This window comes from Marmota flaviventris, chromosome 16 (assembly GCF_047511675.1).
Source record: "Marmota flaviventris isolate mMarFla1 chromosome 16, mMarFla1.hap1, whole genome shotgun sequence".
Lineage (NCBI taxonomy): Eukaryota > Metazoa > Chordata > Mammalia > Rodentia > Sciuridae > Marmota > Marmota flaviventris.
This window is the reverse complement of record NC_092513.1, coordinates 40,354,453-40,415,400: the sequence shown is the minus strand read 5'-3', so window position 1 is coordinate 40,415,400 and position 60,948 is coordinate 40,354,453. Positions and strand designations below refer to the sequence as shown.

General features: G+C 34.8%; 1 protein-coding gene across 2 annotated transcripts; it reads right to left on the bottom strand.

The window, feature by feature from the left end:
• Window positions 1–1,022: 1,022 nt before the first annotated feature.
• Dsc1 (desmocollin 1) lies at window positions 1,023–27,709 on the bottom strand. 2 transcript variants are annotated; one of them, XM_027935724.2, is made up of 16 exons: window positions 27,647–27,709; window positions 25,142–25,226; window positions 23,635–23,837; window positions 21,952–22,071; window positions 20,961–21,116; window positions 18,318–18,462; window positions 16,095–16,261; window positions 14,735–14,869; window positions 13,871–14,056; window positions 12,602–12,864; window positions 12,111–12,253; window positions 5,845–6,057; window positions 4,929–5,171; window positions 3,052–3,173; window positions 2,076–2,324; window positions 1,023–1,220 (listed from the first exon to the last, which is right to left on the bottom strand). In XM_027935724.2, exons 1-16 carry the CDS (start codon window positions 27,707–27,709, stop codon window positions 1,023–1,025), a joined length of 2,691 nt encoding a protein of 896 aa, XP_027791525.2. The 2 variants fall into 2 exon arrangements, with proteins under 2 accessions (XP_027791525.2, XP_027791526.2); XM_027935725.2 differs by lacking the exon at window positions 1,023–1,220 and adding an exon at window positions 1,315–1,350.
• Between the last annotated feature and the right edge of the window lie 33,239 nt (window positions 27,710–60,948).

The following is a 60,948-nucleotide window of genomic DNA, read 5'->3' as shown; positions in this document are numbered from 1 at the left end:
CAATATGAATGCCAATTCAATTTTTGGCATGTTCAAAGTGCTAAGCCCTGTCAATCAGAGCTACAGCCTAATGCTTTCAGGGCTTGTACAAATAATTGAAGATGCGAGGTGGGAGCTGCAGAGATTGTGGGTCTGTGTCAAACTACATTACAAGTGTTATTGCCAAGGCATTCGTACAGTTTTTTAAGCCAAGAGTCTATCTGATGGACAAATGGAACATATTTGTGAGTTGAAGTCAACCCATGGGCATCAGGTTTGATAGTCATTCATAGAAATCCTCTCCTATTCTCCTTGACAAATCTCTGCAACTCAAGTTGCTGTGAGTTGTCCTGTTCTATGTCTTTCCAACAATCCTAGAATCTGTAGGAACCTTATGACGCCTCAATATGAACTAGATCCAAGCCCTAAGCCCTAAAGGCTCCCAAAGAAGACAGAGCTAGAAACAGCACCTCTGAGGGGTGGAAAGTATGGAGAAAGGAGCTTTTATACCCAACAGAAGGCTGCACCTGAGAACATTTTAAAATCCTTCTTAAACCAGTCAGGTAGAAAGAAAGCAATTCTCTGGCACTAGAGAAAATATTCATAAAAACATAATTCTCCCCAAGATGTTAAAGAAAGTATTTAATTTGTACAGCTAAAAAAAAAAAGTCATTTCTGATTAGCCTCCACAATACCCAACTTTCCCACATAGTCTTCCATAGCACACAAAGTAGCATAAGTTTTCAAATACCATGGAAGATGCCAGAATGCACACAGTGCAGTCCCAAAGGGGCCGTATATACATGCATGTAAAAGAAAATAAACAATGAAAACTTTATGTCTAGAGAATATGAAAGTTCTATCAGACAAGGAGAATTTAGGGGAGCCTCATAGTTACAGTACCCTTGTCTATGAGACTTGAAGTTTGTCTCCAATAAACAAAATAATTAGCAGATGCTGCTATCAGTTTACATTCAATAAATTCTTACAAATGTATCGGTAGATGTTACTCCATTAAAAAAAAAAAAAAAAAAAAAAAACATTTATTTCTGTACACATGTCTTTGCCAATGTCCTAAATTTGGGTTCCAGGTGATCTAGAAACTCCAGCCCTTCTTCTTCCTGCCGATCGCTGCAGCACCCTACTGAGCCGGCCATAGAGCCTTTGCCTTCATAATTGTAAGAACGAACGTAATCTTCAGAATGTTTGTGTTCCTCATCTTGTCCGCACAGGTACACCTTCTGTTTCGAGAAAGAGCACATTTTATTATTATGTTTTTAAAAACACCTAAACATATTAGCAGAAAAATGATGTCTTTGATTTACCTTTTACTGTTTAATTTTTAATCAGAGTGTGTCCTCTAATGGATTCCTACATATAAAAAATGCACATGATTGGTCTGTATTCTATTCATTTTTAAAATATAGCAAATAAATAAATGTTCCCAGTGAACACATTTATAAAATTAAGGTTTTATATACAATACATGACTTAAAACTTCCCATTTGAAAATAAATGTGTGTAGTAGAAATTTACCTCTGTAGCCTTTTCACATATATGGGGAAAACCAATATAGGCTAGGATTCTTAGAATACACTATTGTAGTATAATAGCGTCATATATTGTACTGGCTAATATCAACCTGTACTGACTAATCTGAACACAAAACAATCAAAGTAATGAAATAAAACCCAGAATACAAGTTCAACAATCTACCCGGTTTATTTTGATAGCCAGGACTTCATAACTATATGCAGAACTCAAATATACTGAAATTATTGATAATTTATGATCTGTTGTTTATAACACATATTTCATTCTAGATTTTTTTTCCGGTAATTTTTAGGAAAGAAGGTTTCAGTCTTAAATATACCAACATATGTCACTCCTAGATAAAGTCTTGTAAGCTGTATTTTTAAAATTTTCAGATCTTTTGCTTTGAGGTTTGGACCTGACATCCATCTATATGACAATTCCTTCAACATTAGAAAAGTGATATGTTCCAGGTGTATGAGGAGCAAAATTTGGGGGAAATACTGGGTCATAAATGATGTCTAACTTTCATGTCACGTGAACTTGAAGACATTGAGACTTACTTCACCAAGCCGAGGTTGGGTGAAACTCTGCCAGTCCGTGTACGCATATCTGCCGGTGTCTACACCTCCCTGCCCTACTCCCTTGCTGGACTCCAAGGTGTGATGGCCTTTGTTGGAATCCAAAGTGTAGCCTCCTTTGACCATCTCAAAACTTTGCTGCGTTTTGATTCCCTGGCCACCAAGAGTACCAACTGACATGCTTGTGTCACAAATGTTGGATGTCTGTGTGGGGATCCTAATATTCGCTTCCTAAAAAATAAAGTGAGAGTTATAAGATGAATCCAACTGAAACTCACGGTTCACTTTCATTTCAAATTTCTCACCACAGACATAGCTCTTACTTTCTGTGCCCTAGTGGCCCCAAATCAGGATTACAGCAATAGCCACATCATAGGTGTTATGGTGTAAATTGAGTCCCTAAAACCTCACATGGAGAGGTCCTTACCTCCAGGACCTAGAATGTAACCTTAGATAGAAATAGAGTCATTGTAGATGCAATTGCTTAAGTGAAGATGCAGTTATACCAGATTAGGGGAGTCCTTAATCTGATATGGCCAATGTCCTTAGAAAAAGGGAGGTTTGGGTATAGGCACATGCCCAGGGAGAATGTCATGTCAACATTTGTGCTGCCATAAGACAAGGAATTGGAAGAAGCTAGGACAGATACCTGAACAGGTCCTTCCCTAGTGCCTTGAGAGGGAACATGACCCTACCAACACCTTTGTCTCTGATTTGTAGCCTCCGAAACAGTGAGACAAAAGTTTCTATTGTTTAAGTCACTCAATTTGCTATGCAGTCCTTTGAAACTAATTCAACAGACTCCTGAAGTTTAAAGGAATGAAAACATGGCACTTGGAATTCTGCTTGGCTTAGTGCTCCATAAATATTACTGGTTATTATTGTTGCCATTATTACTAATCATCACACTGCGTCACTGGATCACCACACAATTCAAGGGAAGTTAAATCCAATTTACCGTCACTTCTTCTCCAGGTCCTTCAGTATTGGATACAATTAAATTTTGCTGTGCTACATCTTCTGGAAAACATTTCTTTACTGTCCTCTTGGTAGTAACACAGAAACATGTAAACATAATACCTAAAAAAAAGGAAAAGATTGAAGTAAAATAGTATTTTTTAATCCAGTATACACTAAATAATTTGATTATCAGACTGTTTTGAAGTTTCTTTGCACAACTTTTAAAAATGTATTCCACAAATTGAGGTCACTTCTGGTCATAAAATTTAAAGCAGAATATTTGTAAAATGCACTCATCTATACAATCTCTGTCTTAGAGTAATAATACCTCTTTTCCTAGGTCCAAAAATATGTATCTCTTACATTCTCTATATTTAAAAAAAATGGGGCTGGGGATGTGGCTCAAGCGGTAGCGCGCTCGCCTGGCATGCGTGCGGCCCGGGTTCAATCCTCAGCACCACATACCAACAAAGATGTTGTGTCCGCCAATAACTAAAAAATAAATATTAAAAAAAATTCTCTCTCTCTCTCTCTCTCTCTCTCTCTCTCTCTCTCTCTCTCCCCCCTCTCTCTTTAAAAAAAAATGACTTTATTTGAGCTTTAAGATAGTATTATTGGTATTTGAAGTGATACAGAACACACTTAACAGACTTACAACAACAAAACAAAGAATTTAGACATAAATATAAACAAGACAATAACATAAAACCAGTGTCTGGTTTTGAAAGTGTATATTAACTAATCCAGTGTTATGAGGAACATCCAGTTTATCCTGAAACTCAAATTCAAATGAATTAGGACACAGTAAAGGCTATGGGACAAGTTTGTAAATGCAATTGTTCTTTGTAGTGGAGAGACAGAAGCTGAAGTCTGAGAAAGGTTGCCATTAGTTTTGTGTCTTCAAACAATGATTTGTAATGGTTAGACCTGTGGCTCAGTGGCAGAGCACTTGGTTAGCATGCATGAGGCCCTGGGTTCATTCTCCAATACTTAAAAAAAATGTAGAATGCAAAATCTAAGTTTCCTTTGCTTGCATTATGTCCCCTTAGTGGCCCAACATATGATCATTTTTTTTTTCACTCATTGGGGTCTTCTTATGATATGTACTAAATCACTTTATTACTAGTATGAAACATAAATATCTAGAATTTTAGAACTACCTTATCTTCTTGTATTTATGTATTCTCTATGTAAATGTGACTACTGCTTGGAAGACTGTATTTTATATGGGAGGGAATCTTAGTAATTTTATCCAACTTCTACATTTTACATATGAAAAAAATGAGTTCAAAGAAGAAGAAACGTGAAACATTATTGAAGAACTGAGGCTCCTGCCTCTGGCATTTACTTTAAAAATTTCAATCTACTCTTATTGGTATGTTTTTCTTTTGACTTAGAGAACATGTATCAAAGGTTATACAGATAATTAATTTGAAGAATCGTCATATTATCTTTTTTCTAAATGGCCATGATTTGAATTAAGCATCCTCCAAAGGCTATGCATTAAATTTTTGGCCCTCCAGCTCATAGTGCTATTAGGAGATGGTGGAATCTTTAAGATGTGGGGCCCAGAGGGAGGAAATCCAGTCATTGGGAGTGACCTTGAAGGGGATATGAAGACTCTGGCCTCTTCCTGACTTCTTTACTTCGTGGCTACCACTAGGCAAGCAGCTTTGTTCCAGCACATGTTCCACAGCACAGGCCCAAAAGCAACAGAGCCCGTTGACCATGGACTGAAACCTCTGAAACTATGAGCCAAAATAAACCTTTCTTCATTATAAATTGTTACCTTTGGTGATTTTGTTATAGTAATGGAAAATCAACAGAAACATTAGGTAAAACATGGGTTAACAAATTCTATATGATAATACTTACACAATAATAATGCAGAACCCAACACCATGGCAAGAATAGCCCATTTTCCAAGTATAACATTTCCTGGTTTAATATCTCTCTCATCTTTAATAGCCATTCTACAGTCAGATGGAGTTGTGCAGTCACATATTCTCACTGACAACACATGTTTTGCAGACAAACCATGTCTGTCTTGTATTTGGATAGGCACAGAATAATAGTTGTAATCAAGATTTTGCTTTGCACGAAGAACACCTTGTTTACCTAGGGAGGAAAAGGTAGAAATAATATATATTGATATGACCTTTCCATAACAATATTATTCCTACTTGGTATCCTTGGGAATGGAGGTGGGTATATTTGAAATAAAACTCTAATGTTTCTTCCTTATTGGTTTATTTTTTAAATGGTGTATTATCATTATATATAAAAGTAGAATTTACTGTGATATGTTCATAGATGTACATGACATAGTTTAGCTAATTTCATTCTGCTCTCCTCCTTTTTCTCAAACTTTCTCCCCCCCACATTCTTCAGCTTCTCCACTGTTCTTAATTGTTCATTTTTCTTTCTTAAAAATTATTTTGATTTCACAGTAACCCAGAAAATCAAATTTCATTTTATTTTGTGCTCACATTAGATTAACATAAACTTAACATGTTATTCAAGTGATCATTTAAAATGTATTCATAAATTTTCTTAGGAGATTTACAATAAGAAACTAAGTATAACATATATATATATATATATATATATATATATATATATATATATATATATATATATATATATATAAAAGCAAAGTATTCTCCTTTTTTAGGATCTACAAGATAATCTCCTAAAATTAACATGTTTATTATGAGAAACTGAGGTGAAAATCAAGACCATTTGCCATCTCAAACCACTACTGGGTACAAAATTTAGCACAATTCTTTACCATTCTTTGATTCTATAGTCCAAAGTTTGTTGGTAGAATTATCCAGAAAGAATTGAAAAGGTGGACCATTATCAGGCCCATCGTCATCTTCAGGTTCCAGAAGAGCATAATCTTTATCATGCTTACAAATTGTCACATCTTTTTCAATTTTTGGTGGATGATCATTAAAATCTTCCAAAAGAACTACGAGTGTTCCAGTGCAAGATCGGCCAACTAGGAGAGATTTTAAAAATAAGTTATGAAAACTTAAGAAATATATTTATTTTCAACAATTTATGTAATATACAGTTGACATCTGCTTTCATTTATCTTCCCAAATCTCAGACACTATTAATACAAACTAGTGACACTCTTCTTAGAAGACTGGTGGCTGGATCAGATGATCTTTTCAGGTGCTTTTTTAAAACTAAAAGGTGTGAGATTCCAATGTCATTACAGAAACACCTGTTGAAAATAAAATTGATTTCGTACACTTGTTTTATAAAAAAATATATTCACCCTTAGAATAAAAATACTTTACATTTTGTCATAAATTATCTTCTCAGGATTTTCTCCTTTTCTACATTTATTCTTTGCTCAAAACTTGTAAAACTTCACATTAAAACCTCTAGGTGCTTTATTTCCTCTCTGCTTTGGTACTTTCTGTCGCTTCTACCAGGAATATTTTTCTCCTCTTCCTGGTAAACCCTATTATGGTTATTAGTATTATTGTCTGTGCTGGGGCTTTGAACCCAGGGCTTCATGCACACAAAGCATGTGCTACCTTTGAGCTATATCTCCAGTCCAATCCAGTTATCTTTAAGAATCTACTAAAATGTCACTGCCTCATGAAACCTGTGACTTCTACAGACAACGATGTCACAACCCCCTGTTTTTCTCAGAACACTTTGCTCCTGCCTTGAATGACACACTAAATATTGATCACGTAACACGGTGAGTCACCTTCATCTTGAGAGCCCAGTATTTCTTGGCTCACTATAGCTGAATGTTACCACATCAGACATAGTTTTTATACTTTGAAAAAAAATAATTGAATAATTCAGAAAAATGAGTGTGTACTTTCACTCTAATTCAATCAATATAATATTGTTAATAGAGACTCTCACTCAACTGTTGATTACCACCATTACTGTCCTAATGTTTCACACATAAATCTTAAGAAATGTGTCTAATTAAAACATTCTCCATACTAGGTGCTTTGGTACATGCCTGTAATCCCAGTGGCTTGGGAGGCTAAAGCAGGAGGATCATGAGTTTAAAGCCAGCCTCAGCAACTTAGCAAGGCCCTAAGCAACTTAGCAAGACTGTGTCTCAAAATAAAAAGTAAAAAGGGCTGGGGATTGTGGTTTAGGGGTTCAATCCTTAGTACAAGAAAAAAAATACACACACACACACACATACACGTATATACTGGATGCTCACTGCATATATAAATTTATATATATATATCCCATAATTTGTGTCACTGAATATATAAACTGATACATATATATACAAATATATATATATATATATATATATATATATATATATATATATATATATAAAATGCTATAATTTGAGTTTGAACATGTTTAAAAACATGTTCAATTCTATAATTTGTGAAAAGATTATAAACTTCCAAAAATGGTATGAGTTTGGAATTGAAACAAAAAAATTATCCAATTTCTCATACTTTTTACATTGAATGCTATAAAGTCTACCATAAATCATATCAAATATAATCCATTTTTTTTCTTAGTTTGAAATAACATCTAAGTAATATCATGTTTTATATTTCAAGGAAATATTTTTTTGTTAAATAATGACAACAAAACTTATTTATTCAATATGACCTTAAACTTATGAATGCTATAAAATAACTACTATATATATATATGCTATATGTAAATATATATATATATATATATTTAAAGTAATCTTGCTGAAACAAGTTTCAAAATATCCAAAAATAAAAGAGAGAGATACTATTAGGGAAAAATACCTACAATGGCATATAAATATGTTAAGGCTACCAGAAAATTATAAATAAATCTGAATATGAGTAACAACTTCAAAATCAGCAAACTAATAAGAATAAAAAAGAGTAATGTAAAAAAGAAGCTTTTCTAAAGTTAAAAAAATGTAGTAACAGACATTACACATGAGTTGATGTGTACTGATTTACCTTTTACATTTAAAAAAAAAACAGCCTTTCTCTTTATGGAGAAATAAAGAGCACAATTTAAAAAGCTAATAAAAATACGGCAACCATAGGAAAACAAATCAAGATTCACTTAATCCTATATTCAAGTAACATTTATTACATGACATCATTTGCTATCATGGTCTGTTTTAAACATGCTGGTGAAAACAGAATAAAAGATGCTTGGGAATTGTTTAAATGGATGTCCGTCAAAGACAGAACTACAAAAAGTCAAAACCAAAACAATCAAAGTGCCTTATCCCTAGGAAATAGACCAAAAATAAGTAACTGACAATCGTCAAATATCATGAAAAGGTAAATAACTACATTTGTCTACCTTGAAAGGACAGAATTAAATGACAAGTATCAGTCAGAAAGGGACATCACAGAGTCAGAGCTGCTAAGTACATGTGGACTATGTAAAATTCAAACTGATAATGCTTCAATAAGAGGGTCTCTGGAAGCCATAGTTCTTCAGTGCTACTTAAATGTTTTCATTAACTGGAAGCTCACTGCATCATGAGCCAGCCTGGGAAGCATATATGGAGTGTTTTAATTAATTGTTGGAAAAATTTCAGGTTCTTCCTTCTTAATCTATCACCCCAGATGTGGACAACTATAAAAATGATACATAATGCAGTTAAATGATAATATAATATAGAATGGTAATGTAACAATTATAATATAATTATATTGTTAATTCATATAATATATATAAGTTCTAGATGATTTCCAACCTATTTAAATAGATTGTGTCAAGTTCATTGAAATATTTACAGAACTGAAGCCACAAATACCTCCTATTAATTTCCACATGACAACCCTTCTACATTTGCTATTTTAGGAAAATTATATTTACAGAATCCCAAAATACATTATAAATTTTTGAACTCAATTTTCTACATTGGAGCCAGTTGTTGTTCCAAATGCAAAACATGCCCCTGAAATTGTGTAGCTTTTGGTAATGAACTTCATAACATAGGCCTAGAGATTCAAAGGGCCCTCAAACAATGAGGAATGAGACATTTTGGTATCTGCATTGAATAATCTATGCCAAATTCTATGCTAGATGCTAGATGAAAGAATGTTTATAAAAAGGGCAGTGGAGAAGTCTTTATTAAAAATGGAGCTCATCATTATTATAATTTAGAGAAAGAATATACATGGAAACAATGAAAGTACCTTGTTCAAAGTAAAGACACATCATATGTGATAATTAGCATATTAGTCTCACTGCAGGAATGTGAAAAGGTATTAAGAACAGACCAAAGATTAGTGGGCACGATCATAGAAGTTGTTATTGCCATTCACTTTAAGACTTTAATGGACCTGAATTTAAAGTAGGAGGGGCAACAGTATTCTAGGTGGAAAACATATAGAATAGTGTTTTCTAGATTGATAACCAGGGAAATCAGCCTAACAAAGAGGATGCACACTAGAAATACAAGAACATGAACTTGATTCTAAGAAAACTATAAGAATAACTAGGTCATCATTCAGAAATACTTGTGAGCTTCAAAACAAAATCCTTGCTATATATATAAGCATATGTTTATATATTATATTTATATAATTCATATCTTATATAGTGTTTATATATGTTCATATGTAAATATAGATAGATAGACAGATTAAAGTTCAAAGGAGCAAAATCTTTCATATTGCCACATGATTTTTCTATTACTGAGGTTAACTATGACCCTGGGAGGTAGATTAATGTAAACTTTTAATTTCCTTGTACAATGTTCAATAAACCGTGCTTTTTAGCTCCAAAGAGCAAAGTTAATTTTTTATACTTTATTCTGCATAATTTTTTCCTATGATTCCTACTTTCCATGGCAACTTGCCTGGTACTTAGAACCTGATAGAAGAATAAATGAGTAAATAGGACTCCCTGTTTGTCATTATTGTGTTCCTGAACCACTTAGATTTCATTTTTACTCACAAAAGAAGAGTAAATCATCCAAAATTATAGAGTAATAGTAAATTAACAACATTTATTAGGGAAGGTTTTCCCCATTCTTTAGCAGGTCTTTTCCCAAAAAAAATTGCATTTAAAAATTATATTAAGAATATGTGTATTATTCCTAATCTCACTCCGGTCAGAATGGCAATCATCAATAATCAACAATAAATGTTGGAGAAGATGTGGGGGTTCACTCATGCATTGCTGGTGGAACTGCAAATTGGTGCAACTACTCTAGAAAGCAGTATGGAGATTCCTCAGAAACCTTGGAATGGAATGACTATTTTGACCCAGTTATCCCATTCCTAGGTTTATACCCAAAGGACTTAAAATCAGCATACTACAGTGATGCAGCTATATCAATGTTTTATAGCAGCTCAATTCACAATAGCTAAACTATAGAACCAACCTAGGTGCCCTTCAACAGATGAATGAATAAAGAAATTGCGGTATATATACACTATGGAATATTACTCAGTCTTAAAAAGGAATGAAATTATGGTATTTGCCAGTAAATGAATGGAACTGGAGAACATCATGCTAAGCAAAATAAGCCAATTCCAAAGAATCAAAGGCTGAATGTTTTCTTCAATATGCGAATACTAATTCACAATGAGCAGGCAGGGCTAGGGAAGAATAGAGGTACTTTGGATTAGAAAGATGGGAGTGAAGGGCATGGGGAGTATGGGGGTAGGAATGATAATAGAATGAATTAGACATTATTACTCTATGTGTATATATGATTAAACAACCAGTGTAACTCTACTTCATGTATAACCAGTAGAATAATAAGCTACACTCCATTTATGTATGATGTGTCAAAATGCATTCTGCTGTCATGTATAACTAATTAGAAAAAAATTTAAAACATAAAAAAATTCAAAAAAGTATGTGAATGAGAAGTATCAAGAGGAAAGAAAGATCATATGCAGGTGATTCATTCATCATATTCACATTTAGGGTTTCTTTCAAAGGCAATTTCAGATTTTTGAAGCCCAAATATTTTAGCTCACAAAAATTGTTCTTTAGCTTGGTCAGCACACTAATTAGAGTGTGCAACATGGTATTTGTACACCAAGGGCCACAGACTGAAATAAGGCTAGATGGGGCAGATTTATGTCTGAGTCAGCTCCCCTTCTCCATATAAACTGCAAGCACCTAGCATCCCCGTTAGTTTAAACCTTTTATGTCTCTCTTAGTAGATATGGCTTTTGTTTTATGTCAACAAGAAAAAAAAATCAGTAGGGTATAATAGCTGAGAAAACAGCATATTTTATGTAGATGAAAACAGTGGAAACCTTCTTGGGTCAGGAAGATAGTCAAAAGAATTGGCTATGTCAGAAAAGCTGAAGTTCATTATTATTTGTGAAATTTTTTCCTCTAATGAGTAAATATATAATTGCCATGATGAAGTAAATTAGCATAACTTCTATTTATATTTTTGGCACTTTTAATATTTATTTTGTGTATTTCTATGATATATACAATACATTAGCATAGTAGTATATGTATACAAATAAAACATTAGCAAACACTTTGCAACATATTTACAAACATAATGAAATTGATTTATTGATATAAGTTCAAAAAGGGTTAAAGATCATTACAGTATTTGAAGGATGCTCTTTACAGATTAGTTCTTAGAATTAACCTTAGAGATTACAAACCATAGCTTTTTATCCCTTCTTTAGGAAAGAGGATAAATGATTTGTTCTCCATTAAGAAAAGCTCAGAACAAACCTATCTGGAACTTAACTGTTTTAGGAGGGTTGAAACTATTTAGCATGTTCAAATCATAATAATCTAAACCTGCATTTCTGAAAAAAAAAAAAAAAGAGAGTTCCTTGAATAGGCCACTGTTTCCTCAGAACTTAGACTGATCATTTATTCCCTTGTAGCTCTGCATAACTGATGCTTGGGAGCCTGAACTGGTTAGACTCCAATCATAACACAAACATTGCTCTTTTTTTTTTTTTTTTTGCAGTATGCCTTATGATTACATTAATGCAAACATGGCTTGCATTAACTTTTGATCCAGAAATGAACAGATTCCACCCAAAGTTTTCTTAGAAACATACCCTACTTTTATATTTATTTCTAGAAAATGGCACTTACCTGCATCTCTTGCCACCACTGAAACATTGTACTGGTTGTTTTTTACAAATTTCGATTCTCTATCTAGTACTTTTACAGTCCTCAAATCTCCAGTGTGTTCATTGATTTCAAACCAGTTATCTTCATCTCCCAACTTCTGATACCTAATTTTCAGAAATCAATATATAAAGGATGACACCCAATAGCAGACATAATCTTACAATTTGTCATTTTGAAAAATACATAGAACTTTCCTAAATTTGCAATCCATTTACATCCCACCAGACTAGCACCATGGTGCATTCCTGTGATCCCTACAACTCAGGAGACTGACACAAAGAAGATCACATGTTCCAGGCCAGCCAAGGCAAATTAGATGGTGTCTCAAAATAAAATAAAAAGGGCTGGGGATGCAGCTCAGCAGCACAGTGTCCCTGGGTTCCATCCCCCAGTACCAGAAAAGAATTTTAGATTTCAATAAAAATGAAGGAACTTTTTGAAAGGTACCTTACCTTAAGCCTTCACCACTGCGTGTTTCTGGGTCCAGTGCTTTGTATCCAAGGAGTTCCTTACCAGCTGGAAGGCCATCTTTACTCTGAATAATTTTCACTGGTGGCTCGCATTCAGGGCCCTCATCACTGTCTTTGATTTTAACAGTCACAGTTGTAGTACACATTGAGGGAGGAGTTTGCGAGTTTGCTGCTTTAGTGAATTCTGCTTCATTAAGTACACCGATTTGCAAAACAACTTGGCGATTGAGTTCATAGTTCAATGGCTATTCAGTAAACATAACTTTAATCAGTCAGTATATACACAACATGGACTTATGATTTTGATTCCCAAGTTTTAACATAAAGAGAATAACATTTTCACATTTAAAATGTTACCAAAAGTTGTTGCTAATACAAAAACTAATAATTAGCTTTCCAAAATAATAAATGCTGTCCAACACAAAATTGTTGTTTTTGACTCAACCAATGTTTCTTCTTACTTTTCTTTTAGAAGACCCTACCTTCATTTTATATTAAATATTGAAATATGAATAGAAATGCAGAAGAAATGTTTGAAAAAATTCAGATTATGTCATTACCTATCATATGAAATAATAATGATACATGAAATTCTTCCAGGCTAATGTATAAAATAATTTGATGAGATTTGGCTACCATGTAAAAGATGTCATTGTATTACTTAGCAGCATCTTTTTAAAGAATATGAAATTTAGGTCTGTTTAGTTTATAATCAAAGTGCTCAATTCTAAACTGAAGAATCAGAAACACTCTTGAAATAAAAGTTAAATGATAAAAAATAGAAAAAGAGAAATCTAGAAGAACAAAAAGAGAAAGAAAATGCAATATAATAATTAAAGGTCATTTTATGGGAATCTTATCAGGAAAACAATTTCTACATAAAGATTCTGGGAATATCTGTTGTCTTTTAGAAATTTATGATGGAAAATAACGATGCAAGAGGTTGGTGAGGTTATGGATAGAAGGGCTCAGAAAGGAACCAGGTGAGTAACTAAGATTAATTCTAAGGCAAATATCTGATAAAATATTCAATATTTCTCTGCCTTGATTTTCCTCATATGTAGAGCAATGAGTTTTATGCCTGACATGACTTTCCTCTAAGAAAATAAATGAGGGTAAAATAATAATAGGAAAGATTTCAGTACCACACTGCAAAATTCTAGTCATATACATAAGGAAATATTAATTATTTTTATCAGCACAAAAGCTTAAGTTTGAATGCCTTAAAACATGGTTATTTTATTAATTTACCTTGACCACACACAAGATTCCTTCATTTGTATTTGGATCTGTGCTAATTTTGAAGTTTCCATTCTCGTTTCCCTGTAGGATTGTGTACACAGCCTTTGAGTGAGGCGTATTGGCCAAATCTAGGTCATGTACTTTCATCCGTAAAATCACCACGTCGATTCTATTTTCTTCTACTTCTGTAAAATACTGAAAAGCAAGCCTTTTTAAATTAGAAATCTATAGCTTTTACAATATGGTCTTATACTCTAAAATTCATATTTAAAGAAAAAGAGATATGGAATGTATACCCATTTGTTGGGAAATAACTTACAAGTTTAATTCATAGCTTACTTATTTTCTCCTAAATATAAGATATACATATATCTATCATATATATGCATAAATATCATCTATATCTGTTTTTATATTTATGTCTATATATCTTACATTGTTTACTGGGAAAGTTTGCTCAAAAGTGACAGTCTGTGTTAAGTAGTGAGTCCAGCAGAAGAGATAAAGCTAAACCATTTTTCATCTTAGAACTTGAAATGTAAAGACTCTTCTATTTCTTCACCTTATAAAAAAAATTAAATCCAAGCAATCTGATCCTGGAGCTTAGCAACCAAGAAAATGTTGAACACATGAGCCACCTCAAGGGTGGAAAAGCTCTTGGGTAGCCACAAGCATGGTTATTTCCACAGCCTCCAGAAATGACTGGTACTTCAATTGTTTTTACAAAAATCATATTTTTCTCTCTATTATTTGTAAGTGGCAACTATTTAAGTCAAAATGCATGATCTCCCAGAGCTACCAAGTTCCATATTTGTCTTTTTTTTTTTGAAAACGTAAATGCATCCAGATAAATGAATACAGAGATACACTCACAGAAGTTTCCGTGAAATATGGTGGATTGTCATTTTCATCCTCCAGGGAAATAGTAATTGTTCCTGTATTAAATAAGCCAAAAGGTTGACCTCCCATGTCTCGCACTTCCATTACTAACTTGTAAGTATCACATTTCTGAAAAAAAGGAAAAGGGTACAATGATGAACACTTCTATTTCCTCTAACTTACAATTGTCAGAACTACTCTTTCTGCTGTTATTATTTTACAAATATTTTGCAAATATTCATGTTTAAATTTTACACTCTCATACACTTTTTTATTTATTTTGATGCAAATAATTGAACTCAGAGCCTTGCACATGCTAAGCATGTGTTTTACCACTGAGGTATTATCTTAACCCTTAATACAGTTTTTAAAAGGACACCATAATATAAAAACAAGAGACTGTCCAATCCATACAATGGGAAGCTGATGTTTCTAATATAACATTACAAAATCTAAAGATACTTTGTTCATAATTGCCAAAACGTCAGAGAAACTTAGATGCCCTTTAGTGGGTAAATGGATAAGTAAACATATATTCAGACAATGGAATATTATTAAGTGCTAAAAAGAACTGGGTTATCAAGCCATGAAAAGATACGGAAGAAAATTATATGCAAATTATTAGGAAAGTGAAGCCAATCTGAAAAGGCCAAACACTGTATGATTCCAACTATATGACATTCTGCAAAAGGAAAAATTATGGATGCAGTAAAAAGGATCAGTAGATTTCAAGAGAGAGGAAAAGGAAAAGAGGAATTGGAGGAATACAAAAGGGCAGTGAGATCACGCTATATGATGAATGCCTGTCCCTACAGATTTGTCCCAACCCATAGAATGTACAGCACCAAGAGCGAATCCAATGGAAATGATGTACTTTGGGTGATAATGATGCGCTGATCTAGGTTCATTGATGATAGCAATGTATCTCTGTGGTGCAAGATGTTAATAGCGCAGAAGGCTATGTGTCAGGGCGGGGGATACCTGGGAACCATTTGTATTTCTATTTAATTTGCCTGTGAATCTAAAGCTGCTTTAACAAATCAAGTTTTTTAACTTTTAAAAATTACATCTATTGGAAGTCAAATGAAATTACTTTTCGTAAAACAAAAATAGAATAAACAAAACAATTTTAGCACCACCACATCACATTAGGTAAATTTGTTAGACCTTGTCTAACACCTTGTGCTTTCCCATTATCTCTGTAGAGCAAAGGGAAGTCTCCAGAGAAGCCCTAACCCTAGTCCACGGAAGAAAACTTAGGAAGGGGCCACAAGGGCCATATTGCAAATTGTCTTGAGAGTTAATTGTCAGTTTACATGTAGTTTAGTGATGGAGAAGTTGATCAATTTCTTACCTCTCTATCCAGCAGAGGTGTAGTTGTAGTGATGACACCTGTATCTGGATGTATGGAGAAATGCTTTGGATGATCAGGGATTTGTTGTAGAATTTTGAATTTCAGACGAGTATGAAGGGTTCCAGGTTCATCATTGTCTATGGCAGTCACTTGTCCCACTGAAGTTCCTGTTAGATAAATCCAATATTGTCAGAAAGTTAAAAACCCTTTTGTTTATAATATAATCAAATTATAAACAAAAGGATATTTTTAAACAAAAATAAAATTATAAACAAAAATAAAAATCAAGGCATTGCTATATTAAACTGTCTAGGAAAGAAAGAAAAGCACAAAATGATGAGTTTTACAGATAATGTGAGGAGTGTATACATGTTCTGCAAGACTTCTCCAAGCCCCATGTCTTGAACTCCAATTAAGTGGCTACTGTGATTAACAGGATTTGTATTCTACAAAAACCAGAACAGGTCCCACCCTACCCTTGGTCACAGAGCCTACACTTGTTAACCATAGTTTTAAAATTCTTTCTAAAATACTATCCCAGTTCATGGACTATTTTTGAACAAGACCTTCTTTGAATATTCTGTTTTATATCTCTATTTAATAATGCTAATGAAAGAAAAGGCACAACTTTGCATGTAACAAATGTTTTTATATTTTAATAAACAGAGTTTCTGAGTTATTAGTATATGCAAGTGATTATTAATATAAGAAAGAAATAAACATTATGCATTAGTCTGAGTAACTTTTAGACAAACTTCACAGCCCAGACATGGCTATGAAATGCTGTTTCAACAAGCCACTGATTGTGAAAGACTAATATACATACATATGTGCCTGGTCACAGAATGGAGGAGGCCATAAGAAATAACAGCATTTCTTGCTGATTCTTAAAATAAACTAGACTATATTATTATGTTCTTTGGAAGGCCTAGGTTATAATCTTGGCTTCATATAACATGAAACAAATTATTTTTTTTCAATTTGGAAAATATGCCAAGAAAAGCAATATATATGTTGTTACAAATCTGGGATTTGAAAATCGTAGGATTTTTATGCTAGGATATATTTTTGGGTCCTTGAAAATATGTTGAAACTTTATAGAGCTTCCAATTATATATTGTTTTATAAAACACTTGTGATCTCATATACATGGCAAAAACTGAGAATATAAATATTTGTCTGTTGCACATTCAGATCCAAAGTAGATTAACTAGATAGAAACTTTACATATTATTTAGCAGTCTTCTAAATGTGCATAGCAAAGTGAACCTCACAAGGTTTGCCTTTGAAAACTGTGTGATCTTATAAAACTAGAAAGTTGTACATCATTTATTCTTGAAAGTCAAGTGTTTTTAGTATTCTATAATTTTTAAAACATTAGTAAGGAATTCAATTGAAGTTGAAGTCTAGTGTTTTCCTAGAATTTCCATCCTATTAGGCACAGGTTACAAGTTTAGGATGAAATAAAGGTTAATATCCAACAGTTAATTAATAAAGAAATCAACACTGAACTGCAAAGTTTCAATAAAATGTGGTATATATAATGTGTAAAAGTCAACCTCTTTGTATTTCAAATATCAGTTAAAAAATATTCCCTGGCACCATAAAATGGGGTTTTCTATATGTTTTATTATGTCACTTTACTTTGTTACTCTTCCTGAATTGGAAAGGAAAGTTGAATTTTTCCTACATCCAGCCTTTCAAATATCCTCAGGTGAATCATAATTTAAAAAACAAACAATGAATCTATAAAATAATAACTTCTCATTTTGCTGGAAGACAAGTGGTTTGGGGTCCATTCTTAACTTCTGTTTCATAGTCATGAAGGATTCCTAGCTAGTCCCTTAGGAAACTAAGCCACCTCTCTCCACAACAGAATTTCTAAGCATACATATCTAGACCAAACTCCATTTCAACCACAGCCAACCCTACAAAGAACTGAGTCAAGAAAAGAATTATAAAGTCATGATATAAAAGGGAATGCATATGGAATAAAAGGGAATGCATATGGAATTCTATCTTATGGAAGTGCCTAAATTTACAAACTTGCTCAGAACAGTTTGAGCCTTAATAGGGATGTCATTTAACATCAATATCCAAGGAAGAATATGTATAGTCAAAAACACAAAAGAACCTGTAAATGTAATGATAAAATCAAACATTTTATCTTATAATACCAAATGTCAATTAATCTCCTTATACCCTTATAAAATATGAACTTACCAGATCGGCAATTTTCAGGCACGCTAAAAACTGTCATTTTGGTTTCAAAATATGGGGCATTATCATTATCATCTTCAACTTTGAATAACAAGGGGAGCGGATAATCTGGTGCATAGCCATCTGCAGTTGTTGCATAGCCATATACCTAAAAGGAAGAAGAACGCCTCTGGCTTGTTCTCAAATGACAACATGAAAGTAAACCTACCAGTAGGGCAAAATATGTCATTCAAAAAATAATCCACAAGTGTTTCTCTAACTAATAAATGATTCAATGGAAAGATAACACCCAGGCACGGTGCATGCCTGCCATATGGCTTCAATTCCCTTTAGGTGAGTGTGGGTTTTTTTTTTTCTCCTTTTCTCATTAGTCTCCCACCAAGTATTGTGTGTGCCAAGCACCATGGGTTCTACAGATGTTCTCTGAAATAAAGGCATGCTGTTCTATTTGTTAGAATGTATGTAGATTTCTTATCCAGATAGTCTAATAACAATTTTTTTTAAGTTTCTAAACTTTCAAAGTAATAAAAGTTAGTTAGATAGATAGAGAGAGAAAAAAAATCACAACTATCTCTGGGTGATATCTCTACTGGTTGTCATTTTTCTATCATAAACATGCATTTTTTCCTAATAAAAATGCTAATAAATGCATGCATGTATCACAAACTCCATCTCAGAGTGATATATCTTGACCTCAACTGTGAGGACTTAATGTTTTTTTCACATTCAAATTATTTTTTGCACTTTTCCTATGTGATTTGTGTGAAGTAAGCATTCAATAAATCATAGTTGTATTAAATAGATTTCCTTCACTGACAGGACCAGCTAAAGCTGCCCCAAAATCAACCATATTAACTCAATTCTTTACTACAGTGTTTCCTGATTTTCTTACTGTAAACATTTCTAAAATGGACTAGGATTCAAATCCAAGATATCAAACTCTTCTTTTTCTCAAATTAGTTTTATTAATCAGTCATCAAGTTCTCGAGAGTATTGCATTTTGTGCCTCTATCATGCATCTTCTCTTTTCTTTTAAAATGATTCCATAGCAGAATAGATGATTAAATGTATATTGCAACATACAGAATAGATAGCTCTATATTTCTTCATAAGACTGGCTTCTAATGCCATATCTTCACTTCTTATGAATATGCTGTAAAGTTAGCATGGAATTAATATGTTCTTTAATAATTATTTATTTTGCTTATGGAAATAAAAATCAAAATGGTTGTTAATGGAGTTGGGGATATAGCTTAATGGTAGAGCCCAAAGCCCTGGGTTCAATCTTCTGTACCAAAAACTAAAAATAAAAAAGGGGTTAGAAAAGAGCTTGGATAAATACTTTTTAAGCAATTGTTTTATATTATTAGAAGTAAAATGTGTTTAATCTAGGAAATTTGGGAGGGAACATAAAATTATAAAGAAATTATATCACTGTACTTAATTATGAAATACATTAAATGAAATTTATATTGCTTTAAAATGTGCAATACCTTATAGATTGCTTTAGTGGACATTCTAGGATAGGGCCCAGTCTCCTTGGTATGAATTACAAGGTCTTTAACTCTCCTATGGTCTGAGCTCTCCCAACTTTGTATTTCACATTCTTCCCTAGTGACAAACTCCAACCAGGGTTTGTTGTATTGTTGTTGATTTCTTCCTAACCACTAGATCTTTCTATGGGGTTGTAGCTTCCTGGAACATTTAGTTCTTCACTCCCTCTCCATATATTGTTACCTTCTTTCAGAGTTGCCTATATGTGATCACCAACTCTCAGTAGTCTGCAAGATATCACTCTCTGGACTACCCACATATGAGGTAAGTTTCTTTTACATAATGTCATTTAGCTAAAAACTTCTTTATACTCTCTTACAATTCAAGATAATAAGAGGTAAATCAAAATCATTCATCATCCTCCCAAAATACCACTGGGAATGTTTGCTATATATCAGATTAGGCATCAGAATGCTGAAGAGACATGTAAATTTGAAGTAAAAAAAAAAAAAGATTAATTTTTCAGAAGAGATAGAATTCTTTGGATAGGATAAGATAGAAGACTGGTAAAGTTTTTCTGGCTTACTAAGGAAATAACATGGTACCCAAGGATTTCATTACTCAAAAACAGTGAGAGAGAGAAAAGAAAAGATGCACCATGCTATGCCATGGTTTGAGGCAGCAAATGCAGTTAAAATGTATTTAAGATCACCTTGACTCCAGCCCAGGACAATTAAGTTAGAATTTCTGGGCATGGACCCAAGCATCATTTTTTTTTTTACTTTTTAAAAAAATTCTTATGTGATTTACTGCTTACAACAATAATTGAGAATAATTAAGGTATTTTGTTATAAAGAAATTTGAACTCAATACAATTTGTTGTCACTTCTCTAGAATTGTACAGAACCAAGTCTGTCCTTTAAAATGCTATCATTATATATTCTATACCTTCCCTCGCCTTTATGTCTCTTATCTACTGTCTCACTTTAGCAATAGCACTAATTTTTATTTGAAGTTTATGTTGAACATTAGTAACATTGTAAATATTAAATTAAGTATTTGATTTTTTTAATTTGTAAAAATGCAACACCAAGAATATAACTCAAGCAAAACTAAAGATATAGTTCTGAATAAATATTTCAGTAATCCTACCAAAAACTGATCATACTGCTCACGGTCAATGCTCCGAGTACAATAGATATCCCCAGTGTCTTTCTCTATGTAGAATAAATTGAAGGGCTCTTTGTCCACTCCTGGTCCACTTATGGAGTAAAAGATGGTGTAATTCTGGGCAGCATCAGATTGGATCTATAACAACAAGTGACAATTTAGGAACAGATCAAATATATTGTGATCAATACCTTCAACCTAACTTATGAGTTTATTTTGTATCACTCTCTTGCTTACTCACCTATTATTATTACTTTTATTATCTACTAAGCATTTCCCATGTTTTTCAACTTCTCATTTGCATTCTGGAATGTGCAAAGCCACAGATTCTGTCACTTATTTCACACTAAATTATTTTAATATCTGCAGAGCAACAAAATTTATGGAGTAATATGCCTTTATAATTCCTATGCACTTATTCTTATTTCTTTATAAAATATAGTACAGAGATTTTGAATTATTTGGAATGGAAAATTACATGATTAAAAATATTGTCAAAGTAATTCAACTTTGCACAATTAATTATTTAAAAACCTCAAAATTCCAAAACTGTCCATCCTTGCATCTCAGCTATGTGGAAGTGAGACAACTTTACTTAGTAAACAGAAAGTGATGATGTTTTGGAGGATAAGTGTTCAAGCAAAAGTTGAATTATGCAAACTCTCTAGGCAATCCTCTGTACATAAGCGCTTAAAAAGTCTATCATAATATTAGGTGAACCTAGATGCAAAATATGGACATAAGAAATTCAAAATGTAAAGCCTGATTCTCACTATTTAAATACAATTTCTGGAAGAAAGTAATAAAATATATTGGATCACTTCTATGTGATCGTAGCTCTGATGAATAGATGATTCTATTGCTATCAATAGTTTAAAAGTTCTGACTCAATATATTGTGCAACATTCAAATGGAAAGTTTTAACCACAAAAAAATCTTTTATACATATGAAACCAAATAAGATGAAACATACCTGCTGAACATGTTGGGGAAATGGACCTAATGAGTTCTCCATCAGCGAACAAGGAATAGGAGCCCATCTTCTCTTACTGCGCTTGAGAACTCTGTCTTTGGTATGTCTTTTCTTAGATGCCTATGTTTAATGAGAAACAAAGAAGTACAGCATTGTTTTTCATTCTTAGGAATACAATTTTCACATATACATTAGCATGGAGAAAATAAGTAAGGTCCATACCTTATGATGGATAATAACAATTAACAATATGATGGATAATCTCCAAAGAATTTTTGTTTTTCAATAATAACACACACACACACACACACTAAAACCTTAGACTCAGTATAGTCTCTCGTTCCACCTGTTTCCTGATTTAACCAGTCAACAAGCAGAAATTTATAGGCATACCCTTTATACATAAATGCTAAAATCTAGCACAGTATTTTGGGTGAATAAGAAATTTATAGGGCATTGGGAAAATATCACCTTGAGATACTGTAGACATCCCTAAAAATAGATGATCCGTTAACAAATAAAAAGAATTGATTTTAGTTCATGAAGAATGGTAAAACCCAAATTTGATCTTTTTTTTTTTTGTACCAGGGATTGAATTCAGGGGCACTCCACCACTGAGCCACATCCCCAGCCCTATTTTGTATTTTATTTAGAGACAGGGTCTCACTGAGTTGCTTAGCATCTCGCTTTTGCTGAGGCTGGCTTTGAATTTGTGACCCTCCTGCCTCAGCCTCCTGAGCTGCTAGAATTACAGGCATGCACCACCACACCGGGCTCCAAATTTTACCAATCTTACAATGTGAGCATTTTTATACCTACATAGAGATATACAACAGTGTTTGCTCAAAGTACATTTTATTTTACGTAATGTGGTGATTCTTTGCAATTTAGATTAAAAAATATTCGTAAGGCTTGATCATATTTTAAACTCAGTGAAAAGAAGTTCTTATAATTAAAATGAATTTTGCTGGGAAATACTCTTTTAAATTGAGTTACTTCTTTTTCTTTTTCTTTTTTTTTAGATCACTTATTAATGAATGATTTTATAAGACCAAAATCGTTGTGTTGAGTTGGCTTAAATGAGATGTGAATTTCCACAGCTTTCTCCCTCCTCACTCCCAGACTAATCACTGCTCTTCCTTCACTGCAAAAAAATGAGGCTCCATCCAAGACACTCATACCAATCTTCTGGCCTGATCACACCTCCACTCTCTGAAGAAAGGAACCCTGTGGGATTGTCTACTAATATGGGAGTAAGTTTTAGACCATCTCTTTTCCTCTTTCAAGAGACAAATATTCAATCCACAGTTGGTTGGGAAGGAGCCACACAGAGTGAGTGCCTCATCTCCAGGCTGCTTCACCCCTCCTCCTCCAGCTTGAGATGGGCCCCTCCCTTGTCCTTGTTCTTCAGGTGGATATCTCTTAGAGCCACACCTCAAAGCACTCACGAAAACCTTTGATCCCCTGACTTTGCTACAGATTCATTCATTGTTACACACCTGTGTAAACAGCTGTAGAACTCCTTAACAGTCTAGTATTTGTAGATATTAATTATAAATGGAAAAGACAAAAAAAAATAATTACTCAAGGAAAGTAGTTTTAATCTGAAAGGAAGTGTAGGAAACGAAGGATTCTCATAAGGACCTTAGTATATGAAGCTATTTAAATCCTTATCTAGTATACCTTTTCTTCTCTTGCCAACAGCACGATTTCTATCTCCTTTTGTTCCTGCCTCTGACTGTCTGAGAGTAAAATGGAAAACGTCTTCCCTTCAGAAGACAAAAGGAGGTCATGTGTTGTGTAGATGGAGCCATCTTCCAGAATTCTAAAGGCAGGGTCGCTGGACAGGATTTGGCTAGACGACTTGAGACACTCCTCCAGATTCACTGCAGAGAAGAAATTTCACAGCAATTTGTCAGGTGAAACAGGAATAGAACAAGTTTTACAGGAATGACAACTGAGAGTTAATGCATGAGAATCAGAAAGGGTGGTGACAGGCAAGCACCTGCTATTCTAAAATGGAGGAGCCAAAAGAATTAAATAATTAAACTAGTGGAGACAGATTTCCCATTATCCTCATGAATTAAAAAGGGAACAATTTTCCTGGTGACATTGAATCTGGTCTATTTCTTCCACTTTACCTCCTACTGACAGGTTTGTACATACATGTGGAGATGGCCCTTGACTTTATAAGGGTGCAATAGCAATACACCTTCCATGGAAACTTTACTTGAATTGTGAATTTTAATTTCTATTGTTTTCTCAGCTAGCCATATGGGATAGCACTCTCTCTCGTGATGCTGGGCAGGTGCTCTGAGCAATAGCTCTTAGTGATCCATGTGAGCAGGAAAATCAATAGCTGATCTACAGCAGATATTGCTAAGATATGATGTTTGGTAGTTTAAGTGTATTAAATGCATTTTCCAGTTCTGAGATTTTCCATTTACAATAGGGCTATGATCCCATTTTAAGTCAAGCAGCTGTGGATGATAGACAATAGATATAGATAGATCTAGAGCATACACATTCACAAATTTGTTATCTTATATCACAGATATTATAACTATATGATGTCAGTAGATTTTGCAATAAATCTTTGACAGTTAAAACTATCTTGCAACAAATCTATTGTTAAGCAATATTTCTCACTAATATTGCCAATAATCTTTTTATAATACCTTTTTGAGATTAAAGAAACTCAGCACTTAATATGTATTGATGACTACAGTGGTAAGATACCCTGAAATTTTGTTTGACTTTCACAAGCTAGTTTGTGAAGTAGGTCATATACATTTTTGGTGGATACTTGTTCATTGTTATCAACCTCAAGTCCAAATTTTATTTGGAACATTTAAATTAGGAATTATTAATTTCATCTCTAATCACTTGGCATTGACAGCAGATTAGCTGATATGAATTGAAATGTGCTTCTGGTTTTGGTGTCTTGATTTGTTTGGACTAATAAACTCTCTGATGTTTGCTAATTTTTTGGGGGCAAGAAAAGCATACCAGTAACTGTTATTTTAATTATTTTTAACCACTACAAAAAACAAGAAGACTATCTTTTATTGTATGGCCAATTTTAATGCCAAGTAGCTACTATGTGGCTTTTATCCCAAACTTCATAAAAACAGCCTGAAGCGAAATGTAGCAAGTTACAACTGTTAAATTCTCAGTATGATTTTCTTACCTTTGCCTACAAGTTTTTCGGCCTGAAGATGAGAAGGAACTTGAAGAGAAATTTTCTGACAAGCATCACAAAATAATATCAGAACCTCAAAAGAAAGAAAGAAAGAAAACCTAAGAATTGCATTTTGAAATACATTTTTACATTGCAGTTTTGTCTTATAAAAATATTTTCAATTTTGAAAGCAAATTAACCTTCGAATCCCTTCTTTTTTCATAATCATTTAAAAAATAACCAACAAAGAATGACTTTAGAGTCACCATAGTCATTGAACATCAATGGAAAATTAAGTGAACAGTTCATCTGATTCATATTGTATAAATGCAAGAAAATGTGTTATAATCCATTGACCTTATATGGAGTTTGTTGCCACTAACACCATACGTAAATGTTCTGATTATCTAGCCTGAAGAACTTATTTAACTCTAGAATTCAGTAATTACATTATCTGTACTGGTTCTCAAATCATCATTTCCACTATTTGAGGGTATATTCTCTGTTTTCAAATTACTTTTTCAGACTATCGTGGCAAAAACTTCAAAGACTAAATGATCTCAAGTCATACAATTAGTCTAAAAAGGACTATATTTCAAAATATAAAGACTTCCCTTTGGGTAAAGATTTCAAATTAAATTCAAGACATAGTTATTGTTTTAAAAATCTAGGTATTTCAAAGAAGACATATTATCTGAAAAATAAAAGTTATCCCTTTGAAGGTTTCAATAAGTCCAAAATATATTTTTCTTCTTTTCTTGGCACTTTATTTAATTTTTCTTCTATCAAAATGATTGCATTTTGATTACTTAAATAGACAGTAGATCAGTTAGATTTCCCAGAACCATATAGGTCATTTATATGATCAGATTTTCTCCAAAGACATATTTCCAGAGTTAATGGACACATTATTTGTGTAGATGAAAGAATAGATAGATATTAATATTAAAAGATATGCATTTCCTTTCCAATTCAACTCAAGTCTATGGAATATATTGCAGCAGCCTGTTCAAATAGACTGTAATTTTAAAAAGCTTTTTTAGCCAGACAATATGAAAAGCTGGAATTTTAAAAGCCATACATGTTTAAATTTGTATAACCACTTATTAAAAAAGGAGAAATTTTTACCTATTTGACTTTCTTATTTAAAGTAATGTGCTAAATTATATCCAAAGAACTTTCCAAAGATAAGGCCTTGTATTAGTAGTAATCTAAAAGTGGTCTAAATATATAAGGTGAAAAGAGCAAAATTTACATGCATATATACATATATATATATATATATATATATATATATATATATATATATACACACACACACATAACTGCATATACTTGTACATATACCATAAAAGTTTGTGCGTCTGTGTGTGTATAACATTGTTATACGATGCATCCCATTATTTTTCCCATCCTTATCTTCTTTACTTCTGGTCCTAATGCCCCACCTCAGGTTTCCCATCATTAGTGGTCTTCCAGCCTTCAAGTTGGGTCATTGACTAAGTGATTTGGAGGAGTTGTGGTCAGACACCTTTTTTGTCAGTATGGGAATCAAGTATAAATGGGCACAGAATAAATCAAAACATAAGAGGCAGGAAATAGGCCAAAAGCAAAAAAAAAAAAAGAAAGAAAAGTGTGTGAAATCCCTTGGAAATATACCACTACATTTTAGTTAATACTAACTTAAGATGGCCTCTGAGTTCATGTCTCCCCAAGCCATTACAGGATGAGAAGTTCACCATCAACCCTGCATCATACATAATTTATATGCAAAAATATTTGTCCCCATACAGCAAAACCTTCAAATTATGAAAATAAAATGTTTCCAAAATAATGAAAAAGGAAATTCTCAGTTCAGAGATGCTGGATAAGAGATATAGGAAAACTCCTCCCTTCCCATCTTAAAAAAAAAAAAAAAAAAAAAAACTCATGCAATTGCAAACTATGAAAAATTCAAGTAGAAAGAAAGAAGGCTAATGGTATTTTTAATAACTGTCACATTTTGCTTTTTTATGTTTCCTAATTAAACTGCTTGTTAACTATGAGTTCTGCCTTTCTCTTAGCTCTTCCTGTGTAAAGTAAGAAAGACCTGGAAAATTCATACCTTCACCCCAAATCCTTTTCCCATTCTTGCAGCTCAGTAGAAGGAAGCATGTTAAATACATGAGCTTATTTAAAGACAAAAGTAAAACTCAGAAACTTCTGGGCCAAATGCCTAAGGTTTGAATGTATTCCACTACTTCTTAGGAAAACATCACAACAAGACAGAACAAGAGATTCCCTTGAAAAACTTTAATATCCTGGCAGCAGGCACTGGAACCTTAAGCTAAACACGCCTCATCCTGGACCACAAGTCTCTCCACTCTTCTCTGAATTTTTCTTCATTCTACTTTTGTTTGCCCAGTCTATCTTCCCTGCCTTCCGTCCCCACCTCTTCTCTCTTTCAAGCCCTAACTAGAGGCAGGAAGCCGGTAGTGACATGCTTGAGTCCCTAATCCTCGGGTTGTTACTCACCAGAAGAGAGAAAAGGAGCTGCTTACAGAAGATGCTCCCTGGGGCAGCGGAGGCCACAGCCATCAGAAGTGGTCCCAATGGCCAGGGATGGTGACCAGACAATGGGGTAGCCTGAGATGCACAGGGCAGCTAAGCAGATGCTGGAACTTGTCAAGATGTTCTGCAGCCACCTTGACAGTGCTAAGCTGGCTTTGGAAGAGAGACAGGAGGCAAGTGATAGATGTCAGGAGGAGCCGCAGGAGAATTGTTTTCCCCCTGTCCTCTGGTCAGTCTTCCTCCTTCCAAGCCAATGACCTCTGAATGTAAAGAGGTTTTCCTACAAGTGGGGAGAGTAAGGTACAAAACACCCCAAACCTAGTCACTAGCTCCTCCTCATAGCAGCTTTCAAAATTTCTCCTGCCACTTAACACATAGGCAGAAGCAAGAGGGAACACCCTCCATCCTCAGCCCTCCTCCCTTTACCCCCAGGTTGATGCTATGAAGTCCTCCCCAGTTATTACCCACTCCCACGGGCTCCCCTCCTTCTTGGCCTTATTAACCTGCCTTGCCCTTGGGTAAAAACGTAAATTGTGCACAAACTCCGTGCACAGAAGTGATGCCTCCTTGGCTGGCTATTGGCAAATCAGAGGGCATGAGCATGTGCAATCACATTCATCTGGTCTTATCTCGCCATCGAAGCATTTAGGTGTAGTCTGTCACATAGAGCACTGTGGCTGTGCCAGAGATCTGGCATTCCAGTCTATAGCAGTAGCTTCGCAGGTACACTGTCTGCTCCCTATTATTTTCTGTCTATGGGGGTTTACTCCTCTAGACATCACAAGGAACTCCCCCAGAGTGTCTCAACCTCATAAAAGTAAAATAATAAAGAAGTAGCTAGGATATGATTTTCTTATTGTTTGCTTTTTGTTACACACGAAGCCATATTTTTTGTTCTTATCTTTTTTCTTCTAGGATAACTACAATTGGTGAGAGCAAATCTCATTAGAATCACTCTATTCACCTCTAATTACTTGTGCATTACAAGTTGTATCCCAGATCTCCTAGCCTAATGGTACAAGAATGCCATCATTTTTAGATTTTCTGAACACCAATGACTTGTAATGACTTTAACATCACTTTTTTTTCTGTCACAACTCAGTGAGCTCAATCATATCAGTGGTACTCAAGGGCCGAAATGGAGTTAAGGGAGGAGGATAAATATTTTCAAATGTTAATTGATAACTTTTAGCTACAGAGAAAAAAACTAAAATCTGTATTTACTGGATCACTGATATGAATCGGGAGCCATAGCAGGCATTTCAGTGAATCTTCCCAACAGTCCAGGGAGGGCTCCTTTTAGGAGATGATGGAACCATAGGATTGCAAAACATGTCCTTTGTCCATGAGTATAAAGTGGAGAAGTGGACATCTGAACCTAGATCTCAGTCACTAAATTGCTACTCTTATTTTTGTCAGTATGCTTACTTGTAGACACTACTTAAAGGTATGCAAAGATGTTTATTCATTGAACAAATACTTAAGGGTCTCTATACTGGGCTCTGTCCTCTGCTAGAGGAACACCATGCTCAGATCAAAAAGGAGGTTGTAAATCTTATGTTAAAAAATAGTGCACCTTCTCAAGGGGGATGTGAAAAAGATCTTATAGCAAATGTTAAATATCCTAGCAATTAAGAGGAAAATTAATGATAGATAATTAAAGTCTTAAAGACTCAAGTAGATGAGTTTATTTTAATATATGAATATTGCACAGTCTATTTTCCACCACAGACTTATGGCCATAAAAAAGAAAGATGTAAATATAAAGAGCCACATGACACTTGTATTTCTTTAATGGTTAGCTTAAAGTTGATCAAGAAAGCATACCTTTCTATGGATTTGATGTGTTTTTTAGGAGAAAGTAGCAAATTTCTTAAGAATTTTTTTTGCATGGCCAACTTATAGAAAGGGCTGGTTATAAATAAATTCAAGACTTTAAAACAATCATTTACAGGTAGGAGTATGGTCTGTCAGGTGACCCAATTTATTCTAAAAGACTAGACTGGTCACAATGCTGCACTTATAAATAAAGCCACAACAAGGCACTTTGAATTCAATACACATGACCAAAGATAACAGAAACCACAGGGGTGAAAACAGAGGTGCAATCTTAGTATGAGAAGAGTGATGAACAATGGAAAAAAAATCTTAGCTGTGAAAAAAACTTCTTGGGTCCCATGAGCCTCCTGCAGCAGAAAGTCCCTTCAATTCCAAGGAACTCATAGACTTCATCTAGGTAAAGGCTTATTGAAAATTAGAAGTAAAGTCTGAGCCTTGATAATTACTATAAATTATTTCTTGAGGCTGTTTGCATAGAATACTGATTAATTTTGCATAAAAGGACCACTCCCCAGTATTATCAAAACTGCTGGAAACCCTATGAAAAGAAATGTTAGCACATATCGCCGAGGAATTTAGAACTCTCTCTAATCAGCACATACACTCAATTCAAACTGGCTTAAGAGAAACAAAGCAAAATTGCTTAGGTTGAAGAGATCTGTTGAGTCATGTAGCTGGAAAGTCAAGGGCTATCCTAGACTCAGGGACAAGCTCTTCCCATCGCTTTACTCTGCTTCTCTTTGTGTTGTTTCATTGTCACTGATTTTCCAGTGTATAGGCAAAGATGGCCACCAGGTGCTCCAAGGTCGCATCCTATTTGTTTACCAATTCATTGTTGAAAGAGCATGGCTCATTCCCAATAATTTGAGCAGAGCTTCTGAATCTTAAGCATCAGCTTAAAGGTCAGAGGTGATTCAGACCACAGGGGTCAAAGTGGCAGAGAAGCCATTACTCAAGGATGACAATGGGTTACAGACAGAAAAAAGTAGAAATAGTGGCTAGACAGGAAGTTCTATAGATTTCCATTAAATCAACCTTTCCTTTATTGTAACTTTAATAATACCAGTCAATAATCCATTCATGCTTTATTAACACCTTTTCTACTCCAACCCCTATCCATGGTGCTGGTGACACAAAGCTGAAGACATCATCTCTGCCCTCATGGAACTTATAATCTGTTATACATTTTGAATATTAGCTCAAGTAATTCATAGTGTGGTTGGGATTAAAATTCTGATGAAGAGAATATAACAAATGTTTTATACTTATATTCATTTCATGTTAATTCCTCAAACTATTTTTTTCTTTGTTGGACTCCAAAATCAAATGTTGGTAGTTAAAGTCCATCAATTTTTTTTTTAAATCCATCATTCAACTTTGGAGGTCAACGAAGAAAATAAATAGTTGGATTTGTGGGCTAGACTGAAAGACAAGTGTTGTCATTCCCATAAAAAACCATACTCAAAAGAATCATTTTCAATTTCTTTGCCATTGAACGAAAAGTAAACCCCATTTCTCAAGCTTCCTGCAGCTGGTTTGGGATGTGACAGAAATAAATAGCTATTGATCAGCTTCTGAATGGCGTTTCATGAAATACTTCTAAGAATTTGATCTTGTCTGGTGATAAATGAACAAACAGGTTGTAATCTCAACGGTCCTGGTGCTGCTTTGCGGGTCTGCGAGTAAAGATGAAGAGTTAGACAACCAGTATTCCCAATGGTTACTATGAACTACCACTATTTCTTATGTACAGAAAAATGAGAAACTGAAACTTCTCTGCACAATCAAATAAAACGGTCTTTACTTTGTGGATAGAGAGTATTGCAGATTGTATAAATGTTTGGTAAAAGTTTCTCCTCCTTTATGAGTTTGAACTAGAGTTTCTGAGACTTTTTGTCTGCACTTTGGCTATGTGTGTGAATGCTTACTAGTCTTTTTCCTAAGACATATGGAAAGTCTGAGGCACAGTGATAAAGGTGAACTTTACCCCAGCTTAGCCTGCACTGCTCTGCTGGCTCTCTTGCTACTTACCACTATTCTGGAAGGTACCTTAGAGTAGAGCGTGTTTTGCTAAAACTCAGCAGATGATATTAGAAACTGAATAATTTATATTCTAGGGAATATGTTTCTGTACTGCTGTGTTCTGCATATTTTTTTTAGCAAAGAGGGTTGTCCTCTGCCCTCACTGTTAGAAAATCATTCTGCGAGTAAGAGATAAGTTATACACATTCACCTCATGAACAACAGAAGACAATAAGTTAGGTTAAAATATGAGATTTAAAGGATCTATGAGGGACTACTTAACGCCTATTTTATTTATTATGTTCAGACTTGAGAGGGATTTTCATGCTTTGCATTGTTTGGATTTTTCTCCCTGTTGTAAAAAATTTTGATACACACACACACACACACACACACACACACACACACTTTAGTATTCCATTTAACAAATGACAAAACTGTGAGGAAGAAGATTTGCTTAAATTGATACTAACAGTCTTAGGTCAGGCCAGAATTTAAATCTTTGCTTAAAAGTTGGTGATGTATCTGGCTTATTGGTTGAGTAGATAACTTGATGAAAATAAGAAGTCAGCACTATAAGATAAAGTTTTTTAGAACTGGATGTTGGGTACTGTAGTATCTCAACATATTATTCAGATTGCTAAATTCTGCAAACCTCCTAGTGAATTTCAGTTAAAAGAAGTGGCAAACACCGGTAGAATTTCAAATATTATTGGTTGCATCCTATATATCGTCAATGTTTTGTAGACAAAACATGTATTAGAAAGAAATATTTTCTTACCCATTCTATTTCCATTATACTACATCTATTAGTGAATTGGTAAAGTATGTAAGAACTTTTACATTTCAGATATAGTGTGCAATGTATATGAGAAACAGAAAGAAAAAGAAGACAGAAACCTATAAATATTTTTAGCCTAAACCACATTAAGATGTGGCTCAAGTGGTAGCGTGCTCGGCTGGCATGCATGCGGCCCGGGTTCGATCCTCAGCACCACATACAAACAAAGATGTGTGTCCACCGAAAACAAAAAAATAAATATTAAAATTCTCTCTCTCAAAAAAATCTTAAAAAAAAAGAATACATCTCTCCACTTATATTTGTGTTAACTGTGGTGTCCTTTATGTAAATGGATTAAAAGTGATTAACACTAAACAAAAGAAACTACACCCATAAAGCATACTCCCTTTATGAAATGGCCTCAATTAGCCACTGGGCTCAAATCATTATTGCATTATGATGCTTCTGCAATCAATTGGTAACAGACAATTCTCCTGCAGTGGGAGTGTTCAGGGAACATGAGTCTAGAAAATGCTGAGGTTAGGAACTCCCAGATTCCTGTCTCAGAGTTTGGATTCAAATTAGAATGGGTGGGCCCAATGCTTTTCCAGGTTCTCAGTGCTTTTGTAGAATAAGTCTACTCTTTTAAAATAATTACCTGTATCTAAAACACTGTGAAAAAATGTGAGATAAACAAAAAGAATAGGAAAAAAACAATTATACCTTAAAAATGAGTACAGTACTGCTAAAACAGAAAAAAAAAAAAACATGTGTCAAAGAAAGAACAGAACTATAAATATACAATCACATGCTAACTATAGGTATAGAATCAGGCATTCAGAAAAGGGTCATCCAATAAAGACTGGGATATTGACAACCATCACATGTGAATGAGATAAAGACCAAGTGACTGTGGGAAATACACACATAAGACAAGGATCCTGAACTCAGACTAACTAAACAGACATTAAAACAAGGAGAGTCAAAGCCATGGTGTCCTGACTAAATGAAGCCAGGGTTAAGAAAGACATGAACATATCCTGTAAATGGAGACTTGACACATACATAGGAATTAGATAAGCAGAAAAAAACGATAGAGAGCCCCTGAAATAGGAGAGGCTCAGAAAGATTCATGAACAAGGGGATGAAAAAAAATGCATTGGAGGAGAAAGCCAGTCCATGGAGGACCAACTGTATTCAATTGCTATTTAGCATGTCCCTTCTATGTATCTGATGCTTTTCTAGGATTTCAGAATGGCTTTTCTAGGATTTCACATGGCTTCTATTCACTGTGTAATAAAAGAATCAATGTGAGAAAAATATCATGACCCAGTGTGAGGAAGTAACAACCATGTACAGAAGACAGGAGTACAGAAAAGGGAGAAAGTAACAGCATGGTGGTCAAGGAGAGCAATGCTATAGGTTCAATTCGCCACCGGAGAGAAAGTGGTATTTTAAAGGCTCTTGAAAGTTGTTGGAAGTTAATCAGATAAAGGAGTCAAAGGAAAAACAGTGTTCAGAGATGTGTATGATCAACACCAATAAATTAAAAAAAAAAATTCAGGAAATGATCAGAAACTTCTGGGATAGAGGTAAAACATGAAGTTGTGTCATGAAAAGAATGGTTTAAAAAGAGAAATTTTAACCTGTGGAAAAGAAAATTCAGTATGATATCAGATAATAGTTGGTATCAAATACTATCAATTAAGAAAGCTTACACTTATTTTGTTCTTTTTGATTTAGATTAGTTTTATATTTACAGAAAAAAATACAGAGATGGTACAGGGAGTTTCCATACATTTTACACCATTTCCCTCATTATTAATATCTTAGGTTGGAGTGGTAGACTTAGATTGGTATGGTACTGTTAGAATTAATGAATACAGTATTACTGGTGAATGCCTACAGGTGTTTCCCCAGATTTCCTTACTTTGACTTAGTATCTTTTCCTGTTCCAGAATCCCATCCAGAACACCACATTACATTTAGTTGTCATGTCTCCTTAGGCTCCTCTTGGATTAATGGTCTCTCAGGCTGTCCTTGCTTTTGATGACCTTGATAGTTTTAAAGAGTACTGGTCAAGTACAGTACATCCTGTTGAGATTTGCTGATTTTTTTCTATGATTAGATGGGAAAAATACCATTTTCATTACAATATATCAAGAATCCGTACTTGCTGCATGGCATCTTATACAATTTTTTTGGTATATGAAGCTTACTCACATCACAAAAGCAGAATATCAGTAAAACCTTTTTATTGACAATGAATGCAACCATAAATATCCACTTGTTTCGAACCATGCTAAAAAGTAGAAAAGCACTCAAAACTTACAACACGGAAATCATCAAAGTTTCTGAATCCAAATTTTATTTTTTTCTAGAAAGTTGGATTGTTAAACATTAATAATAAAATACTGATTAGCTGTTCTTTTTGCTCTGGTATGCTTTTAGACAGGGATAATCCTATTCTATCTTTAATTGTGACCTTAAATACACACAAACTCTCTATCTCTCTTTGGTGTTGGATATTGAACCCAGGGATACTTTACCACTCAGCTACATGCCCAGTGCATTTTATTCAATTTTTAATTATTTATTTATTTATATATATATATATTTTGAGACAGGGTCTCCCTAAGTTACTGAGGCTGACCTTGAACTTATGATCCTCTTGCCTCAGTCTCCCAAGTCACTGGGACTAGAGACATGTGCCAATACTCCATGAACATAGTTACTTTTCTTATTGAAGAATCAAAATAGAATAAACATATTAAGCATCAGTTTAAGAAACTCTGCAACAATTTTTGAGATCTAAGAGAAAAATGCCCATAAGTAAAAGGGGAAGAGTATAATGAAGAAGAAAAATAAAGAATGAGAACCTAATGAACTATTAATCAAGTATGTTATTTTGTTATTGTCCTGGATGATGATGTTTTTCTATTCATTTAAGTTTATTTCATTTGCTAAATGTGGAAAACCTCCTATGTCTGAAGCACCTACTAGGTAGGTATTTCTTCTTTTAAAATAAGTCACAAAGTGAAATGTGTACTTCTAGAGTTCTGTGCTGACTTGAGAAACACAAATATTCATAACAGATATATGAATTAGAATGCTACACGTAATTTTTAAATTATGATAATATAGGAGTTTCTTCCTTCCTACCCCACCCACCTGGACTTGATAGCAGCAATTTGATTCCTAGTTGAAAGACACCTGTCTAAAAAGAAGCATCTTTGTAAGGAGTCCACTGGGCAGGGCCACTTGAAAAGGTCAATAGACAGAATAGAGGTCCCTGCCCACCCCAATTAGCTCCCTAATGAGAACGAAGGTGAGGTGTTCTGGGAGGCAAGACTTGGAAACCAAAGAACATGCTCTTGATGATGTAGCATTCTGCACCAGTGCTGTCACACTCCAAGAATGCCAATTAAGAATCTCAAATTGATTTGAATAGAAGATGATGATTTCAGAATTAATCAGAACGTAGGTAGTGTCTGATTATAAAGAAAGAGATGCTTCTCCTACACACACACACTCACATCATTTGAAAGGGTCTTTTTAATATTTGGAGTGACTAAGCATGCACAGACATTTTACCTCTATTTAGTTTATTGTTTTTATATCCTGTGTACCTCGGGGACATCTATGTGCAAATGGATTCTGGAATGTTCTGAAAGAATAAAGAAGTCAAATGTATGCATACTTCATGGGAAAAGTAAAAATAATATATATATATATATATATATATATATATATATATATATACATATATATACACATATAAGAAAAATTTCTTACCATCATGGAGCCTCTTCTTCATTTCCTTCTTAGAAGTTATTATAACCTAAGAAACCTAAGATTTCCTTTGTTTTTGTTTCTTTGTTTTCTCCATTGGATGTGCCCTCCTTTAAGGCAGGACCATGACAATCTGGTTATCACTGTAGCCCTAGAATCTAGCATAGTATCCAGCACACAGATTTTGTACCTTTTGCTGATGCTGTGCTTTCACCTGGAAAAAAAAATATTGAATACCTTATTTCTCTTTTCCTTTTAAGAGAGATTAATAAGTTATTGTATTCTGAATTTGAAGATCCTTTCTCAAAAATAATCTATTGCAATTTTGTTTTCTGAAAAAAATAAAGAGATGAAGGAAAAAGAAGGAAGAAGCATTTCCAAGCTCCTAGGAAAATGTCTCCAGCTAGTATAATGGCTAAAGTCAAACAGACCTATATTAAAATGCTGTTCTGCCTCTTGCTCTTACATACTCCAAGTTCATATAGAAACTTCTCTGTGAAATCAGTGACTTAATTTGTGAAGCTTGCTGTCAACTATTTGAAACATGAAAATACAAATAAATTTTTTTTCTGTGTAGGTATATTGCTAATATTTTGTAAACTTGAAAATATTTGCCAAAATGCATAATCTCAACCTAATCATGAAAATAAAAAAAGTCAGCTAAACCTAAATTGAGCACACCCTCCAACATAAGTGATCAGGACTCTTCAAAACGTCAAAGAAATGCAAGAGAAAAAAAGACTAAGGAAGAGTTATGGTTTGGAAGAGATGGTGGTAGTACACTTATGTGTACCACAGTACCAGGCTGAGAATGTGGCTCAGTGGTAGAGCACTTGCCTAGGTTGTGGGAGGCCTTGAGTTCAATCCCCAGGACCACAAAAATAACAAAAACAAAACCTAACAATATTTTGGATTGGATCATGGAATAATTAGTAGGAAAATCGAAAAAAATCCCTCAAAATTCTGTAGTTTTATCAATATTACTGTACCAAGGTATATTTGTTTGTTTCCAGAATGACCCTCTAGTTGTGTAAGAGTTGAATGTAAAAGGAAGCTGGATACAGGATGTATGAGAACTTTATGCTCTTGATCCAACTCTTCCATAAGTCTAAATTCATTTCACAATAAAAAAACATGAAAAGTTGAAAACGAAGCCAACAAATATCGTAGCTTTGACCTGTTAGTATTTAAGCCAAATAGTCCAGACATTTTGATTTCTTCTACAAATACTCAGTCTTCTAAAAAGTACATTTCACAGCAAACACATTCCTGATAGAAAGTCAAAAGACTTTGATTGTTTTTACCTCTTCATTTGAAAGAGAGGGAATATTTAATTAAAACTCTTGTGGCTCCTTTTTATTTTGCCAAGGTTATTAAATGTGAAATTCCAGCTTTAACTTAATGACTTAGTAGTCACCCATAAATAAAGTTAAACAATATTCTTAGGATGTTTGTTTTATGCCATTGACACAATAAAGTTGCCTCTGGGCTTGTTGGAATAATTTTCTTTATAAAGACACCTCCCACTGTCAGTCTATTAAGCTGGAAGTCTATTAAAGATGATCTAAAAATATAAACATAAAAATCCCTAATTATTCTCCAATGTGCCATATGGAGTTGCTCTGATTTAAGCTCTGCTCATAATTAGTGTTGATGTGCTTTAAATGTTGTGATATTAATAGTTCATTTTCCTGAAGAGTGATTTATCGAGGACTTAATGCCATTCCAATCCAGTGGGATGCCTGGAATGTGGAAAGGGAAGTGGCGGAGGCTTCTCTGTGTGAGCAGGAGGCCAAGTCCATCTGCATGCTCATGAGAAATCTACTAGGAACCATGCAGGGCTGGGAGGGAGCTGGGATGCAGTAAGGGGGAACTGAGTTGGAATGGAAGATATGCCTTGTGCCTGGTGAGGTTCCTTCCTAGAAGACTTACTAAGAAGAAGGAATCATTTATATGTATCTCTTCATTTCTCATACTTCAAACCTCATAGGCCACTGGAGAGATCCTTGAGTTGATTAGTTTGGGATTGAAGTAATTTGACTAGAATTATTTTGTGTGATATGAAAAATAAATAGAACCATCCAAAATATCGAAGTAGGGGAACTAATCAGATTTGCACTTGAAAAAGCCCAGGTTCAGAAGGTCTTGCCTAAAGAAGAGAAATCGTAGTAAAGCAATAGCAACAGAAGGAATAAACAGGAAAAAAAAAAAGAGTCAAGGATGACTCTGGCATGATTTTGGCTTATGCATTACTTCCTCCAAGAAGACAGCGATATGAGCAGATGTGAAAGATATAGTGAATGTATCCAGGTAACATAACATGTAAGAAATCAAAATTTGAATCTGAAATGTAGGACTGAAGGCTTAAATGGAAATGTAAGTATAGGAACCATTTACATTAAAGTTGAAGTTGACATGGGTGAATTCAATCAGAGGGAGTGTTTAGAAAGAGGAAAAAAGAAAAAGAAAAAGAAATTCCAAGAAGGAACCAGAGAAAAATTATAAAGAGTTTGACAGAGACATCAGGGGAAAAGTGAATCTGAGCAGTACATAGGTAAGAATAAAATAAAAGTATCCCCTAAGGGGAAAAAAAAGAGTTTCATGAAGGTATAGTGACCACCAGGATTCAGAAAAGAAGAATGGACACCAGTTGGCATGACAGAAGAGGAATTTATCAAAACAATTTTAAGTACACCATAGAATCAACAGAAAAGCTGATGAACCAGACTCAGAAAACCTTGGGGGGAGGGGGGAGCCAGGGAGATTTCACCACAAGAAAACACAGTGAAGGACCTCTCACTTGCAACATCACCCCAGGACACTGGACACTGCCACCCATAGAGATTCTTCAAGCCCAATCCTGGTGCAACCTTGTCTTCTCACTTGTCAATCAGTCTTTGTTCTCCTTGTTCAAATATCGAATCTCTGGGAGAAGGTACCTAATATCCTAGCTCAGGATGCCAGAAGGCAAGGAAAGGGGATCTCTGCCTTTCAATAAGTCTCTTGATGAACATATCCCCTACATAATAAAAACAGCAATTTCTTACATACTCATTATATTCTAAGCATTGTTCTTGGCACTTTGTAGACATTAACTTCACCTTCTTTTTCCATTTGAGTAGAGACTGAGCTAAAAAATTACAGAACTGAGTGACTTGTTAAATGTTGCACTGTTGGTAATGAGCAAAGATTGAATCCTGGGCAGTCAGGTTCTGGAGCTCTTGTAAGGCAGGGTCTCCATGACCAGCCTACCTAAGTAGTAATGGTGTGTTGATGGGATAAAATAAAATGAGAAGACCAGAGCAGGTGAGTTCCTGAACAAATGTTGAATTCTTTGAAGGGAATAATAATAGAAAACATCTTCCAAGATGAGAGGAAAAGAGCAGAAGATGGGTGGAGATGTCAAAGTATGTGTGTATAAAAAAAAGGTAGTTTTGAAGTATTCTAGGCCTTAATTTCAACTTTTTTTCAGAGTAAGTAAGACCTTCACCTCAAAGATAGAATGAAAGCCAGCAGGATTTGTAAATTTTGGAGTTACTCCTATATGAAAATCAATAGTTTTGCTACAAACCATGAATAATATAAGCCCTCATCTTCTCTCTTTTGGTAATTATATCTAACACTGCTCAATAGTGTGATTGAATTGGAAACATGAAAAAATTCAAATTGGAAGGTTCTTGGTCAGGTCCAACAGAAACAAAAGGTCAAAAGTTAAGTTATAGACTATGGTACCTAAGCTAGACAAATGTCATCATCATAAGCACCATCATAATTATAATAGCTATCATTTATTAACTGGTTTCTATACATTATACATATTATTAAATACTTTATATACATTATCTCAAATCATGCTCATAACAAATCCATAAAGTTGGTACTGTCATTATCCAAGGTTATGGACAAGTTAACTGACACTGAGAGAATTTAAGTAAGTTCCCCAAGGACAAACGTCAATATAAATGGTGAGACAGGATTTGAAACTGTTTGGCATCAGCTAGGACACTGTTTGGAATAAAATGTCAGAATCCAAAAGATTAGGAGTTGGAAAGAAGATAAATAGATTATGGGACTAAGAGAGAACTACCGGAGACTGGTTACAGTTGTTGAACAGAATATTTGAGTTCATTATTTTACTCTGAAAGTAGTTGTGGGTGACAAGTTTCAAGGTTCATCATGGAAGTGAAAATTCATGTGGTGCCCATGTATGTACAACATGGAAAATCATGATAAATACTAGAAGATGCAAGCTTTTGCATCTATGATGCATCCCTTCATCTCTTGGCCAAGGAGTCGTGGGGGGCATTCCAAAAGTCTCCTCAGGAGCTCACATGACATCAAGCATCAGTCAGCTGTAATGGTGGTGCCAACTCTGTAGTAGTTCCAGGGGAGTGCTTTTCCTTCTCCCATGTTTCTCCCTTCTGCCCTCATCCTGCTCCCTAGGATTGATTCTCAAACCACTGCACTGAAGACTCCTCATTGTCTTGGGCTCTGCTTCTGGGAGAATTCAGGCTGTGATAATAAGAAGTACCCTGGAAGACAAAAACCTAAGGATAGACTCTCCTTTCTTAAAGTAAGTGACTGAGAAAGGAAGCGCTCCAGAGGCACTGAGACAGAGACAGATTCTATAGAGATTTTTCAGATAGAGTTTTTATGTTGAGTTTTGAGAAGAATTCCTTCTACTTCGGTGAACCTCAGTCTTTACTCTTATAGCCTTCAACTGAGGTCCACCCGTAGGAAGAGGGTCTGCTTAGCTTAAAATCTACTGACTAATCAAGTCTAAACATATGCTTTTATAGCAACATCTAGACTTGTGTTTTATCAAACAACTGATCCCATAAACTAGCTAAGTTGACAGATCACTGATGTCAACACAGACTTATGGGGAAATGCTGTCTTTGCTCTGGAATCAATTAGCTTTTATAAGAAAGGAATTGCAAATGCTAGTCCATTTTTTCTTGCAGGAAGCATGGGATTGCATGTGGAATTTGGAGTTGGACTGGAGTAAACAGAATATAAAACTAGATAAGAGAGAATGCTTCTGATATGTGACCATGAATTAATGATCTGGCCAAGAACACTTGGAGCAGGTCTAAGCATGCTGTTGAGAATGTTCTTTGAATTTGAAAATAGAAATGGTCTGCAGTAAATGAGGTGGAGATGATGGGAGCTGGGTACTAAAAGGTTTGGGAAGAAAATATTTGAATGAGCTCATTATGCTAGATGGAAGAACCCACTACCATGTTCTGTTCCTTGAGAGGACACTCCTCAAACTAAGGAAATGAAGGCTATACTGATGCAAGGAAGCTGTGATTTTAAGGAGAATGATGATGGCTGTCCCTTACAGGAGGAAGTTAATGGTAAAAAATGCTGTCACAAAAAAACTGACACTGGGGATGATGAGAGTCCAGAAGGCAGAGAAGGTAGAGATGGTCAAAGAAGCAGTAAAAATAAACAATGATATTTTATATCCCTCTACTAATCTCAGTCTCATCTCAGTGTCTCAACAGTGTGCAGAGTTAAGTCAGTCTATGTAATAAATTCTCAGCCTTTTCCCTTCTCTTGTTTTGTATTAGATTTCCCCATGTGAGAGGCTATGTCCTTCATACAACCTTGGTGAGTTGAGGAGGACATTGAATTCTGTGGGGTGTGTTATAGTCAACCAAGGTCCATGAATGGGTCTGTTACTTAAGAAACAATCTTTCCATGTTCCCTGGGCCCTGTTCTATTTTAGTTGAAAGCTTCTAAACTCTACAAATATTTGCATGAATAGTTGACTCTTTTAAACTACTTACTCCTCCAATTCAGGTACAAGAAATGACTATTATTTTATGATTATCAGTAAATGTTTATAATTTTCTTCATATTGATTCTGTTTATCTTTTATTCAGGTCAGTCCTATATTACATATTTTTAAGTTGTTGCAAATAAGATCTCTTTTCACAAATCTATTGCATGTTTATTACAGTTTTTCCCTGAATCAGGGTAACAGTCGAAGGTGAAACCTGGCCATGGTCTTCTCATATCAAGCTGTTTGCCTTGCCATGAAACTGTGCCTCCTAGAAAGAAAAGTTTGGATACCATGTCCTCTGTGTATAACGGCACATGTTTGTGTGTGTGTGTGTGTGTGTGTGTATGGGGGGGTGGTGTTTTTAAAACATATTTGTATTTAAAATATATATTTTAAAATATATTGGCTTTTACTAATTTATTTACCTTTTCATGCATTTTAACACTATTTGAAATTGTCCTTTCTCCACTAACACCTAGTACATTTGATTGGGACTAAGTTCCACTGGGAGGCAGAAATACTAGCTGATGTTACTCAGTTTCTAGGTATCAACATTTTGATCCATCAAGACCATGTACTTTCAGTTAACAATGCCTCAAAGGTACACTCAAGAACTTATAAAGAAGGCAAAAGAATTTATTAAGAATGACTAAACCTGTGTACAGTAATAGGAACTATAGTTACTTGACCATAAATATTTATATAAAATAAATTATAGTACTATGTTGCACAAAGGTTTCCTGTGGGACACTAATAAACAACCGTCTATTAATTGTTCACTAATTTCTATGCTCAATAAGGTGATGATTAAAATGTTAGGTTCAGACAGCTACAATTGTTCTCTTTTTCCAATGCTTTTCAATTTTCTATCTTATTTTCTGTTTTAGGTCGTATTTCATTTATCAGAATAATGTTAAGCAATGGTGAGGTGAAGCATTTGTCTTTCATTTCTGATTTAAAATGGAGTACCCACAAAATCTCACCTATAAGTATTTTCTGTTCTTCCTTCTTTACATGCTATAAATGGAGCTGGTTGTCAAAGAAATCATGTCACAATGAGTGGAAAAATCCAGGAATTGACCAACACTCTGGGTCTAACTCTCCTGCAGATGGTAGCCTTGGCTATTGCACAAATTGCTGAGCTCAGGACTCTTCTTGTTCATGTGTTATTATCTTCCAGTTCCCACTTTCAGGCCACACCACTAAATGTTCAACTTTGCTACCATCATACATAACCCAAGCTATCCTCCTCCCACTCCAAAGTCAGCCAAAGCTTATGATGCCACGGTAAGAGTGACACACTTCTGCTTGACATCTGGGCACCTTTCTTTATATTCTGATTCTGCCATCCTGGTTCTGCTTGGCTATGTGATCTTGGACAAGTGAATCAACGTGACTATGCCTTTGTTTTCTTGTCTGTCCAAAAACATAATAATAGTATCTACCTGGTAGTTGTTGCTTGAGAGGTATAAGTGATGATGTGTGTAAATTGCATAATTAGTTTGTGACATGCAGTATATGCCCACAACATATGACTTACTAAACTTTCTAGAAATGTACCATCTGGAATTCCTGGACAATTTCCTCCTCTTCTGTGTATCTGTGTGCAATCATGGTCCTTCATAGGCTTGGTCCCTTATTGACCACAAAACCCACTCAAATTAAAATAAAGTCCTCATTGGAGGTTTGAATAAATAAGAGTAGATGATAGAAACTCAGAAGAAGAAATGGTGAAACAAAACTTCAAATAACATTAAAAATACTTCTTAAAATCCAACCATTTACTCAACCACATAACAGGGATATCTTAGTCACTTCTATAACTCTCAGATTCTGGTCCATGTGATAATACATGGATTTCTTCTCTTTTCTTGCTCTTTACTCTTCTACTTAGGCTTCACCCTTTTCTCTATCCTCCTTTAAAGTTTGTGGTTATTTTTCTAGGGGTGGTTGAAGGTTTACCCAGTTCTTTGCTTCTTGATCTCCTCCCAGTGCTTGTTTCTCTAAGTCCTTACCTTCTATCACCAACAAGCTGTTTAAGGAATTCGCCTAAATAAAATATTCATTCCTAAAGCAAAGCTCTGGTACAAAAGCAAAGTAAGTCTCACCACAACTGTCAATCACCTGCAAGGGCAAAATCAGGCAATCCAGCAAGTATTCTAGTAACTGTTAAGCTGGCAGAGCTTTATTAAAGTTAATACAATGTACTTCTCTGCCTAGAATTTAAAAATAATAATAATGTTACTAGAAATAGCTACCGGATTGTGTTGAGTATCTTCTGAAACAATTTTATTATTATTTTATATATTGAAGAGAGACTCAATTTTGTTTACAGATATTCAACTTATTCTCACAATCCTTCTATGCCTCCTTTAGACTGATTACTCTGCATATTTATATCTTTATGTTTATGTAGAGAAGCCAATGGTTTCTAAAGACAAATGTACAGAATATTCTTCATTTCTCTAAATCCAAAACTCAAAACCTTACTCAAGTATCATATCAATTTTTTTTAGGTCCAGATAATTGATGCACTCGTTTAACTATAGTAACTACTGAGTAACATTTACCCAGCTTTGATGTGCTCTTCACACTGTTCCAAGTGTTTTACACATTCACTTATTCATTTCTCACAAGGTAGGAATTGTGAGTGAATAAATTAGCAGACATTGACATAGAAGCTATTATTATTCCTTTTTAAAAATAACAAACCTGATGCATACAGTGACTATCTAAAGACACACAACCAGCTTATGACAGTGGCAGCATTTGAATCCTGGCAATCCATTGTTAGCCATTATGCTAAACTCCCTGTCTTATAAATAGAGGCACATTTGATGGGGAATATACATTCAGAATGCCCTAACAAAATCGAAACACCCCCTGGGAAAGTGGCTCATTATAAACTCACACCAGGTATCATCCTAGAAAAAAAAGAGGGAAAACGGAGTTAATAAAAAAGGAAGTGATACAGCAAAACAATACATTTTTTTAAAATTTTGATTCTCACATAATTTTATATCCCCCTAGACAAGGCTATGAGAAACAGCACATGTTTCTAACTTTACTTTATTTGCTTTAAATTTTCATCCCTTGTTTCAGTCCATAATAATTTGGAGGTTTTCTGAGTGGCATCTGAATTACAAGCATTGGGAAACACCCAAGTGCTTGTAAACCTGAAATTCTTGATCTCATTCCAGACCAGAAGAATCTGTCCTGGGATTGGGAAAGAGGAGGGATCAAGGAAACTACATGTTTAGCAAGCAGGCCAGGTAGCATTTATGCAAACTAGCTTGCAAATCACCACTTTTACAACTATTCTGCTTGTGAATATTCTGTTGTGGCTTACAATAGTGAAATAACTGCAAAGTGAAGAGACTTACCTAAATTCTCCAGGCCTAGTACAGGACAGAATCATAAATAATCAGCTTGTCTACATTAGGGCTCAAATTTTTCCTTTGATATGGCAAAGAAACAGGTTGGAGAGCTCAATTTCTTTCTACAGGTGAGAACCAGTTATACCTCAAAAAAAAATCAGTATAAGTAACCTAACCTTATTGAATCTATACAGAGAAATTTATAAAAATTTTAAAAATCCATTAATTTACTTATACTGCCTTCTGCTAGGATTTCTTGGTGCTCTAAAGTATCTCCAATCATGTGAGATACATTTCACTATATGCTTTTGTAATCAAGTCATGTATTTTTAAAAGTTGCTTTATGATTGAAAACATATCTTCTAATACTAAGCTATAAAAATATTTAAAAATCTTCATAGCAAAAATATCTGTTATGTTACAATTCTATTACTTATCATAGCAAGACCCTTCAAATCATCCAAAATATAATGGAGCTTAAAAAAGTGATGTCTAAAAGTTGTAAGTTGATGAGAACTAAGGAAAACATACAAATTAAAATAGTCAATTCATTTTTACACAGTGCATTTCCTAATTTTAGACCTTTTAATTGCATAAAAATTAATTTTAGAAAATTTCAACTTCAACTTCCTTGTTCTGTAGCTTAACGTAACAAAACAATCAGAATTCATTTTTAAGATGTGCACACTTTGAGAAAATTAACTGGACAAGATTCTGTTAACTTTAACATCCATTCTGGAATCATCTTGGAAATGCTGACAAATTTTGAGTCTTTTTCTTTTTGATAGCTGACTCTTCCAAGGCATATAATTGAACAAGTTTCTACCTGCATCATTACTGCTTATCCCAGCTCAGAATATGATTCATTCTATCTTCGCATGTAGAACAAGTTTTAGTTTCTTGTTAAGTAACCATCATACAAAGTATTTGTCATTATGGATTGATAAAACATTTGCTGATCCAATATAATGAAAGTTATTTAAAGATACTCTCAAGTGGATGTTTGAAGTTCATCTCCTCATATGGAGTTAATGTTGAGAGTATAGTTCATTACACCAAAGACAAAATCCAGGGCCTATTTACTATAATAATACTTCATACTATCAAAACATCTTTCATCAGAGATCTCCAAAGGATTCTACAAACATTAATTTCACCCTTTTCCTGAGGTATGTAGGCATAGCAATTCCAGAGGACCAGGCAAAGGTTGGAGAACAGTCCCAACCTGTTCAATCCTTGAGAAACTGAGTCAAGGGGAGCCCAAATGGAACCTGCCTTAGAAATAGCAAGCATAATGCCCCGTCTATGACTAACATTTATCTCTACTACTGTCCTAAGGAACTAGAAAAAACATCCTTTTTTCGGAATTTTGTTGAGAACCCAAGTGAATTTGGATGAAAATTCATTTCTTATAAAAATGAGAAGACTTCTTGAGTGGAAGTTAATGTAAGACTTGACTATCTCATGCTATGCCTAAAGACAGAAGCCATAAGAGTAAGAATCTAAAGCTACAGTGCCTGTGGTCAAGACCCAAGCTACCACCACTCTACCTAGGATCTCCAGACAGCTTACTAGTGACCTTAAGTAACAATGACCAGGGGTCCAGGCTTACCTAAGCAGTCTCAGTTTACAATTTTGTGCATAATTGTAACACTGACCCCTCCCTCTTCACTCTCAAACACTCTGGATTGGGTGAGAATTTACAAAATTGTCTAAATGCATAGTTTTATATTTAAAGACCCTTCTTTAGAAGAAAGGAAGTAGTAAGGCCACAATGGATGAAGAGAAAATGTTCAACTCTGTTTATTCTCTCTAAGCCTCAAGTTTCTCATAAAGAATTCAGAGAATGACACTCATTCCACAGTGTCATTAAGAGGATCACACTTGGAGATGTATGTAGTCTACAATTCCTATTCCCCATGAAGGGCCTGGAACCTAGGAAAACTCTGGAGAAGTTCAAATCTCTGTCTATTCATTTCCCTTTTTCTTGTATCACAACAAAAGATATTTCTAGAACGGATTGTTCTAAATGAATATAGGACAGTTGAAGCACCTTTCTTCATCCTGTAGAGTTCTCAGTGAGATGTGAGTTTTCACACAATCCTAAGAAGCCTCATGGACCCTAACACTCCTTTTTTGGAGGACTTAAGATGAGAAGACAAGAGCTCGGCTCCTAACTGGCAAGACGTCAGTTTGAATGAACATCGTAAGATTGGTAGACAGCAGGGGCCAGACTACTAGAGGGGGCCAAAACTTTCTGTTCAGACTAATCTGTTGAACACAAAAAGCATTCTGATTAAACTAAGACAGGATAAAGGGCTTTAAGAGGTATGAAGCTCCTTGCCATTGCTCAGGTCAAATGTACATGGGTTAATCATTTGATCAGGAAACTATTATACAGGAGCTTCCCCTGCAGATGGATAGTCAGCCTAGCACAAGGAATAGTCTTCCTTTTATTTCTTTCTAAATGTTACACACAAACATACATACACAAGTACATACAAATTAAATAATGTAGGACAACAATGATGGATTTTGTAAAGAAAACTGACCATTTCAAATCATTAAGAAGGTTTTGGTAAAACAACACAATTAGTTAAACCACAGAATCCTTTTTTTTTTTGGACAAGGACTAAAACCCCAGGGATGCTTTACTACTATAAAACTATATCCCCAGTGCTTTTTATTTTCTATTTTGAGACAAGGTTTCGCTAAGTTGCTTAGGGCCTCACTGAATTGTGGAGGCTAGCCTTGAACTTCCAATCCTTCTGCCTCAGTCATCTGAGTCACTGGGATTATAGGCATGCAACACCTCGCCTGGCTCAAAGTCTTTTCAATGGAAGAAAACGTCTCTGAGACCCTATCAGAACTTAAAATTATGTGAAGAATAAATTTAGTTTTCTTAGGAATGTTTTTCCAAAATTACTGGTATGTAGAACTTAAAATGCAGTATTCTATTAAAAACTGAGGTGTGCAAGTAATTATATTTGTACAAACCATAAATACAAAATATAGTAAGGACGAGATCTGCTCTTTGTTGTCCCTCTCTTGGCTTGCCCCTGTATTTTCTAAGAGGCTTTCATGGTTGTTGTCATTCTCTTGTCTTCCTATTTTTCCAGAGAATATGCAACAATAAGAATTTCCTTGAGAATAACCTGAAGTAAAATTGCCTTGGTCTTTTTCTTCTCCCAAACAGGTGCATTCTGGGAGAAAGGCAAATAATGTGAATTTTCCCTGATGGTACAAGAAATTGAGGGCGTTTGAATTTTTATTGAACTCATACTCCTTGGGTTGCAAGTTATAAAAATCTAGTCTCTACTACTGAGGCCAAAAAGAAAACTTATTGCTTCACAAAAACAAAATTGAGGGGAGGATATAGGAGGCCCACAGGATGATAGGAAAGGGACTCTTACACTGCCCGTGGTCCCCCTTTTTAATTTTTTCCCCTCCATTTGCCTCCACCAATTCCTAATTGCCTTGTGCCTTCTCCAGTAGAGAAGTGAAGATCTTTTTAAACTGCCATTTAGTCCCAAGGAAACTTTGTGCAGCTATTCTTTGAGTTATATGTGTCATGTGTGTCTACACAGTGGCCTGATGAAAGGAACATTAGGATTAAAATCTCCCTCTGAGTTTAAAGGATTGGAGAATGAATTACCAGAGGAAGGGAAGTACTGCCCCAAGAGAATGGAAGAGTGTTAAGGAGAGAAATATTAGCTGTCCACTGTGATGAATAAGTGTCCCCAGGGTCCAACGTGCTGCAGTCTAGCCTAACTGGGGTATCAAAAAGTGACACAATCAGAAACATCTTTCTTAATCTTCTAATTATGTGGCTCATTGAAATGATAAGCAGGGCACAATTAGGAATAGAATGAAAAAGGCTTTAAGAATACCCAAGTTTATAAAATCCTATGTGAAATGTATCATCTACACCTCAAGCATGACCTGTGATTTTGCCTGACATTCTTGAGGCTATAGTTGCTATTTGATCAATAACATGACCTAGTGGACTCTGTCTTTTTTGTTATTCTTAGATAGCAATCAATACAGAGATCTTTATATTGCAACTAACCAAAAAAAAATGGTCTTCATTAACTTTTGTTGGAGTCAGGATTTAATCAAATCACTAAGTTCCTATTTTAAAAGCTTTTAGCAGTCATTTTGGTTATGGAATCATTTATAAAGTCCTATGTTAAGAAGTCAATGCACATATCTAATAACTTTTAGTGTTCAGAGGTTCCTTTACATAGGCCATAATGAAATAGTGACAGCAGAAAACCTCAAAAGTAACAGCTTGAATTTAAAACTACTGGGGTTTCCCCAGCTATAGTTTTAGGATTGCATTTCTTAAATGGCTGGATACTTTAGCCCACTTTCCATCCAACCATCTTGAAAGCAAACATGTGCCGGTTCAACACTGGCATTTCTTAAATACTGGTCCACACACACTGCATCAGACACAACTAGAGATTTTTTAAAATATTACAGTGCTTTGGATTTTATTGGCTTCTTTTTTAATTTCCTAAATGATTCAGATGCACAGTCATGTCGGGAAGCCACGGATCTAAACCCAAATGTCTGATCTCTTTGCAGACTTCATTGATGATAATGTGTAAAGCAAATTCGTCAAATAACTCCATTCTTAAAAATGAGAAGACAAGTAGAGAAGAATGGATTATTTTTCCTGGCTGTTAGATGATGCTGACCAAAGCCCAATTTTATATAATAGTAGATAGGCCTATTTTTCTCATCTTTAAAATGACAAGTTTAAATCACATGATTTTAAAAAGTTCCTTAAGACATAAACTTATTGAACCTATATAATTCTACAAATTAGATGTGAAAAAGAAATGTAAGCAGAGATATCTATTACAATTTTCATCAAGAGCGTGTGGATCATGCCGGGCATGGTGGCGCACACCTGTAATCCCAGCAGCTTGGGAGGCTGAGGCAGGAGGATGGAGAGTTCATAAGCCAGCCTCAACAAAAGTGAGGTGCTAAGCAATTCAGTGAGACCCTGTCTCTAAATAAAATACAAAATATGGCTGGGGATGTAGCTCAGGGGTCGAGTGCCCCTGAGTTCAATCCTAGTACCCTTCCCCCAAAAATAGACTGTTTGGATCATATAAATAAGCATATATATAAAGTGCTAGACAATGTAGAGCAGACCACAAATCCAAAAATAAAAGAATTTAGTTCTTTAATGAAAAGTTCACACATAGAGACCCACACGCACTCATGGTTGAATCTGAAAAACCAGCTTTAGTCATATATTGATTTAACCCCTACTTCAGTCAGCATTGTCATATCACTTCCTACCCATCCACGGTAGGCATGGTGACATGTCTAGAAAGTAGTTTTCAGTGTGCTGAGCTTGAGCAAAGAACAGTTTCCAGGATGGGTGGGGTGAGTCTCCTTCTTTTTTTTTTTTTTTAGTGAGATGTCACACCTGTCTGATTAGGACGCGGTGAGTCACTGTGCAATTGGCATCCACTCAAGTGAAACACAACTTTGCTTTTCTCCCATTGGTCTCTCCCTCACTTATCATCATGGGAAAATATAAAACAAACTACAGATTAAGCTATTACTTCTCAGGACCATCTCATTTTGGGAGCACATTCTAACCTCCCAGAATCTCACACAGGTCAGATTGTCTTTAACCCAAAAATATTATTTTTGATAAGAGGCAAGTTCTACATTTTCACCTCACTCTCTTATTTTATGATTCTTAAACTGCACCTTATGCATATTCCCTTTTAGTCCAATTGGAAAATTGTTGTCAATTAAATATTCATCCGTGATTGCTAGAATTTCAGGTGGTGAAACTACAAATCATGTTTAAACTTTTGAAATGATCTTCATCTTTAGTCTCTCTTGCACTCTATAAGACCCATAGCAATACCATTCTTCCACTTTTCTCCTACTTCAAATTATTAATAGAGACACTGAACCACAAGTAGAAGAGAAATAGTCACGTACATTATTTAGGATAAATAGCTTCATCTAGGTAAATTTCACAAGCAGTGCTTATGTTGTCTCCAGTTTTCATTTACTTGAGTCAGAATCAAAGTCACCCCCTCGTCAGTTATTCATCAAGAATCAGATTATATATTTAAAATTTAACTTTGGGTCTTAGTAGTACGTTGCTTTCAGTAAGATGATCAATCGCATTGAAAATGTTCTTTCCTGCTATGCAGATCTAAAATCTAAGATTTCCTCTTATGACATCTGAGCAGCTCCAATATTACTACCTCCTCCCTTCTCTTGGGTCTTAATTCTTCAAATTCAAATCTTCCAGCTCTGAAGAGTTCAGAGTCTGACATTTGTAGATTTATTTAAGCCGATAAAACTTGATCTTCTTCCAAGACTCTAGCTGACTTCTGATGCTCCTTTTAACAACAATTGACTTCATGATGATCCTTGCAAAGAGGTGACAACTCAAGGTCTGCCATGTCAGAGAAACAGGCCATCTCTCTCACCTAGCCAAAAATATTCTTTTGACATATGCAAATCCATCTTTACATATGGAACAATTAGTCTAGTTAAAATTAAAATGCACATTTACTAAGTGTACTCTAAATTGAAAAAAAGAGACAAATCTCAAAATCAAAACTCTTTTAGAGCACATGAAAGCTAAAATGTCTGACAGCTGTTTAAGATGCAAGATTTGGGTGTGTTGAATACCGACACAGGAATGCACTTTGTATTTCTGGCCTGTGTCCAGTGTCCATTGTCTGAAGGGAGCAGCAGCGATCAAGATGTCAGGGCAGCCTCACGGTCTCTTCCAGGTGTCCTGCTGGCGATGGTTTCTATGACCCATCCCTGAACAAGTTTCCATCCTGGCATCCAGACCCACAGCTCCTCCTTGTCGAGACTTGCCCCATTAGTCTCCTGGGTTCAGACCAAACCCAGGCGAAAGTCTTGATTGCTGGCTGAGATAATCAGGAACAATGTGATGTCGTTTGCACATCTGAGTGGCAGTGGTGGTTTCATGGTATAATTGTGGGAGCTCACAGTGCCTTCCTAGAGATCGGTATCCATATCAAAAACCTTCCTGTTTACCTTGACACTATCAGCTTTGCCTTGAAAGTTTGAACCCTGCCAACTTCAGGAAGTTGGGAGTAGACAGTTCTGTTGCTATTAACCTTGACCCAAGGTTTAGCAGAGATGAATTTCTTTATGGACTCCTCCAGGAAATAAAGCTCATATGAAAATGCTTCAGGACATAAAGCTCATATGAGAATGCTTGACATTGTTAAAGCATAAAATACACAGCAAAGTAAGCTAGTGTTAAAAATATTTACATTCGTGACTCTCGTGTCTTAAAGAAACTACTCAGGGTGTGCTCTGTGTATTTGAAATGAGTGTCCTATTAAAGGAATACACATATAGATTTTTAAAATCCAGAATGAAAATTTAAAAAGAAAATAAGGCCCTGTATTATTTGTATTTCAGCAAGTTATTCTATTATTCTCATTGCAGCTTATGAATATTCTGGTGATTAATTTTAATTGACCTGAGCTGCCTTTCATGCAGGTAGTTAGTATGAAATATTTTGAAGACTTAACGAGGAAATATTGACAACCTTAGGAGAATAGAAATTAAAGGGCAATTGCTGGGCTTCTTCCAGGTAAAACAGCAAGTCAGAGGGACCCAGGAATCCAGACTTGCTCTTTTGGGGGGAAGGGGTGTGGAGGGGCAATTGGAGAAATGAATGTATGTCTTTATTTTTAATTGACAAGTAAAAATTGTATATATTTATCATGTTCTACATATCATGTATACATATACATATGTATACGCACATACACATTCATATTATAGAATGGCTAAAACAAGCTTTATAACATACATACTACCTCACATATTTATCATTTGGTGTGGGGCTAAGAATCCTTAAAACAAATTCTCTCAACAATTTACAAATATGCAATACATCATTAGAAACTGTAGTCCTCATGATGTACAATAAATCTGTTGAACTGAAATTTTCTGACCTTTGACCAACATTTCCCAAACCCTCCACCCCATCCTCCCCCAGCCTTTGGCAATCCCCACATCACTCCCTGTTTGTATGAGTTCTACTTTTTTTTTACATTATATGTATGAGTGAAATCGGGCATTATTTATCTTCCTGTGCTTGGTTTATGTTACTTAATCTTTCTTATGTCCACCAGGTTCACCCATGTTGTCACAAATGACAGGAGTTTTTTTCTTTTTGAGGCTGAATAGTGTCCCATTGTGTGTGTATATATACATACATGTGTGTGTGTGTGTATGCCACTTTTTTTTCAATAGAGGTATTTTATTGCCTCATCAAAATATTACAAATTATCCTAATAACCCAGGATCTTGTTTCTGTAACTAGATAACTCTGATATTATCCATCTGCCTGGTGAACTAGTCCTTTTTAGAAACAAAGATGTTGTCCAAAAATTTTCTGATACTTGTTTTTAACTGTTGTGACTTGTTAAAGCAAAACAGCTGAATTTGAGCCAGGTATGCTGGTGCATGACTGTAAACCCAGAAACTCAGGGCTGAGGAAGGAGGATCACAATATCAAAGCCGACCTCAGCAACTTTAGTAAGGCCCTAAGCAACTTAGTGAGACCCTATCTCAAAATAAAAAATAAAAAATTGCCAGGAATGTTGCTCAATTGTTAAGCACCCCTGGACTCAGTCTCCAGGAAAAAAGAAAGAGAGAGAGAGAGAGAGAGAGAGAGAGAGAGAGAGAGAGAGAGAGAGAACGAACAAACGAACTGCTGAATTTGAAACAAGTTCAATATCATTTCTTTCAACTTTTAATTCACCTTCTGGGCTTGAGATACTGAACAAGTAATACCTGTTGTCAACTGAACCCCATGAATGTACTTTTTTAAGGTATTATTTTTATTATTATTACTTTTTACTTGCTTTTTTGAGGTATACATGACAATAGAATGTATTTTGACATATTATATATACATGGAATATAACTTCCCATTCTTGTGGTTGTATATGATGTGGAGTTACACTGGTTTTGTATTCGTGTATGAACATAGGAAAGTTATGCCTGATTCATTTTATTATCTTTCCTTTTCTTATCCCCCTCCCTCCCCTTCATTCCCCTTTGTCTAATACAATGAACTTATATTCTCCCTCACACTTTTGTGTATTAGCATTAGCATATCAGAGAGAATATCTGGCTTTTGTTTTTTTGGGATTGTTATATTTCACTTAGCATGATATTTTTCAGTTTTATCCATTTACTGGCAAATGTCATAATTTCATTCTTCTTTGTGGCTTAGTAATATTCTATTGTGTACATATACCACATTTTTTTTATCCATTCATCTGTTGAAGGGCACCTAAGTTGGTTCCGTAGCCTAGCTATTGTGAATTAAGCTGCTATAAACATTGATGTGGCTGTGTCACTATAATATGTTGATTTAAGTCCTTTTGCTATATGCCAAAGAGTGGGATAACAGGGTCAAATGGTGGTCTGTTCCAAGTTTTCTGAAGAATCTCCATACTGCTTTCTAGAGTGTTTGTACCAATTTGCACCCCCTCCAGCAATGTATGAATGAACCTTTTCCCCCACATCCTCATCAACAGTTATTGTTACTTATATTTTTGAAAATGTGATTCTGACTAAAGTTAGATGAAATCTCAGTGTAGTTTTAATTTGCATTTCTCTAATTGATAGAGATGTTGAACATTGTTTCATACATTTGTTGATTGATGGTATTTCTTCTGTGAAGTATCTATTCAATTCTTTAGCCCATTTATTGATTGGTTTATTTGTATTTTTGGTTTTTAATATTTCTAGTTGTCAATGGACCTTTATTTTATTTATTTATATGCAGTTCTCAGAGTCAAACCCAGTGCCCCACACATGCTAGGCAAGTGCTATACCACTGAGCCACAACTGTTTTTTTGGTATTAAGGTTTTGGAGTTCTTTATGTATCTTGGAGATTAATTCCCTATCTGAGGTGCAGGTGGCAAAGATTTTCTCCCATTCTGTAGGCTCTCTTTTCACTTTCTTGATTGTTTCCTTTGCTGTGAAAAAAAACTTTTTAGTTTTATAAAATTCCACTTATTTATTCTTGATGTTACTTCTTGCTCTTTAGGAGTCTTGTTAAGCAATTTGGTTCCCAAGATGACAAGATGGAGATTTAGGCCTACTTTTTCTTCTAGTAGGCACAGAGTCTCTAGTCTAGTAGGCACAGAGTCTCTAGTCTTACAAAGTGGTCTTTGATCCACTTTGAGTTGAGTTGTGTGTAGGGTGAGACATATGGATTTAATTTCATTTTGTTACATATGGATTTCCAGTTTTCCTAGCATCACTTGTTGAAAAGGCTATCTTTTCTCCAATGTATATTTATGGTTCCTTTGTCTAGTATGAGATAACTGTATTTATGTGGGTTTGTCTCTGTGTCTTATATTCTGTACCATTCGTCTATCTGTATTTTGGTACCAATATCATGCCATTTTTGTTACTACAGCTGCATAGTATATATTAAGTTCTGGTATTGTGATGCCTCCTACTTCACTTTTCTTGCTAAGGGTTGTTTGGGTTATTATGAGCCTCTTATTTTTCTAAATGAATGTCATGACTGCTTTTTCCATTTCTATAAAGAATGTCATTGGAATATTAATAGGAATTGCATTAAATCTATATAGCGCTTTTGGTAATATGACTATTTGGAAGATATTAATTCTAACTGCCCAAGAACATGGGAGATCTTTCATTTTCTTAGGTCTTCTTCAATTTCTTTCTTCAGTGGTTTATAGTTCCACAAATGTATGTTTTCACCCAAGAAAATTTGAATTTCAATAAGGGACCCATTCTCCTGAATAGCAATGTTGATGAGGAAGAAAGTGTTCACTCAGGAAGCCCAGTATAGGACCCTTGTTCGTGTTCTAATGTGGCTGTAGATTATTCAAACGGGAACTGGTTCCTTTCTACTTCCCCACCCTTTGTCTACCTGGAGCATCTTCTTTTTCTTGTTCTTTCCAAGAAGACTGAGTTCTACATTGATGTGAATTGAAGTCTCTCTGGAGGGTTCCTCTAGGGCTCTTCACAATGACTACACGTGCATCCTATCAGAGTGATCATGACACTTTCTTATTGCTGAGAATTGTCTTCATTCATGCATTATAGGAGGTGAAGGGAGCTCTTTTTCATCCACATTTTTATCCATTTATTAATTAATGAATGCTTAGGTTGATTCCATACCTTAGCTATTATGAATAATGCTGCAGTGAACTTGGAGTGCAGCTATCTCTTCAATGTACTGATTTCAGTTCTATTTTCAGTTTTCTGAGGAATCTCCATACATTTTGCATAAAAGACTATAAGAATACATTCCCATCAACAGTATACAAAGTTTGCTTATTCTCCACATCCTCACCAACACTTGCCATCTTTCTTCTTTTTAACAATAGTCTTTCTAATGGGTGTCACATTCCATTCCCCTCACAATTAGTGATATTAACCATATGTTCATATACCTGTTAACCATTTATATGTCTTCTTTTGAAATAATTATTAGGGCCCTTTGCCCATTTATTAATTAGATTGCTTGTTTTCTTACTATTGAATTGTTTGAGTATCCTCTATATTTTAGATATTGACCCCTTATCAGATATATAGTTTGCAAATCTCTTCTCCCACTCTGGAAACTGTCTCTTCACTCTGTTGATTGTTTCCTTCATTGTACAGAGTTATTTATTTTAATGCAATTCCATTTGTCTCTTTTTGCTTTTGTTGCCTAAAGTCATGGAGTATTATCCACATGTTTTCTTTTTTGTTCTTTCACAGTTTCAGGTTTTAGGTGTAAGTCTTGCATCCATTTTGAGTTTAATTTTATAGGTGATATGAGATGAAGGTCTAATGTTATTCCTTTGAATGTAAATATTCAGTTTTCCCAACCACATTTATTGAAGAGACTGTGTTCTTGGCTTCTTTAGTCAATCAATTAACTCTAAAAGCATGGATTTATTTCTGGGCTGTCTATTCTGTTCCATTGGTCTAAATGTCACTTGTTTTTGTAACTGTCATTTGATGAAAACACTTTTAGAATCTGAGAATGAGGTTTAGAAGGGGGAAATTTAATTTAAAAATGTGTAGTTACCCAGTATTCCTAACTTCTTTATGACCAAACAAAGCATTGAACTATATAAGTTTACCTTGCTTAACAAGGAGGTAAAAATTACTTAAAATCTCCATCTTGGCACCTTCCAGAACAAACTGAGTTTTGCAAATGTAAAACAGAACAAGAGGGGAAGTCTTGTACCTGTGTTTATCTGCCTTAAGTTATGTGTTCAAGCATAAAATAGGATATCTTTGAATGAATCAAACTTAACCATAATAAGATTATATGTAAAAATCTATTGAGAGGCATGGGGAAATAGTGACCTGTCTTTTAATTTTAAATTTCCTAAAAAGCAGTATAACATACTAAAATGTGGCAACTTGAATTAATAGCTATACCTCTGTAGTCGCAGAGTCAAGATTGTCATAATTAAAAGGCTGGGAGCTCCAGTATGGTGAGATAAAATTTATCTTTGTTTCATTTTATTTGAAAAAAGAGATCAAAGGAGAAAGAAAGACATGCAAAAAGATACATAAAATACCTTAGTCAGGTACATTGTGTTTATCTCAGTATCTCTCAAATGAAAATTATTTCCAAACTGTAAAGATGGCAACCATGTTTATGTATATCTTACAAGTTCTAAAGTGTCATCGACCAACTAATGATTCTGAATCAGGGGCTCAAATGGTTCATAATCACATATTACATAATTTAGTGAGTTGATTGCATGCATAAATAGGTTATTTATTTCTTTAATAAAATGTGTTACACAATAATATCAAGCTTTCAACGGATAAATAAAAAATATGATCATGCTTTAAAATGAAATATTTGGAAGTGCATTTACCATGTGCTCATTATGGAGTTAAAGCAATTTATGTATATTATAATATTTAATCCTTAGAAGAACCCAATAAATTTGTTAATTCCTATTTAATATGAAGAAACTGAAATGGAGAGAGAGGTTAAACAACTTGATCAAAATTCAAACCCAGATATTCTGTTCCCAGAAATTTTCCATTCTGAGAATGTTGCATATACTACTGCTAGCCTGTTTTCCTTAGGAATGCACCTGTACTTACTTGAGTAAGGCTGACATGGTTGACTATAGGGAATGGTAAGCTGGAGCTCAATTAAAATGAATGCAATTGCTGTTCCTTTGCTGTGTTAGGAAGAGCAGGAGTTGTTAGGACAATCCCCCTACCATAAAGTTTCTTTGTGATTGAGAACAAGCTGTTCTGTTTCAATTTTCTTTTCCGTAAATTGGAAATTAGGCCCAGTACCTCATGCAGAGTTATTAAGAGAAATAAGTATACCAACACCTTTAACATACGCATTCCATCAATTCATAGTTTTAGCTCTCCTTTCTGAAGTTCTAAAGCCCTCAGGCAGCTGATCTGTAAGACAGAACTTAAACTAAACATCTGCTTAACTGATAAGGACCTTAGACATTGCAAAGACTTAATATTTTAATATATTGACATTAAAAATGCTTTCCTCAAGTGAAATTATCTTTTGAGAAGAAGTATATTCTAAAACCAGAAGTCATTTTTCTTAAATTTAACTGCCTCTTATTTTACCTAATTCATAATAATATGTCCCCAAAATTATTTCTAAATGTAATCACATATGGGCCAAATACAACATTCCCTTACTTTATAAGATGATTATATTCTCTCTCTTTTTAAAAAGTGAAGTAATTCCCTTCACCCCTCACATTTTATTGCCTCTGAAAGGGAAGTTCACAATCAAGCTGTTTGCTTTTAGAATATTACCACTATAACCTATAAACAGGAGCCATCTACTGTCACATTTAATATTGCTGAAATTTCATAAATTGGCTTGAGCATTCAGAACTCACAAACATAACTATCATCCCTAAATAAGAAGTGTAGAGATAATGATATGCATGTTTGTAGTATTAGGACTAAATATAATTTGCTAGAAAGCTCTGCTCATAAACTCCATTTTCCTCCTGAGAGGTTGGTTTCACAAATTATAAAGGTATATTTGCCTGTGTATTTACTCATTCAACAAGTATTTATGGAGAGCCTGCTCTGCTGTGTGCCAGACCCTGTGTTAGACCCTGAGGACCCAATGGAGATGAGGAGAGCGAAGATCCCTGCCCTCAAAACAGGGGGTGAGCATGGAGTATCTTGTGGGGGTGGACACATAGGGCATAGGTAAACACACTGCAGTGTGTAAGGGGTGCCTGGCAGGGAACCAGGATTTGCACTGGGAGAACACACCAGAGACCCCAGACTCATGCTTCATGGTGGCAGGTAGGGAAGGCTAGCCATTGGAACGACCTTAAATCTACTCTCCAAAGGATAAATATGACCAAAGGAAGGGGGATGTTGGAGTGTCAGAAAGGACAGAGTGTTTCCAAAGAGCATGCGTGAAGGTCTACAGTGGTACATATAAGAATTAAGAGAAGCTCCATCTGCCTGGAGCATGGAGTTTGGGGTAGAGACCAAGAGATGAGGATAAAGAGTTAAAGAAGAGACAATCTGTGCAGTTTTGCTAGCAATCCTTAAAAATTGGGCTTCCTTATAAGAGCAATGAGCTCTGACCATTATAAAAATATAACAGGATTGGAGAAGACGTTTAAAAACCACTAATGTCCACATGGATATCAAATTTCTTAAGACTAGATGATGCCTCCATGTATGCAGAATTTTCATGAAACTGCCTGGCAGCCTTCTGTTTTTTTTGTTGTTGTTGTTTGTTTGTTTTGTTTTTTTTTTTTTTTTTGACTGCAGCAAAAGAAATTTCATCACCTTTAAACACCCCACCCCTTACTCCCCATCACTGTTGCTCTTCTTTGACTCTATCTATTGTACACCTGCCTCCCAAGGCATCCTCCTCTTTACAAGGAAAACATAACTGTCCTGGAAATTCGGTGCTACATGGTTGAGAGCACCTACAAAATGTTTCTTAAGCCAAAGTGACCGTCCCAAAACCAGTTGTAATAACACTTTTACATGTTAATTACCCTGTTTCGTCTTTATACATTTGCATACATTATTGAATTATCATACTGTACACCACTAACATGTACAAATGTGTGTCAACTAAAAAGTCAATTTTTGAATAATCATACTATTTCTTAGAGGCAGGTCGGGAAATAAAGCTCTAGTCTGAATACATACTGAGCGGGTATATACTATATACTGACTCTGTTGCATATTTTATTTAATCCCCATAACACCTCTTTGTTAGTTAAAAACAATAAATAAATAAGGCCTAAAGAGTTTAAGTAACTTGCTTGAAGTCACACCACTAAGAGGCAGGGCTGGGATTTGAACCCATTCTAGTTCATACCAAGTTCACACAGACTGTTTGTTCCAATGGTCCTCTTCTTTCTATTTCTTACATACCAATCACAGAACGCAATGGGCTATAATTTAACATGCTGAATAAAAGCATACTTTTATCAGAAAAAAAACTAAATACATACTCATGTATGTATCATGCACATGATTTCATGAGCACATTTCTGCAGTGTAATTAATTTAAGTAATAATTGTGTCCCACCCTGACATTATGCTTGTCCCATTGCTGATACCATCTTCTGTGTTTCAGTGATG

Excerpts from the sequence above, each read along its gene's own strand:
- Dsc1 (XM_027935724.2), bottom strand. The coding sequence starts at position 27,709 with ATGGCTGTGGCCTCCGCTGCCCCAGGGAGCATCTTCTGTAAGCAGCTC. Across the intron at positions 25,227-27,646 it reads AGCTCCTTTTCTCTCTTCTG|GTTCTGATATTATTTTGTGA; the intron begins GTGAGTAACAAC and ends CTTTCTTTTGAG. Across the intron at positions 23,838-25,141 it reads CGAAAAACTTGTAGGCAAAG|TGAATCTGGAGGAGTGTCTC; the intron begins GTAAGAAAATCA and ends TCTTCTCTGCAG.